General features: G+C 33.5%; 1 protein-coding gene across 1 annotated transcript; it reads right to left on the reverse strand.

The window, feature by feature from the left end:
• Nucleotides 1-341: 341 nt before the first annotated feature.
• LOC148282527 (cholesterol transporter ABCA5-like) lies at nt 342-47641 on the reverse strand. Its single transcript, XM_088224942.1, has 32 exons — nt 47428-47641; nt 43338-43508; nt 41575-41750; nt 39256-39460; nt 37755-37996; nt 36496-36574; nt 35909-36016; nt 35459-35602; nt 33770-33920; nt 31027-31177; nt 29961-30191; nt 28665-28779; nt 25932-26081; nt 24521-24764; nt 22832-23008; nt 22132-22318; nt 21179-21356; nt 20085-20253; nt 18791-19145; nt 17636-17822; nt 15813-15929; nt 14634-14853; nt 13244-13331; nt 11640-11832; nt 10707-10877; nt 7114-7356; nt 5861-6021; nt 5157-5364; nt 3453-3544; nt 2224-2541; nt 1479-1663; nt 342-695 (listed from the first exon to the last, which is right to left on the reverse strand). Exons 1-32 carry the CDS (start codon nt 47530-47532, stop codon nt 580-582), a joined length of 5637 nt encoding a protein of 1878 aa, XP_088081068.1. The 5' UTR covers nt 47533-47641; the 3' UTR covers nt 342-579.
• Nucleotides 47642-72089: the final 24448 nt, after the last annotated feature.

Raw genomic sequence — 72089 nt, forward strand, 5'->3', positions numbered from 1 at the left:
TTAAATACAGCATTCTTCATTTGTTATTTTCTGTCTACCGGTTTCGAGATACACTCGTATCTCCATCTAATTGCTCTAACATATGTATTGATAATTAAATAATAACCTTTCAATCCAATCTATTACATGATGTTCCATTTTGATGGTCACATCTAGTAAATTAATAATCTCTTCCTCTTCTTAAACTACATCTTGAAATGAAAGAGTAAGAGAAGTGGTCACAGAAATTGCATCACCAAATATTTTGAGGTTTTTCAGAAATCGCATAAAGTGTAAATTTGACAAAAATGTAAAATAAAAAATTAAGATCAGTCCTGACATATTTTAATAAGATCACATCATTTTGGCTAGCCTTCTCTTGTGACCACTACGCACTGTATTAGAAGTATCAAATCTAAAAACAATTTCACCACTTTTTTGGTTATCATTGTATGGGAATGATACGTCATTACACATGTAAAATAATTGATCTAGTTAATTTTCCTAATAAATATTGCGACTTGACCATTTACAAAATTGCTAAGTACACGTATTTACATGTGTTGAGATCATGTTGGACCCACAAACTGGGGGCGATCTTCAATGGTCGGGTAGTTCGTTTTCCTGAACTTCATCGTACTGGGCGAACTTTAAGAACACTTGCTCCAGCGTAGTCTGGCTGAAACTGTACTCGACAATGTGAAGGCTTTCTTTAGCTGCAAACAATAAAGATATCGACTATAAAAGTTCTGAAAAGTACAAGTAAAATAATCTGCGTGAGGTATGAAAGTAATTGGACATTCTAAATCTAATGATCAAAAATAAATAAACGTAGAACCAAATGTTATTAAATATTTGTATATAACCACTTACCGACTTTTCTATGTCTACCGGTTTCGAGTAGTATCCGTCTCTTCATCAGGACATCAATTAAACCAACAGGCAAAAATGTAATGTGTTCATTAGAAGAAAAAATGCACAAAAAAAAATGTCTATTTTAAGATGGAGACCAATTCTTACGTTTCCTTATTTTTGACCATGAGATTTAGTGTTCAATTACTATAGCACAACCAAGATAAAATTTTAAAAAATAAGTGGAATATTTCAAAAATTAATATTTAAATTTTAAAAATGTACATTGTAGCCGGTTTCGCGGTTTAGTAGGTTTCATTATTTTTCCTTTTATATTTTCTGTTCAAAAATATTGAAATGAATTTATTAATTTTCTGTGATTTTATAAGGTACCAAATTTTTTAAATTTGTAAATGACTGCGTTAGAAAATGGGAATCAAGTGATGGAAAAGCGGGATTTGAACCTCAGACCTCTGAATTACACACACCCACAAGTTGAAAAACACTTATGTTTCTGATCTTTCAGTGACATTTTTATTTGTGCACATTCAAAGAACGTTTTGTTCAAATATTTCAAAAGACAATGCTCTGCACATCAAGTATCTTTCAGCATGAAGTGTTTTTTAAATCTCAAATAGCGAACTTACACGCTTCAATTTTAGCGAAACAGCGAGCCAGAGATGTAACTCCGTGCTGCGGTACACTGAACACGAGGCGGTCGGCGAAACTCTCTTCTAATCGGGCGTCGGGGAACAGTTCTCGCACAAATTGGCGAGCGGCCGCCACTCCTCCGCACGTGTCCAGCACCTTACTATCCGCATCGGATGGGACACTAAAAACATAACTTGCATAATATTATCTCTTCAAAAAAGGTCATCTCTGCTGTAATTTGCTACTAATTGGTTTGTTTAAAAATTGAAGACATTACAAGTAGAGAATGTCTCTTTATTTTGTCGACAATACAGGCAGAATTCGTGTATTGTGTTCTCTGCATCCTCAAAGTGTAGTGTTATTCTGATGTAAAAATAAATTACAAAATAAAAAACAAGAGTTTTTTTTTCTAAGTAAGCAATTTCTTGGTATCGATGTTGTCTTACGATGTCAGTTATCACAAAACTGGTTGTTATCATAATATAAACAAGGGATCATGCAAAAATACCAAAATACAATGCTAAATTACAGTACAGTACTTCTAAACTTTAAAAAATCTGTGGCTTGGGCCAATGTCATTTTACAGGTATCAGACAGGTTGAGGTGACGATTTGTATAAAGTAGCCACTTAAACCAGCCGATGACAGGTCATAAGCCCTGTAAATGCCTAGACTTCCATATTCTCTTCTTTGAAATGTTCTCCATCTATATTGCAGTACGTAAGTGGAATAAATTAGTTACCCGGAGTGTATCGACATAGAATTCCTCCTCAGTATGTCTCCTTCCTCCTCCGTCCCGACGAGCGGGGTGTGGATGGTGGCGTCCACCGCCCCCTCCGAGGCCTCCTCGGGCGCGCCGCCCCCCGCGCCCCCGCCGGCACCAGCCTCCGCCTCGCTGCGCTCCTCCAGCGAGGGGCTGCTGGCGCCGCCCTGGCCCGGGGACAGGGGGAAGGGGGGCGGGTCGGATGGCTGGCGGTGCCTGGTCGGGGCGGAGAGCTTCATTTCCAGGGTGTAACCGGCTCCGTAGAGGTTCTTGAGGTGCTGGGTGGAGCCGATACATCTGGAAAAATGTAAAACAAACATGTTTAGTATTCAGGTGATCTGGGGTACTAAGTTTTAAAGCCAGATACGAATGATTTTTTGTGTGTCAATATAAATCACTCCTTAGATGTTACTACAAAGTTATGTCGTCACTTTTGCTGAAAACTGTCATTCTAATCAAGCTTTATTTTGAGGACTATAGATGTACCAAATTACAACAGGGATGGAGAATACCTTAAATAAGGGAATAGAAAAAAATATACATTACTAATTAACATATTACAACAGAGATGAAGAACATTTAAGAAAAGGTAATATGGAAGCCTAGGCATTTACAGGGCTTATGATCTGTCATTGGCTGGTTTCAGTGGTCACTTTACACACTGTGTAACATTCATCATTTTGCCTATGTTTGAACATCCATATTTCTTCAATTCTTCCATTTGTTGATTTTGGAGAAGTTAAAGAGCTGAAGCCTTTATTGTTGTAAAGAGATTCCTTATTTAAGGTATTCGCCATCCCTGTTGTAATCTGTTAATCTTAATGACTCCAAAGGGGGTGAAATCCAGTCTTTTGTTTACGAACATTTGGACAAACTCAAATATTGTAATGACTATAGATGTGTTTGTACCCACATTTTCCCGTTCATTAATATATGGCACTGCTCACACCATTACCAGTTTAAACACCCTATAGCTAAATGGCTAAACTTTGAATGCGATTATCTCACTTCAGCACAATTACAACATTACAACAGGGTGTCATTTCTGCGCTGCCCCATTTATAAAATAGGAATCGAGTTGCAAAGCAGAGAACAATCTGAGAACCGAATGGAGAATGAATACCACAAGAAAACAGCCTGGTTTAATTGTGCATCAAAACAGGTAAAAAAAAAGGCAAAAAGCATTCCGAAAAAATTATGGCGCATACCTCAATCCTCCTTTGACCATTATTCCAACTCGAGAGCACAATGCGTCAGCTTCCTCCATGGAGTGTGTGGTGAGTATAGCACCCTTTTTACCCTGGAGAAAAATATATAGTTTTACAAACAAGAAAAAATGTTCTGAAAACTACAATTATGTTCCAAGTATCATAAATATATATTGAACTGCATCTCTGGCTCTACATAGCCAACTGCAACATTATTTAAATTACAGAAGGTACCAAATAATACAATCAACGTACAGTTCCATAGACATAAGGTTATTATACGACACTCGAGGTCACTGCCGAAATTTTAAAACTGCTCGGTCATTTTTTCGCCCGTTCTGATTAAAATCTTTTATAATACAAACAAATATAATACTAGGAATTATTCAGAGATGGCACTGATCAACAAATGTTCAGGGAATATTTCAATACAAACTTTTTGGCTATCTATCGTGCATTTATCAAAGTATCAGCCTCTAAAGTCTAAAATGTCTAAAGACAGTTGCCGCGTAGGGGGCATGATTTTTCAGACTGTCTAAAGATAGTCCCCGCTAGGATTGGGTAAGTATATAAATCTATGCAATGTCTTACAGCAGTCTCTTGCAATGGTCTCTTCCCTTAGACAAAATCCAAACTTGTATACTTCTCTTGAAATTGGCTTTCGTTTTGGAGAACCATGTTGAGAAATTTCTCTGAGAGAAAGTCGTATGTGTTTGGGTATTAAATAATTCAAATTACAGGAACACCTCGTAAGAGCATTCTGCTGGGATCTTCTCTTGTAACCGCATGGCCAGAAATGTATCAATGACTCTTATACAAAAAAATGTCTTATGTCCAGTACCTTTATAAATTGAAACAATGTCTCAGATGGGAAAGATGGGGGACGTCGAAGCATCACTGTAAGTATTAATTTTTGTACATTTATTAGGGGGTTCATGATAGAGGACATGCAACCTTCCCAGCAAACTATACCATAGGTAGCCACTGACTGGAAAAGAGCAAAATACACAGTTCTGAGTCCAAGTCCAAGTCCAATGTTCAAGATGTTTCTAAGCAAGCGGAACACATGACGCAGTTTTCTTAATCTGGAAACCAGCGACTGAAGATTTCTGTTAATAATTATTTCAAATTCAAATTTCAAATTCAAATTATTTATTCACAAAGTAAGATAACAAATAACAAAGGATTTAAGATGTTAAATTGGAACTTTATATCAAACCAAGAACCCTTGAGCAATGGTTCGACATTATTAAGGTATAATACTCTCTAATAGCAAGAGTATTTGCCTCTTAAACATAGTTTCACTAATGTGAAAGATGTCGATTTCCAGATATTTTATATAGTCAACTGGTAAAAGCTGGCTATTGTTGAAATTTGAATTTTCGAATTCATTGATTAAGTTATCAGAAATATCCTCGGCACAGGTTGCCAGTGAGGACACATTATTTTCCTTGTTCAATATTTCATATAATCCAAAAGTAAACACGTACGAATTTTTTTAAATGTTCATTTGTGACAGTTGCATGAAGTTGTATTCTCGATTTGCACAGAATTTATAGCTGACATAGAAAAAAGGTACCTGATTAAATTTGCTAATTTTATAATGTTTTACTATCACCAATTACATAAAATTACTTCGGGACAATGATTATTTGTAAAACAAAAGTTTTAAATAAACAAAATAAGTGTTATTTATCAATCTACCTGAAAACTGGCCAGTATGGTGTCCCACAGAAAGCGTTTGCTGCGCGGGTCCATGCCCGTGGAGGGCTCGTCCAGCAGCACAAGGCGGGGGGCCCCCACCATGGCCATGGCGAAGGACAGCTTCCTGCGCGTGCCCCCGGAACACTCGTCGGCGTGCTTGGAGGAGTGCTCCACGATCTGCAGCCCGCTCAGATACACGTCCACTATCCTGGGGAGAGTGTAACAATGGTCTTTCCTTATATTGTCGGGTTCGAAAAACGAAATGTTGATGAATAATATACATCTTGTTCTAAAGACTGTATCTTTTGCGGCGTTGTTAACTAAGCGATGATTTGAAGCTTTTATTAACACAAAATTCCAAGCACAGTTTTAAATTGTGTTCTGATACAAGCCTCTAAAGTATTTGAAGTATCAAGCCTCACCCTTCCAAATATTTATCTTTTATTAATGGGTTGGAAAAGGTTTTAAAAAATGAATCGTATAAAACATTTATAATAAACACTTTAAGTTTATGTACATGTATGCCCAAAATATGAATAGGGAAGACCGGAAAAGTAAGTAAGTAAGAAAAAAAGGAAAGTTTAGTTGAATCAAACATTCAAATAGATTTTTCTCAAAACAGGTAATAATGCATTTAAAGGGTTTTATCAGTACACTGTTCAACAACTGAACATTTAGGTTTTATACAAAATGAGTTTACTAACTGCGGAATATCTTGGGTCGGCACTCCCCTAATGGCGGCATAACACTCCAAGTGCTCCCGAACTGTAATGTTCTTCCACAGGGCGTCATGCTGCGGACAGTAGCCCAACATCTGGAAGGCGGCCTGGCTGTGCGCACTCACATTATGCCCACCCAGTACCACCTGCGAATAAGAATGTTCTAGTTAAAGTGACATTTTCATTTTTGTAAATTTGTAAATTTTGTAAATTTGTAAATTTTGTAAATTTTGTAAATTTGTAAATTTTGTAAATTTGTAAATTTTGTAAATTTGTAAATTTTGTAAATTTTTGTAAAGTTTGCATTATTGGAGAATACAGGTTTAGTTCCCACAAAATCGAGAAATAATCGAAGAGCATTTACCATTTTGACTTTGTTTGAACATTCATATTTTGTCTATTTTTTTTATCTGTTAGTTCTTGGGAAGTTAAAGAGCTGATACCTTTATTTATGCGGGTGAGATTCATCTAATTGAATTATTTCACCTACATACTAGGCAACGCCTGAAAAATTGTAATTTTTTCAATTTCTATACTTCTTCATGGACCAGGTGGAGTTATCAACAATATTTTGAGTTTGTCCAAATTTTTGGACAAACTATATTATTATTATTATTCTATATTACCTTCTCTAAAATGTTCTTCATCTCCGTTGTAATATGTTAATGTTCACAGCTCCCCAGGGAGTTGAATCCAGGTTTTGTTTTTATTTTGAAACCAAAAATTGACCACGTTGACCTTTGCATCATTCATCAATAAGCGCCGTGGAATTTGTGCTCAAGATCGTCATCACAATTGTAGCTGAAGCTTTTTACCATCACCAATTTAAAGAATTTTAAGTTGAAATAGAGAGTGTGAATACGCATATTTTCAGCTGCATGGTTGGGAGTAAAGAGGAAACGTTTAAAAACGAAATTAAATTGGCTCTCAAAAGAAATTTTAATTGTTGTACTGCTGATTTTGGCTCTTTTAAGTAATGGGTTTGCCGACCACTGCCCTAACACATTTATATAGGCTATTAAACATTTAAAAAATAGACATAAAAATTCCATGTCAAGTATATTCTTAGATTTTCAATCGTTCAGATGTACATTGAGTTTTTCTGACTTTATATTTAATCTTACTAATGTACATCAACCCCGATAATAAGCGCTGTGGTGCAATTCGAAACCTCGGCAAAGAGCGCGAATGACACAACACAATAACCCAGAACAACTCGATGCCTGTACGTCTCTTACAGTTCCATTGGTGGGCGTCTCCTCGGCCGTGATGATCTTCATGGTGGTGGTCTTCCCGGCGCCGTTGTGCCCCAGCAGCCCGAACACCTCCCCGGGCTCGATGGCCAGCGACAGCGCGGCCACGGCCACCTGGCGGCCGCCGGGGGCGCCGTCCTCGGAGGCCGTCTCGAGCCCGCGGCCGCAGCACCCGGAGGTCAGGCGGCAGCACGTCGACAAGCTGCTCTTGTATTCCTTGCGGAGGTTCTGCCAACAATTAACAGATTAAAATAAAACTAGCATCAAGCGGATTAAAAACGCTAGGACTTGCATCATTCAAATATAATAAAATCAAAATAATTCATTTATCGGATCATAACTGAAAGCTCTATTGTCTTCAATTCCTCCTCGATCTAAATAAAAATTTCCTTTTCAGCACGGTGGTTTCGGACTCAAATAAATTGCCTAGCCAATTGTCCATTCTTTTTCGGTCAACCAGTCCAAAAACAGTTTCTTTTCCCGAGTATGAGGAATGCAGACAAAAAGCCATACACGACCAGCAAATGCTGACAGCCAATAACAAATATTTTTTTAATAAATTACAACAAGGATGGAAAATACCTAAAATAAGGGTATGTGGAAGTCTAGGCATTTACAGGGCTTATGACCTGACATTGGCTGGTTTAAGTGGCCACTTTACACACTGTGTAACATTCACCATTCTGCCTATATTTGAACATCCATATTCCTTCAATTCTTTCATCTGTTGATGTTTGTGAAGTTAAAGAGCTGAAACCTTTATTTATGCGGGTGAGATTCATCTCATTGAATTATTTCACCTACATACTAGGCAACGCATGAAAATATTATTTTTTCCTTCATTAACTTCACAAACATTAACAGATGAAAGAATTGAAGGAATATAGATGTTCAGGAATATAGGCAGAATGGTGAATGTTACACTGTGTAACATAGGTAAAATGGTGAATGTTAAACAGTGTGTAAAGTGGCCACTTAAACCAGCCAATGACAGGTCATAAGCCCTGTAAATGCCTAGACTTCCATATACCCTTATTTTTGGTATTTTCCATCCTTGTTGTAATTTGTTAATCTTAATGACTCCCGAGGGGGTGAAATCCAGTCTTTTGTCTACAAACATTTGGACAAACTCAAATATTGAAATATTTTTTTAAAATAAATATTTGCATCCCAAATATTTCATTTTGAGGGCCATTTTCAACGAGTTGTAAATAACTCACTGTTGGAAAATTTGTTTATAATTTTCTTTTCTACCCACTGTATATTAGTATGGCAACACTATTATTTTTAAGTTTTTCTTACTGGGTATATTGATTCATTTAAATGTTTTACAATATGCAGTACTTGTTCCAACCAACAAAACAATTCATTGATACCGAGACTGCATAGGTTAGGTAACACTTATGGAACGGCTGCAGACATTCTGTCCAATTCTTTACTATCTTAAAGTCCACAATATCAAGTTTATTTGTAGCTGCTCGTCAAACTTTTATTGACAATTCAATTTCATAGATTAAAAAAAAAAAACTTACTTGTTTATTTTTATTACCTTATACTTGTTTTTTATTTTTTACTACTATATCAAATTGCATTGTAGTATTGGCAAATACGCATTTCATAGATACATATTTTTATTTCTTATTTTTTCGTGATAATATATGCTCGCTTGTTTATTAATTTAACTTAAAAATGTCTTTCTTGCTTACCGTAACACTTTATTTATTGTTTGCTTTACAGAATTTATTTCATAAGCTTATATCTTTGCATTTTTTGTTTATATGCTTACTGTTTTTTCTTGCATACCTTTGTTATTATTGTTTTTTTTTTTTACTTTCTAAAACTTTTTATCATATCCTTTTTAACTAATTTCACAATTTTTTTCTGTATATTCTGTTTATTATTTAGTATGTTAGCATGTATTTCATTTTCATTTTTTGTAAATGCCTTTTGGACGTTAATGAACAAAATAAATAAATAAATATTTATGTACATCATATCATCTTTATATTCATATGTGTAGGAATATGTATTTGAATGTACCAAATGCTATATTTAATTTCTTACTTTTTATATTTTATCTATGTACCATTTTTGTAAAAGCCCTCCGGGCGTTTATGTTAATAAAAAAAAAAAAATGTAAAACATTGAAATATATTGGAGAAAAATCTTGGTGAAAGTTCATCGTAATTTATTATACACTATCGGACCCCACAGACGTCTTGCCCGAACGCTGGCAAAAGACTTTTCATTGGTAAGTGGGTACCTAGATATTTGTTTGTGATGAAATTCCGAAACTAAAAATTGACAATATTAAAAAAATATTGAACTTAAGTAGGTACTTGTTTACGGTTCAATTCCAAAACATAAAATAAATATTTTTTAAAATATGGCATTCTTTTTGCAAAACTCACCAACAAAGGTGTGTACTTATGTAGAAATACGATTTTTGAAAATGCATTAAATTTAATATTATTTTAGTGTCACCAAAAATCCAATAAAAAGAATTAAATGGGTAGAAATTTTAAGGAATTTAAGGAAATAATCTGACTGAGACCCACAAAAAACAAATGCTGTTTGTAAACATTAAAAAACAAACTTTTTTATCCACAAAAAACAATATCTTTAAATTTTTTTGTAAATGCATTCTCCTCGAATGTAACCCTGGTAGATCGATGAATAAAACATTTATGCTCTTAACTTATTTTTTACATATTCGATTGAAGATTTTAATATCTACGAACACGCACAGCGCAAAGATCTATATTTTTCTAAAAACCGCACGTAAATCGGTTAAGCCGTTTAGGAGGAGTACGGTGACATCACACGTACAGAGGAATTTTATATATAAAGATACATACATACATGGAAATGAAAGATAAGCGATACTTAAATCCATGAGTTCTATAGATCAATTTTATATACAAGCAGCTATTAAGCTGATGCGTGTATAAATATAAAATGCACTGTGTTTTAGAAAATTATGAAGAGAAAACATTATAATGTGTGCGTCCAGGTGGTTTTTAAACTCATAAACCGAGCGTGCACCAATCACTCTCTCGAGAAGGCTTACCCATTGCTCCACGACTCGGTTTGTAAGGAAGTTCTTCCTGAGGTTGGACGTGAAGAAGGTAGTTTTAATGAATGGTCTCTGAGATGATATAAAATAAACCTGTTAACGAAAAGGCGGACTGTAAATGAAAAACGAATTTCATTCAGTTTTGTGATAGGGAAATATTTGAAGAAAGGATAGGAACATGGAATGGATACCTACATTTAATATGATGTGAATGATCTTTAATTTCGGGCACTGGATAACAAAATGCACAACAAAATGTAACAATATTTTCAACAACGCGCGACGAATCCAAGCACTGTTTTTGCAATTTTATGCAAAGTGAAAAATGTTGTTTTGTTTTTATTCCGAATCATCTAATTTTGAATTTCTTCTATCTTGATGTTAGGTAGGTACCATAAGGATGGGTCAAGGGAAGGATGGTAAAGAAAGGTAATCGGTCAGGAATAGTATCGATACATGCTGTAATTTACTTAACAAAACCGGATAACTTAAGTTGACTTACATGCACCATCAGCACTGGCGGGTTGGGCGGGGGGCTCTTGAGCAGGCTGGCCACGCGGTGTCGCTCCCTCCGAACGTCTGCATCCTCGTGCTCCCCTCCCTCGCCGCCCGCGCCCCCCACCCCGCCCAGCTCCGAGTTTTCACTCTCTTCAGTGGACAAGACACTTATTTTCTGGAAAGGAAAAATCATGAAGAAAACAGAAATATTTCCAAATCAGAGATTATGTTATGTATTATGTATCAATCAAAATATCGCCAATACTTCAGTATTATGCAGAGCTGTTTTACTTACTCCACGCCACTTCTAAATGGCCATAACCTCAATTTTAGTAATGCTTATAAATTGATAGGAATTTACCAAAGAAAATAAAACAGTGCCCTTTAAATACCCATCAATTTTAATAACCAATAATTAATAAATCTAAAAGATTTTATGTAAGCTGTAAATGGCATCATCGTGTGGGTCTCTGATACAGGCCCGTGTGATTGTATAATTTAGTACTCGAGTTAATCAACGCATGCGTGAGCCATAAGCCTCATTGGACATTTATTATAAAGTTACGGTAGATGAGAATGACTAGATTTTAGAACAGGACACCGGAACCCCTTTTTTGTTCCACGTGGTACCATGTAAGAACAAAAAGTATACTAAAAAGAGAATTATATGGAGAACGTGGATAGGTTTCCTTGCATAAAAACCATTTTGGGATTTAAAAAAAAAAAAATTATTCACTATTAACTGAACCTTAATTTAATAAAAAAATGTAACATGACAGCAAAATACTTCCAAAAGTGGATAGTATAATTATATTACTACTATGCATTGTTGAATTAATGCTCAAAAACCAGTTTTTGATTTTTTTTTTCCAAATTATCCGTGTAATTTCGAAATCGTGTAAAAAGAGGTTCCTGTGCATGTGAAATAGTTTGGTACCTTTTTTCTGCATATAGTAAATATATCGGAAAATTTGCTCCCAGATTTAAAGGCATCGATCCACTTGAGGATGATACACCAGAAAGGAATATGGAGGATTATTCCCGCCACTAAAACCATTATTTCCCTAGTGGCGTAGTCGGCTAATGTCAGTCGCGAGCAAGCTGCGCTTAGCCGGCACATCAAGTGGACTCTGAAAATATAAATCGAAATATATATCATTGTCATTTATGGTCGTCTCTTTTTTAAATTAGTACCTACACAACAAGATGGAGAGCAATAAAAGCTTATGTATTGCCAGTGTTGCTGTATGCTGGGTAGGACTCTCAAAGTCTCAATGATGAACAAAATTGAGGTCTCCGAACTTTGGTTGTGCAAAAGAATGCTTCCATTCTCATGGACTGATTGTGTCTCCAAAGAAGCAGTTTTAAGCATCATGAACAAAAAGAGGGAGTTACTAGGAGTGACCACTGTCAAAAGAGGAAAAGCTTCATACTTTGGTCATATATTTCGCAGGGAGAAGTATGCCCTTCTTTGACTTATTATGTAAGGAAAGATAGACGGCAGGCGGGGTATGGGACGGAGAAGAGCACCGTGGCTCAGAATCTTAGACAGTGGTTCGGTGTGCCAGATGCAGCAGCGCTGATTAAACTGGTCCAGGATCGTGATGAATTCAGAATGATGGTCGCCAACCTCCGGTAGGAGTGGCAAAAGAAGAAGAAGACCTACACAATGAATTCTGATTGGTTTAGCCTTAACTCTTTGAAGCATGGTGCTACAAAAAACGTACCACATGTTCAATGCATTTTTTTGATACTAGAACCGTGGCATATATTATATTAATTACCACAAAGTTAGTGCTTCAAATATATAAATATTTGCGTTCTCATGATTTACCCAAATATTTCAATTTTGGGGCCACTTCCAACGAGTTGTAAATAACTGCCTATCAGAAATTGGAAATCAAGTGTGGGTAGAGTGGGGTTCGAATCTCGGACCTCTAATCCGCAAGTCTGCAACACTAGCCATGGGCCACAACCCAATCCAAATATAGACATTACATTTTCGCTAACATATGTCACTAGTCTCTGACTGATTAAAAGAGTTGTTTACTCCCATACTGCCACGGTGATAGTCAAATTTATATCATCAGAGAAAATTTGCATGAATCACTTTAATTTTCAGTTATGCATTGACCGGTTTTGAGGTTACTAACTCATCATTGAGACTTGTCCTAACTTTTAGAACTACCCGCGTTACTATTTATATTATAAAATATTGTAGGAAAAAAACAGAAGGATATTAACAATGGAGGCAGATTCTTTTTATAAATGTCATTTTTTCAAAACAATTATCAAATTCCCTACCATCAAACATTAAACCGGCTTTCTACACAACTAATAATATTGGAACATTGTTAAAAAATCACAAAGACAAAGTCCATAAATATAATAAATCTAGAATATACCAATTAAATTGTAATGATTGCGATTCAACACATACACATTTTTCCATACTCATTTTTGAGCTGGTGCAGTCTGACGATTGGAGAATTTACCAAAAAATTATGCTTACCAGATGCAAATATAACAAATATATCTTACCGATCAACATAGTAGACTAATGCATAAGGTATATACATAGTATTGACTAAGGAGAAAGTACAGTGAAGTCCAAAAGACAAACTCCCACCTAAAAATGTAAAAAATAAAATTATTTATTAGTTTTTATGAACAAATATATTTTTAAGCTGTTCAATTTATATTAATTCAAGAGGGACAGAAAACCTTGCAATTTTGTATAAAAAAGACAAAAAATTAAATTAAATGCATCCATGCGAAGTTAATTGAGGCAGTTAAAATGGCAGTTGTGTATGGCTTATTTGCCGCTATTTTTGCAAATCGAGTACGCCTCGTACGCTGTATGGGATTTAGGGGTATACGCAGTTTTGCTTTGCTTCCTAAGCAGGGAGGATTTATTCGTGGTACTGAATTTAATCGAATGCAAGCAGTCTATCGGTCAATTTTGATATTCTAGAAAACTAGAGCACAAAAAATAATGTGAATTAGCTCAAGGAATTAAATCTCCACAATGTACAATAGAAACTCCTGATTTTTACCGGCTTCTCACTAGACTTAATTTATCTGCGATAAATTTGTTTCCAACGTATTTACGTGCCGTCGACAATGCGTTAAAATGGCAGATGTCTTTTCAGATTGGATTGATCTTACCGCCGGTGTGCCACAAGAGGGGTACTTTCTCCACTTTTGTTTTCCCTTTTTATCAACCCAATTACAAAAAACCTCCCCTGTTTGTACCATTTATATGCCGGTGATTTGCAATTGTATATTCATTTAGAACCCGTTGACATTGTTGAAACACATAAAGTAATAGAGAGTGGCACGATCAGGTTAACGAAGTTAGTCGTAAACTTTATAGCAGTTTGCACTCACTTAAAAGATTACAGAATTTCTTGTCAATTAATGTTAAGCAAATATTAGTCCATAGCTTACTTCTTCTACTCCTTGACTATGCAGATGTCTGTTATCCAGATGCTAACTCTGAATTACTTAATAAGTTGGAACGATTGCAAAATGTTTGTATACCTTATATCTTTGATCTAAGCAAATTTGACCACATAATGGAATATCACACGCAACTACACTGGCTCAGTATCAGGCATAGATGAAATATCCACATTCTATCACTTCTTCACACTATTTTAAATAATCCCTCTTCGCCTGTATATCTGAGAGAGCTCTTCCAACCTCTATCACAACACGGACTATCTCTTCGTTCTAGTAAGGAGAGAACCCTTTTAATACCCTTTCATAGCCCTAATTTTCTTGCCTCCTCTTTCACAGTAGTAGCCGCTCGATTGTGTCATCCTCATATATCAAAACGAATTTAATATGGGTAACCTTAGGTTACCACACAGGGACTTTAGGAAGTTTTTTCACATAATATGTTAAAGGTTAATAAAATATAGCTTACCTAACCGAAACATGTCCAATGCAGCAACCAATACAAACGGAATCATTCCTACCCAAGTGGCAATATTGGGTAAGATGCTCTGGGCAGAATCCATTCTGTCGAATATGTAGGACAAACTGGTGGAGAACAGTATGGAGGCCGGGCAGTACAATATTAATAGGCCACTAAGTGTTATCAAGGCGGGAGGCTCGCGCATCGAAGGAATGTCATTTAAGATTATCTGGAAAAACAAACAGATTTTCTACTTTAAGATAGGCAAAGAATCGTCGGAGAATGCCCAGAGAAGGGCAACTTAGATGGCAGTTTTTCTAAGGAATAAACAATGAAACTGTCTTTTTAAGAAACTTATGTTCGCAATTTCAGTAGGTTAAAATAATAATAATAGTTTATTAACAAAAATAACAATTACTTTGTCTACTACATACACACCTAGGTAATAGATTTCTCTGGATCATGTTTAGTCTGCCTAACTAGGTACAACCTGTTTTAAGGCAGACATTTTTATGCAAAATAAACAATAACATTACTACCTACTAGCTAATTTACTATACAGTAGGAGGGGCCGATAATTTTTTTTTTCCGAATTTTGAAATGAAAGTGACCTGAAAAGTTGCCCTTTGGATTACACGGAATGCAAAAAATATTTGATACTACTTTTGGCCTTAAACCTTAGCTTGAAGTTTTTAAAAAAGTCAAATTTTCCCGCTAAACCGGCTGTCATTTCGTATTTAAGTAAGAAAATCAGTCCATTTAAATTTTATAATGTGCATTGAACCTTATTAAATAAGCATTTAAGGGCGTGAGTTGCACTTTGTTTTGTAATAAATGGGTAGAATTGTTTTAATGAGCCAATGTTTTCGTCAATATTAGCCAGGTGCTCAATGGAATCAGTTCCGCGGAGTGTAAAATTATTGCGTTTCGGTAGTTCTAAAACGCATTTGAATTTGTAATGTGATTAAGTTATATCTTTACTAACAAAAAAATAATTTTATCGATATTGATAATTAACAAAATGCTCAGACAGTTATAAATTTCAAACCTTGGTTGAGGGCCAAAAGTAGTATGGAATATTTTTTTAAATAATTTTTAGTCCCAGGGAGGCAGAAAGAAATTGCCTAAAGGCAATATCTGCGCTTTATATCAATCATCATTAAATAAAAGTATTGTTTTTTAACTTACCAAAATAATTAAAGCTATAGTTATAATGAGCATCACTACTGCTAAAACTGCAAAATATGTCGCAAAATAGAGGCTCAGAGATAATCCGTTCACACGAAGTTGGTTCTTTGCCTTTATCTGGAACAGAAACATTAGAAAATTGTTAAAACCATTTTTCGTAATATTCCATATCACTTTCGTTTGAAATCAGAAGGCAAAATAATTGTCACAATCAATAAAATGAATATGTAAACTAAAAAAAATCTGAAATAGATTTTATATTTTAAGCACTAACTTTGTGGTTTAATAAAATAAATAAAAACAACTTTGTTTTTAACCACTTTTTTTTTTCTACCGACTGGTTTCCTAAATATATATTTTTATTTTAAATTTGCTAACCATCTGATTTCAATGGATCACACTGGATCAAAAGTTCTTCGCGTTGAAAATAAAATATTAAAATTAGACAACTTAGAAATTAAAAAAGCGATTCATAATAAGAAAAAAATAACCAAATAAACAATATTTCCTTTAGTCCACTCCTGTCTAGTTTTAACCATCGTATTTATCTCACATTACGCTTCCCATCCTTACAAGACAAAAATTCTTGATTTATTAGCTCCATATGTAAAATTTAGTAAACATTGATAAAATAAAATAGGATAGAATTCATTAGTTAAGTTTACCTTGATAAAGAAGCTTGTGTAGCTTTAAAACAGGTCGGTAGAAAAAACAAAAAAAAATTGTTAAAAACAAAGTTCTTTTTATTTATTTAATTATAAAAAAAATTGATTAAAAATCAATATTTACCTTGAAAAATATTTATAAACGTAATATATTATGAAAAAAAACAATTCGATATAAAAAGTTGCATGGGTTTGAGACTATGAAGGTTAACACTATAAAGAGGCTGGAAGCCTTTGAGATATAATTACATAATCAACTTGGAAGTCTTAAATCGAGCTCAAATTAATAGAGAACTCTTAACCCAATTTTTTTTTCGATTTGGGGCATATAATGCGTGGAGAAAAGTACCACTAGCTACATTTGATTTTGAAGAGCAAGATTGAGGGTCGTCGAGGAGCTGGAAGAAGACAGGAGCCTTATGCTGGGAAGATGTGACATTTTGTCTACTTCTTTGTCTGTGTATTTTGACATTGACAAGCGATAAAATAATTTTGAAATCATGTTTCAAGTGAAACTTCATTTGATAATGGATTAACGATAAATACAGTTATGTTTGTTGTACATTTGCTTATACGTCATCATCATAACATTGATCAGTGGTGTAAATTGTAAGTTAAAATACAACAAAAATACCTACTCGTCATTCAAACATGAATGCTGAGCGTTTTACAAGAAAGAAGTTTGATTGGTTTTCGATCGACTGCATTTGTGTGGGTGGTTCAAGAATGCTTTCACTTGTTGAATTACGGAAGTCGCATACGATTCTGAAGACGAATGAGTCCAGCATAAGGCCCCAGATGTCCTGACTGCGTAATATTCCGGACTGTGGAGCAGATTTTCCGGGTAGCACAGGACAGAGAGACTCTCGCCAGAGTGATTTCCAGCATTGGGATACCTGACAGGGCACTTATAGGAGAAAACCGTTTTCAAATCCTTGAAGATGTATCAATTTGTGTACATTTTTTTTTCACTAATACGTAATTGAGCATGCATGGGTTCTTTTGGATTTTCTTCTATAGTAACACTCTGAAAACAACGACATTACCCAAATAGAATTGCGACCATGTCATAATCAATCACAAAGCAAGCCACTTATACTTCGGTGTTATCAGCATAAAAATAAGTTATTTGCTATTCTTCATAAAGTTTTTTATTACCTCTCTGTCATACACCATGTCCACAGCGAGACTAACCGGCACCAGGACAAATATCATCCCCATGAAGAGTGCGCATGAGATAATTCCCACATCGAATTCCTCGGGTTGAGCAGTCTGCTGTAGCGGGTGTGAGGACACCTCTATAGGGTGCCATTTCTCCAGCATGCCCGCGTCCTGCATCCTCATCCTAGAAATTCATTTATATTAGAAAGCGAAACAAATTCGCACTTAGTTCTTCTTCTTTTTCTAAGTTTTTTATTGGCTTTTTCACCTCCCAACTGGGTGTTCTAGCCAGTGTCGAGTTTCAGAAGATACTTAGTTAAATATTTACATATGTGTTAGTATTATATATAAGTTAGTGTTTTAGTATTTAATATTACATATACTATACATATATAACTTATTTACAACTTCATACCATTTATAACTACATATTTGTTATTTACTATGTATTTGCATAAAATTTTTAATACATGTTTATTGGGTGGGGACAGGAGAGTAAGAATGTGAATAGGGAATGGGATGTTGATATCGGAGAGGTCGGATAGGAACTCAGAATAACAACCATTTATGAGATATCCAAAAAAAATAAGATTTAGATCTTCCTCCTCAAGCTGACATTCGCACATGGCAGAGTCCCGGACATGGATTCTGAACAGGTGAGAACCATTACAATTTGAGCTTATTTATTAATTCACATGTTTTTTTTTTTTAATTCAACACATTAACTATCAAAAAAACATATAAACATAGTAACGTATTTTCAATTAAAGCCACTGCACAAAATATATTACTTTTATCATACATTCTGATAGAAGTAATATATTTTGTGATACATACAATTAATGACATCCAATATTATTGATAGGATTTTGGTATACATTTGGTGTTTAATTTTTTGAATTTTTCAAGAGCAGGGCAATACTAGACAAAATTTACGGGTACATTGGGACATATAATATTATCTCCGTTCAGGCAAAAGTCACTAATCCAAAAAACACCATTTTGTATCATATTATGACTGCTTGTTAAATTATTATTAAAAATAATTTAAACAATTGATTGTTTGATAATTTAAGAGAAGCAATCGTTCCATTTGCTCTATGGACAACTCTTTCATTATTTTGACTACTCAACAACATTGGTAATACTTACTTGAACAAGGTATTTGTTAACAGGTTCACAATAACCGGTAAACTATGTGTGAAGGTGTCGTTGTACATGGCCACGACCATGAAGTCCTCGGGGGTCAGCATATTAATATTAAAGGCCGCCATGTGGGGTGCCATCTCCAGCAGACCGGGGAAACTGCCGTTGTACTGAGTCTCTACGGGACCGGCCCCGAGAGAGGTCAGGGTTTGTACGAGGGGAGAAACGTCGAAGTTTTCCTCGGCCGTGTGGATGGCTATAGAAGTTATGTTGATGTACGTGTTCCCATCCAGAACTAGAGGATGCATTTTGAGGAATGACACTTCGTGCGATTTTATATACAGGCCAATCACGGCGAACACTAGAAAAAAAGATTAATATAATCATTAGATTAGATTTGAGAAATTACTTGGTAGAAGGTTATTTTTTTTTTTACATAAACGACATAAATTGCCTTAACGTATATTGAACATAAATATGAAAAAAAAAACATATTTAAATACATAACAAAAAATGATAAAATTGCATGACTATAACAATAGAAACAAGTAGGTAAATACACATAAGCAACCAAAAATATTAAAGAAATAAATACATAAATATGAAAAAGCAAAAAAGAAAAACATCATTCAACATAAAGAAAAATTAAAGAATTATATTGCGAGAGAAAAAATGAAATCAGACTCGTTTTATAACTTTCAAGTCCAGAACCAAATATATCAGCCTTGTCCTCATACTGATTACCATATCTGTGGAGTCTAGGTATAGGCGAGTGCATGTGATAGTCGGTCCTAGAACTTGCAGAACAAAAAGGAGGTCTGTGGCGGGTATGTGACTAGGTACACGGAAACTCCAGCAAATCTGGGCAGTCAATGGATGAATTCATAACTTTATAAAGTAATATTAGGTCAGTTGGGATTCTTCTATCGGAAAGTTTTAAAAGATTTGCTGAAGATAACAATTGATTATAATAAATAAAGCAGCTGGAAAATGTAGTTTAAAATTAATATATTTTAGAAATTTCTTCTGGACGCTCGAGTGAATCAGAATGTACACTATCATGAGGCGACCAGACTGGAAAGATATATTCTAAACGACTTCTAACCAGGGAACAATACAATGACTTGATTGGTGTGATATTTTTTAATTTGCTAGTAACCCTACAAATAAAACCCATTTTTTACACATATCCGCCTAAAAAGCTTTTTGGAAACCATAATAAATCTTTATGTATGTATGGAAGTCCATTGTATTAAATTATGTAGGTATTGTATGAAACTGGTATAATGCAGACACTTACCAATGGGTAAGATGATAAGCATATATAGCTTGTAGGGGTCTCTTATCATTCGTAAAGTCCTCAGCCATATCAAGGAACGCAGGATCTGACAAGTGTTGGGTCGCACCTTTATTCTGTCCAGCACTTGGCTGAGGTCTGGAGGGGGACTGGCTGTTGCCTGACCTGTGACCTGGAAATCAAACGGCAGAATACAAACTGTGTTGGCTTATTTGTAATCATGCATAATGCTGCTTCAGATTATCTATGTAAAAGAACTATGCTCATTAAATGAAATAAAAATACGAGCTATATTTAGAAAGTAAGTTCTGTTTGGCAAGTTAAAGAAATATTTAGAAAAAAAGAATTGTGAAAATATCTTTAGACTTTCGACACAATTCCCACCACTTTGGGAACACTTTGATATAGTACAAGGCATATCCAGAAAGTAAGTAAGTAAGTACTGTATGGCTCCCGTGCTGAGAGAATTTTTTTTCCAAAAGTTGGCAACACTGATTGGTAGTGGGGGATATCCTGAACACAACGAGCACCGACGACCCTCGTTAGTACCAAAACTTGCCTCGTAGTTTTCGTTTCTGTGAAAGTTGTCAATGAGAAATCCCGCCAAGTGCGAGGTGCGCGCTGTCATAAGGTTCCTTCTCGCGGAAGGAAAAACTCCGACTGAAATTTTGGAAGGTTTTGAAGTGGACGAAGGAGATGACGGGAGAGTTCTGTGAGGAGGGCATCAAAAAGCTTGTGCCATGACTTACAACCTGCATAGAACGGAAAGGCGACTACATGGAAAAATAAGTGGAATTATAAGTGTCTAAATAAGTGATTACAAACAATGTACTGTAATTTTTTTTTAAATTGACTTTTACTTACTGGATATTCCTCGTATTTTAATATTTTGTATTACTTCTTCATAAAAGGGTTCCGCCCCTTTAATAAAAGGAGACACCCACTTCGTTCAACATCGTGCACATTATCAGGACCTTCATTGAACCCTTTCACCCGTCTCCTTACCATTGAACCACTTATCAGATGTTCTCTGTACACCCCACAGATCTGATGATTTAACATCTCTGTTACCTAAATTCAGCATACTTATTTAATACCTTAACATGTTCTATCCCATGTCCGGTTGTGTGGAGGGCCATGCCTGTGGTCAGGACAGGGGGGGCGGGCCCCACGGTGGCGGTTGGCGGCTGCGGTAGAGGGGGTGTGTGATGGAACAGGTCAGGGGTCACAGGGGCCACTCTGCTTGCATTTGTAACGTTGTTAGCCAAATTGTCCCTGTAGCATAAATATCATTGTAATTTATTATAGAAAAAAAGACGAGTGATACTATTTACAAATTTTGAATAACCAGTGACTAGTTTAATCACTTTGGTGACATTTTCGAGACTGGCATACTGGTCACTCACCGGTGACTGGTTGTTCCAAATTAGTGGATTTAAGTATCACAAGTCTTTTATTTTTATAATAGATGTTGAACTAATTGAATACTTTTGATGCGAACATCGTAGAAGGGAGACAAGATTGGAGAATATTCTAAATAAGGGTTATCACGAGAGATTTTTGAGGGTTCCTACATTTTTGGAGTCAGAAAAAATAGTAACACATAAATACATTATTTGTTCAGATAGGGAATGTAGAAAATAGGAGACTTATTTAGCAGAGTCCAGTATTAGGTGTTAACATTAGCTGTGTCAGTTTTTTTCTAAATTTAAAAATGAGCACCAAAAGAAGGTTAGGTAGGACAAAATGGTAAAGGTTACTTGTCTTCCGAAAGAAATTTTTCTGCTCTGTTTGATTACAAAAATTTTCGACTACCCATCTGTTCATGTTCAATCGAGGGAATAAAGCTGCTCGCGATATTTGCAAAGTGTGTGGTGAAGACGCTACAAATTATTGACTAATTTGTCGTAAAATAATAAAGGAGAATATTTTATTGACTAATTTATTGTAACTTTTTTGTTGGGTTCTTCATTAATTTGGAAAAGAAACGGACAAATCTTATGTCAACACCCAACACATGATGATATTTAAGGAAAGAAAAGTTACAAACCTATTGTCGTGCAACTCTTGGTAGCTCGGACTCTTGCTCTGCAGAGAGAGGGAGCGTGATAGAGCGCGAGCCCGGACAAGCTTGCGAGAGAGCCCGTCCACCGGACCTCCGGACTCCTCGCCCTCTCCCTCCAGGTGGAGAAACACTTCTTCCAATGTTGTCATGGACACTCCGTAACTGCAGATACCTGGAAAACAAAACATTTGTATTAGATTTAGGTTAGGTTAGGTAGGATAATCAAAACAATGGTACTATAGTCAGGTTAGGTTAGATAAAAAAAAAAAAAAAACAACCATATTATTAGCCAAATTATGTATTTGATAAAAAAAAACAATTCCATTTGCTGGGAAAATTAAAACAACCGTATTACAGTAAGGTTAGGTTAGTTAGGACAAATAAATAACTGTATTATGGTTAAGTCCTCAAGTAGAATTAAGAAGACAATAATAGTCTATTTTTAAATGACATGATTTTTTTTTTTTCACGGACTCATTCAGTCTAGTTACAGTTAAAATACATAACAATGTCTTAGAATATGTAAGTAGATTAGAGGCAGGCGTAACAGCATAAAAATATGCCTATTAATATATGTATAATTTTGGATTTAAAATAATTTTTGAATATTTCTAAACTTACCAGCAATGCTTCGTTAGCTGGCAAAAATAAGAGTAACAGGCACACAATATGTTTTTGGTTTTACCTAGTCGACTAGCCTTGGTGTTGATCTCTTCCTCAATAGCGTTGAAGAGGGAGGCAAACTGATGGACAGCATTGTGCGGGAGGATGTAGGACAGCTCCCTTCCATGCCGTCGAGCCTTCTCCGCACGGGCTACTCTGCTGGTTACCAAACGAGTTATTTGGTTCTCGCGGCAGACACCTGGACACAAAGTATAGGAACAATGAATTTAAATGAAAAAAAAAAGATTTTTCCCTTGGTCTAAGATACATTATTAAAGTTAGGTGTTACAGGTTTCATTTTAGTAGTAAAAATCTATTTAAAAGGTTGAACGATACGATATTACTCAACTTCCTGCCGACACACAGAACACAGAAAAACATCCTTTATTTATTATTCATGAACGCCCAGAAGGCTCTAATAATAAACAGATTAAAAAATATATATTTGGACCCCTGTATTTAGTAGCCTTAGCCGGGGTAGAATCCCATAAAGATGGACTGACCAAATAAAGGTGGCTACAGAGCTAAAATTAGATTAGTCAGTTCGTCAGGCTGAGGACATGGAGTGGAACAGACTAATCAGAAGTGTTCATGGTGATGACGATCCTCAGCATTGAGGGACCGACTTAGAAGAAGAAGATTGAGTAGCCTTACGTGTCATGTACAAGGCACTCGGAAAAAATAGTTATTTTTTATCTTGGAAATGGGATGTTTGATTACTTTTATGAGTCCAATAATAAAAAGATTAAATGTACATAAAATACATGTAAATATTATATTGCAACAGGTATATAGTCGTTTAGAATATATTTCTCCAGTCTGGTCGCCCCATTATCGTGTACATTCTGATTCACTCGAGCGCGTCCAGAAGAAATTTCTAAAATATATTAATTTTAAACTTCATATTCCAGCTGCTTTATTTAATTATAATCAATTGTTGTCTTCAGTAAATCTTTTAAGACTTTCTAATAGAAGAATCCTAACTGACCTAATATTACTTTTTAAGGTGAACAATTCATTAATTGACTGTCCAGATTTGCTGGAGTTGGTGTGTTTCCGTGTACCTGGTCGACATACCCGCCACAGATCTCCTTTTTGTTCTGCAAGTTCTAGGACCAACTATCACATGCACTCGCCTATCCCTAGGCTCTATAGATATGGCAATCAGTATGAGGACGAGGCTGATATATTTGGTTCTGGACTTGATAGTTATAAAACGAGTCTGATTTCTTTTTTTCTCTCGCAATATTATTCTTAAACTTTTCTTTATATTTAAAAATGATTTTCCTTTTTTGTTTTTTCATATTTATGTATTTATTTCGTTAATATTTTTGGTTGCTTATGTGTATTAACCTACTTGTTACTATTGTTATAGTTATGCAATTTTATAATTTTTTGTTGTTTTTATGTATGTATTTTTTTTTTTTCATATTTATGTTCAATATATGTTTAAGGCAATTTATGCCGTTTATGTAAAATAAATAAATAATTATAATTTTAATTGGATTAAGTAATGAGGAGACCGGTATTTTCATGCAATCTGTAGCTAACCCCTAACCGGCATATTGCTATTCGCCACTCGATAGCACAGTATGCCGGGATGCTTCCCGGAAATATATCAAAAGACATATTTGATTGGCAAATAAAAACAAGAAAATATTTTTATGTGATTAAAAAAACCAGTTACCAAGGAAAAAAAGGTTTTTTTTACCATCGAGAACGAGCGTGAGATGGTAGCCGATGCCAAACTTGTTCTTCAGGAACAGTGAAGTGCCGGCGCAGCGCAGCTTGCCCTTGGAGATGACGGCCTTCCGGTCGCCGAGGATGTCCGCCTCGTCCATGAAGTGCGTAGTCAGGAGAAGCACCTTGCCCGCGCGCAGCCGCTGCAGGATGCGCCACATGTGGCGGCGCGAGATGGGGTCTACACCCGCCGTCGGCTCATCCAAGATTATAATCTGGAAACAATATACACTCAATTTGTATGAGTTAACATCATTATATTTTATATTGGGGATCGACTGTCAACTATATGTTCACAGGTGAAGCTTACAATATTTTGGACTCGACAAATGAATTTAAATTTGATTGTGCAATTAACATTGCTGGGTACTTATTCTACTGTAAAATTAAAATTTATCTCCAATTTTATCTACAAAATAAAATTAAGTTTTCACAATGAAAAATAGAATATGTTAATATTTTTTTTTTCTAAACATGTTTAATTACAGGTTACCGACGATGATACGTTGAATTTTTGTACGAATATACACACTTTTGTACATAAATATCGATAGTTTATACTGTCACAGTATATACCGATGAAGATAGTTGTTCATAATCGCGGCCCTGGGCATGTTTAAGTCAATTTTTAATGTAATTTGAATTCGCTGTATTATTTCAAAAGTAATAAAAAATTTGAGTTTTACTGTCGTTACAAATAAAATAATTGACTTTCTCTTATACACTCCTAAACATGTAGGTGAGTACAGGTGGTTGCAAATTATGTGGGTATGCATTGTTCAAGTATTGTCACAACTTCTACATCCTTTGTACCCACAACCACTGTTCACTTCCCACCTTAGTATCCTTTGATTACTCACCACAATAAGACCTCGTATCGTGAATCGCGCGTTTATTTCGCTGAACGTGTGCCGCATCATAGACTTTGTTTCCACCAACCACCAGTGTTCAGCTCCAGATCAGAGGCCTGTCCTAGTGTTGGTGCCGCTCGCGAGTGACTAGTCGGACCACAGCAATTCCATCAAGAACAAACCAGGTTAAAGGCCTCCATTCCTAATCCATCTCATTTGTTGTGGTTGTGGCCGATTGACACTGCATACCGCATATCGAGGAGATTCACTTATTTCATTAAAATTAAAATACAGTTCACTCTGCTAAATTATATCGTAGAAGCCTTAGGGCTTCGCCTCTCGCTATTTCTTGCCCCGCACCCGTGTGGGAATCTGTTTTCCCACCAACATGATCTATTTTTTGGAGTTTTGAAACCAACGTTACCACCATTATTGCATCAGAGTGGCATTTTTAAATGTTTTTCTTTAAGTGGCCAAAACCGGGGCTTATATTTGTTTTTTTTTGAAGATCTAATTTGTTTGTGTACATACCTTAGGATCACCAATAATAGCGATGGCAACACTCAGTTTTCTCTTCTGTCCTCCGGAGAGATGTTTAGCAAACTTATTTGCGTGTTCCCCTAACGAAACTTCTTGCATTGCTCGAGTTACTTCCTTCTCTAGGCGCCATTGTGGAATGCCCTGAAAAATAAATAAACACTTTTTAGATTCAAAACTATTTATGAGAAAATTATTAAAACCATATCTGTTGTAATTAGTTGTTAAGTTCTTATCTAAGGTATCTACCTAACCTAAACAAACCCTGCACAATCTAATAAGGTTAGGTTAAACAGATAAAAAAGAACTTTATTAACAGTCAAAGAGTAACAAAACCGGCTCTTTTTAGATTTTTTGACATGAATGAGAAAGTTCAGTATTTTTTTTTTCATTTGTTAATAGACTATTTATTTACGTACATAAGTTTACTGTACATTATTTGAGACATAAGTCCCAACCTCATGGGACTAAAAGTCCTGTGTTGAGATGGGACGAGCAATTAGTTGACACAGACACACGAGTACAAAAAATAATTTAAAAAAAATATATATATTGCACATCAATATGGTTAACAGTAAACTCAAACATTCGGAAATCTAAACTTTGAAAGTCAATTTTTATTAATGATTGATTTGGTGTTAATTTTGTAGAATTCCATATTTAAACTTATAATATAAAAAATCAAACACTGATTCGAGTCTACTGAACACTTTATTTTATTTTTACAAATATAAATTTAGAGATCACATAAATACAATAGTAGATAAGGCGTATAGACTTCTAGGGTTTATCTTACGAATCTCCAAGCCATTCTCATTATCAAATACATTCAAACTTCTTTACTATACTTATGTGCCAAGTCAACTCGAATTCACTTCATTAGTATGGTCCCCTCAATATAATGTATATATCAATCAAATTGAAAACATTCAAAAGAAATTTATAAGGAGCCTGGAATATCGTTTTGGCAACATTGAAAATGATTACGGTGCATCTTTGATCAATTTTAATATTTATTTATTTATTTATTAACAGACATGGTCCATGTATACAGTTTATAAGGTTTAAATATTACAATAAAAGAATAGTTTAAAACATTTAAAAAAAAGGAAAAGAAGCATTGACAAACATAAGGGACATCGAGACAAGATCTGGACTATTTATTTAGTGCTCGTTTAAATCGTTGTAAACTTAAACCAAAAAAGTCCAGATCTTGTCTTGAGTTAACAATACGACAAAGGCGGGTCATTGGAGAATTTAGGCCATAGTTTGTTCTATGCTGATCGATGAACAGTACTTCATTGTTAACACAAGTTAAAAATTTTATTTGTGTATTGTATAATCATCACTGTCTGCCTGGTGGTGCAGTAGTCAGCGCGTTTGCCTACCATTCAAGAGGGTCTCGAGTTCAATTCCCGGCATGTTTGACGGGAAATATTTATTTATTAATATGTTTCAACAAAACTTTTATTCCTAGACATTGGAATATTGAAATATTTTATAGACCATCTGAAGCGACTGATCATCTTATCTTCATGTAACAAAAATGATCAAGATACGCCGCGATTTGCGTACCAACGCAGTGCCCTATGATGATGATTATCACCACTATGATATTTTAAGTTTTGCAACTACACCGCCTGTTATGTCACGATTTCAAGTCTGCGAGTTTTCCTGATATTTGAAAGTAGAACCCCGAACCTGTCGAAACACGCGAAACGTTGAAAAATATGGCTCCTGGAAAAAGGAAATCATTCACAATGCTATGATTGATTGTTTATTGTTAGTTAACACGTTTTCCGTGAACCAGTGATGTTTCAAAGTAGTTCATTTTTTATACAGTTTTTCATACATTTTTGAAAAGCCTCGTCGTGCAATTAAATGCCTTTGTGGGATTTTTTAAAACTATTTTTTCGGGTAAGATGTATTTCATTGCTATGTAATTATCCTTTATTTTTTTAATACTCTGTTTTACCTCTTATGTCTATGGTAAAAAAAAACAAAAAATTATAATATATATATTTTTAAATGCTCTAATTTTTTATATTTAATTTCCCAGAGCACTGAACATCCTCATTATGAAAAATATAAAATGATACCATCATCTTAATTATTTTAATTTTCGTCCAGAGCGGGTTTTGTAACTCTGCAAATGCCTAGACTTTCATATTTTCTTCTCAAAAATGTTTTCCCTCTCTGTTGCAATAAATTTCAATGAGGAAGTTCAGTGGTTTTTTTTATTTGTTAAAAGACTATAAAATCAAGCTAAAAAAAATTTTTTTAATTTTTATATATCGTATTATTAGCACTATGATTTTTTAAAGTTTTGTATTTTTCAAATAACTCTGCGTGTGATGTTCTTCCGCTTATTCTCGATCAGTTTTGCCCATCGGTCCATTTCCAACAAGCAAACTGGAAATCTTCCATGACTCTCTTATCATTGGTTCATTCATATGAACCAGTGACGTCGTTTCAAGTACATAGTTTGTTTTTATTAAAATATTTTTTATTATTTTTTTTGTACATTTTCAAGAAATTTTGCAGTACAATATTTACTGCTCTAATTTTTACCGCGCAAGAAGACATTTTTTATATTCAATTTTCTGTAGGGTTGAAGTTTCTCATTATTTAAAAGTATTTTACTCTACAGATTAAAGCAGATTTATTCTGATGGAAAGGGCAGGAGACAAGAACAAAAAATGAACGTAAAAATATTTTTTTACTTACCCTAATAGCTCCAAAAAACATTAAATGCTGTTTCACAGTGAGGAGGTCAAATAAAATGTCATGTTGGGGACAAACGCCTGTCATTCTTCTGATTTCCGACATGTCTTGAGGATCTCTGAGAAAACAATGGATATTTTTTTTATTAAAAAGGAACTATCTACTTCAAATCTATAAGTACAACATAATATTTGATAATGTTTCTGCGTCACAAAATGTAAGTGAACTATAAAAAAGATCGACGGTGAAGTTCCAGACCTTGTAAGCTGGGCAAAGTTTTAAACAAAAAATTGTAAAAATTAATGCATAAAAAAGTCAATTTAAAAAGGGCTAAGTTACTAGGTGTCACTATAACCCAAATCAAGTTATATATTGTACAATTTTTGGAGTTTAAAATTAACGGATTTATATCACACATAATTGGTATTTTTGAACAAACTATCATTAAGATTTAGATTTAATCATTGTTTGGTATTTATTCTGCATAACCCTAATAGTTTTACATAACACCTGCCTTACCTATATTGTTTTGGAACGAATTCAAAGCATTATGCTTTTTTTTTCATTTAAAAATGCCTTAAATTATCTCTCCTGCAGAATTTGCTTTGTGGCACATATAGCCTTTTTATTTATGTACATATACGCCCAATGGGCATTTTAAAGGACATATGTATACATAGAAAATTATTATAAAGGAAAGTAGAAAGACACAATGGTTTATAGTAGACTTGGTGGGAGTGGAAGCGGGAAAGAAATGTTTATAATTGAATTTGATTCAGTGATCGTTTGGAAGAAAACAATTTGTTATCAAAGAAATCAAGACTGGTATGTTTGTTGGCAGACCTAAGAATTCTGGGCATAGGGGAATGAAAACCACTGTTAGTTCTATGGTTATCGGAATGAAAAAGTCAGTTTTGTCTGAGGTTACTAGTTGGGATATTTAATTTTACTGAGCTCAGTAGTTCAGGTGCATCAAAGAGTGAATTGAGAATTTTTAATAGGACTAGAAGGTCGGATTTTTTTTGACGGTCTTGAAGAGAAGATATATTTAAGCTAGTTTCTAACTCATTATACGTATATTGGTCTCTGGATAAGCCCAACCTCCAGCCTATTTTGCATAAAAATCGATGTTGAACTGATTCAATATTCTTGATGCGAACATCATAATATGGAGGCCAGATAACAGAGGAATACTCTATGTGCGGGCGAGCAAGGGAACAGAAGAGAGTTTAAAGGGTGTTGATATTTTTGAAGTCAGTTGTGCTTCTGTTAATAAATCATTTATTAATAATATTTCACCTGACATCTAAACCGAAGACATATGCCGTTCCGGAGGTGGGTGCAGTAAGACCTGTCAGGATGTTAAACAGGGTGGACTTCCCCGCCCCATTGTGGCCCAGGACTGCGGTGATCTGCCCCTCGTATATGCTGAGGTCTATCCCATCGATGGCTTTCACTTCAGTCTTGCGGCAGTTTCGGTAACTCTTGTGCAGCGACACGATCCTAATGGCCTCTTTGTCCCGCAACTCTCTAGAATTTGACAGACATTTTGACATATTTTTTTTCTCGTCGTCAAATCAAATGCAATTTTACACATCCACTTGACTTTAATATCTCCTTGTTTTTTTATTTTTTTTATTTTATTTTATTTTATTCAGTAAACACAGTCATACATAATAAGTATCAAAAACAACAATTTTTTAACATAAAAGGACCAATTAAGTTTTCGTAAATCGGCCTCCGTGGCGTAGTGATCAAGACACTCGAGTCACTCACGGAAGGTTCTGAGTTTGATTCCCGGTGAGAACACAAAAATTCAATGTGATTTTTCTGAAGCCTGGGTGTTTTGTGATGTAATTCACTACTGTAATTGGGCCTCCTGGCCTGTTGTGGTGCAAAAATAAAATAAATCAATAAATTATGTAAAAGATATAAACATTAAATGTGAGAAAAGAATAATTGTTAACATTTGCGTTTTCCATGGAGGTTATCGTTGGTAATAAATTAGAATAAATAAAAATACCGAATGCACACTCCGAGCCATCCACGCATACACACATGAACGCACATATAAAACATATACATTACATGCGGGACATATAAATAGCACAAACCACTCAAGATGCACATTCAGCAACTATCCCAAATAACCGATCCCATGAAGAAATTTTCTGTATAAATGCAACATGCAGTTAAAAATGTCTACATCAATTTTGTCAGTACTTCCTTTCATATAACTTTTATCTCAATAATATTGATTTATTTACCATCTATTTATGCCCAGGAGCTTTTACTTGTCGAATCGAAAACAAAATATGGCTATTTAGTAACAGTGAAATGGCGTCAATTTTTTTTTGGAGTTTACCTAGGAACTGGTTCAATATCTTTATTGAATTGATTGGTACTCTCCCCATTCGAGTTGGCGTGGAATGTTCCGGGATTCGACTTATGTTTCGAGCCCAACCAAAATGATGGCATAAGGCAGAACCACGGGCGACGTTTGATACCGTGCTCACCTGAAAGTAAAGAAATTATATTCATTGTCAAATATGTAACTACATTTAAAAAAATATTTTTTCAAAAGGAATAAAGGAATTTTGACTGTGGAATAATCTACCCACTTATGTTAGAGACGCCCTTTCTTTATTTACATTTAAGTCAAGATCGAAATGTCACTATCTAAATATTTCAATTGTTCCTTTATCCTTCTTATAGTATGGACTGTCTGGACAGGTCTGCTGCTCTTGGGAGCGCTGCCGGTGACCGGCCTGGAGGCGTTCTGGTGCTCCAGAGAGTAGTAACTGACGTTTCCTATCACTGTCGACATAAGGGGGTTTGAAATGGGTGAAGGATTTATTTTATTGTTTTGTCCCTACCTTGTAGACGGTGAGGGGTGGTTTTAGAGCGACAGCGAAAGGGACATTGAAAGTTGTAAATGTAAAAAAATGTAAGGGGGGGATGAATGAATTATAAAAAATAATTAATAACAATGTATAATAATAAAATTTACAACTGTGGTACATAAGAGTCCCAGTAACGCAGACCAGAAACTAATCTCTTTTAAAAATTTCTAATTGTTCCACTAAATCTTTTCAAAATTCATTTGTAAATAGAACCTGCAATATGTGTAATCAGAAATTAAATTGTATTGATATTAATAACATATTTTTAACTTCCTTTAAAAGTGAAATTTCCAAAAATAATTCAAGTTATGATGTTGCGCTTTGAATCCGCAGCCTATATTATGCAGGTTATGTGCAGTTCTGTATGTAGGCACATTATAAATGTACACTGTATGGTCAACTATATTTGTATTATATATTATAATGTGCAACTGTGTGACCAATATTCAAAAGTAGATATATTTTGAATAATATGTATTACATTTACATTTTTTGTAATATTATAAGTTTTGTATGATTAGTTATTTTATGGTGTGTATAATTTTTATGTGACAACATTTACAATAACAATATTATGTGGAAGCCTCTAATTGGACTTTATGAAATATATTTATGGTATAATTGATTCTTATAAATGTCTTAAAAAAAAAAAAAGTTAAAGTGACAAATAATAGAAGAGAAAGCACAAAGTTTGTGAGAAAAATTAAGAAAAAATATATCATTAATACTATAAGATCCATACTATACTATAGTGCTATTTTTTTTTTTTTATATGTATATTTATTTTTGTTAATCTTTACTTTTAATTTTTGTATAAAATTGTAAGATTCAATATGTCCATGTATTTATAATTTTCTCAAACTGAACGGTTTGGGTAGGTAGGAAGAAATTGCCTTAAGGCAATATGCCCGCCCTTATATGTATATTTATATAAAGTGTCAAATAAAATTAAAAAAACCTGCTAAGCCTCAATTTTAGAGGCTCATCAGCAGGTAGGTGGAAAGGAGAAAATACAACACAACACCCAGTCCAATAAGAAAAAAAACATTCTTGGATGTTTCAACATGGGCAGAATGTTAATTTTTATGTTCGAATCGGGTTGTGGTCCCGTGGCTAGTGTTGCGGACTCACTGAGCAAAGATCCGAGGTTTGAACCCCACTCTACGCCAACTTGATTTTTATTTTATAATAGTGAGTTATTTACAATTCGTTGAAAATGGCCACCAAAATGGAATTATTTAAGTAAATTATAATAATTAAAATATTTCATTCATATTTTTTTAATACAGTGCGTAAATTGGCCACTCAAATCAGACTTGAAAATGCCTAGTCTTCCATATTTGTCGACCTCGTGGTGTAATGGTCAGCGTGTTTGCCTACCATTCAAGAGGTCTCAGGTTCGATTCCCGGCATGGTTGATATGAAATACTTATTAAAAAGGGTGTTTTCACACTAGAATACTTCATAGTCCCTGGACTGGCACCAGAAGCGTAAGACTGATCATCTTACCTTCGTGTAACAAAAATGATCAAGATACGCGAGATTGGTGTACCAATGCAGTGCCCTATCCACAATTAGGTGCGGAAAGGGAATACTTTTATTTATTCATTTATTTTAGTTTATTTATTTATGCTTTATAAAGTTAGTTCATAACATCTTAAGAACTAATATAAACTTTTAATAATATTACAATTTTTTTATAAAAATTTCTCAATAACATATTTTAAAAATTAATTTTGAACATTTAGATTTTTTCTATTTCCTTTATTTCTTCAGGTAACTCATTGTACAGCTTCAATCCCTTGTACAATGAGTTTTGAGATTCTGTTTTTTTCCTCATTGATAATCTTATCTTTTTTTTACTGATAATGAGTCTTCCATATTCTCTTCTCAAAAATATTTTTCCTCTCTGTTGTAATAAATTTAGATCTTAATAACTCCCTAGAAAGGAAATCCAGCCCGCCTACAAAGATTTGGACACACTCAAAACCATGTTAAAAGACTAATCTTACAAAATTTAAAACTCTCCCCTGAAAAGTAAACCCGGGTGTGCCACCGTAGATAGGAATATTAATGAACAATTTATTAAATACATCAATGTATTTGTAATCACAGTACTTCCGTAACAATATATTTACTCAGGTTGCAGTGGAGTCAGGAGCTTATTTAGAACCGACTCCCACCTACAAGAATCATAGTACTTACTTGGGATGACAGCATCCAAGTAATAGGCGAGGAGTCCATAGAGAACAGTATCAAATGCCATCATGATTAGAGATCCTCCATATGGAATACCAGGACCATTCCATAAGTTATCCCATGTAACTCCTTCACCAGCCATATCCAGCACCAAAGCCTATAACATGTAATACTGAATTAATAATACAATACAATACATAACAAACATTGAAAGGATTGAAAAGGTTCAACCAAATTTTTTTCAAATTCCTGGATTATAAAAACAATAAAACGCTTTGCACTTACAGTCAATCTGCTAAACAAAATGGATTTTTACCCTTGAAAATAGACGCATATCTGAATTATGCTATTTATATAAATTGTTAAATAATAAAGTAGACTCTTTTAACCTACTCTCCAAAATTAATCTTTATGTCCCCTTCTATAACCTCACATCTAGTTATGTTTATTAATTGATAGCAATTTACCAAAGAAAACAAAACATTGCCCTTTTGCACTATTAGGATCAAATAAGAAAATTGCAAAATGAATCTTTTCAATCATGTGAAACACTTCGGTCTCTTTCGAAATACCCATCAACCTTAATAACCAATAATTAATAATCACTTTGCACTTACAGCCAATCTGCTAAACAAAATGGATTTTTTACCCTTGAAAATAGACGCATTATATCTGAATTATGCTATTTATATAAATTGTTAAATAATAAAGTAAACTCTTTTAACCGACTCTCAAAAAAAAACTTTATGTCCCCTTTTGTGTGACAAGAAATAAGTATTTATTCCATTTGCCAGACTGTAGCACTAACTATGCACAACACTCTTTCCTCAATCGTTATTGCTCAAACTATAATGCTTTTATTTCATCTATTGATATATTTAACATGCCCCTTAATTTATTTAAAAATAAATTAAGACTCATTCTTTCTGGCTGCGATACGCTCCCACTTGCTATTTGATGATGCTCAGCTTACACACACCTAAACCCTCACTCCCACACAAATACACACAAACACACCTCTACACTTATTCTCATACAAATACACATAAACACACCCTTTTGTTTTACCACAATTTAATATGAATGATTTTTATTTAGAAACTTCGCTGGTCTGTTTTTAAACCGTATATTTTTTATGTTATTATATGATTGTCGACTGTTTGTTTCTGCACAATAAATAAATAATTAACATAAAACGAAGAGCATTGCCACACTTCTGATCGAATAATAAAAAGAGGTCTCAGAAAAATGTCAGTACGAGATTTTTCCAGAATATTAATTATGTAATACCTACTCAAAACCCTCACAACTACTTTTCAGTGTTTAATATTTTCAAAGAGCACATGTGAATGATGGCGACAGGCATTTAAAATGAAATATTTTTTCGGACATATTATAAAGTTTTGCCATGTTGCAAAATTGAATGTTGGTGTTGTTAAATGACGAAGAAAACATTTAAAAAATAAAATTTCGGGTACCATTACCGTTTAAGATTTTAATACTTTTGAGGATGTTGAAATTGAATTGAAATCTCACCCAGATCAATAAAAGTTTCAGCTCTCTTTTACAACATATTTAGACCTTAATAACTTCCTAGGGAGTAAATCTAACCTGTATACAAACATTTTAACATACTCAAACCATCGATGACAAAATTAATGCTTTAAATACTAATAATGTTTTAATTTTATTTACCTTATCCATGGCCAGTGCGAATCCACTTGAGCTGATGAGGGAGACAAACCAAAATGCCACAGAATCAGCATTAGATACAAATACTTGTATAAAATACAACATACTCATTATATTTACGGCAAAGCTTCCTAAAATACCGGCAGTCTGAAAACAATAATGGCATTTTCATTGAATGGATCACTTTCATAATAGACATAGTTTTTAAGGGGTTTTAGATATTATACTAGAGCATGGGTGGCTAAAAAATTGAACCTAAGGCCCATTTTGGAGAGTTTCCGAAGGACCACTTTTTGGACGGGATAAAAAAGTTACAAAATCATTGGAATCGCTGTATCGAGTGAAAAGAAATGTATGTTGAAAAATAATACTGTTTTTTTCTCGTTTCTCTTATTCCAAACTGTTTGATCCACCTTGCAAATTGCTAAAGATTAAGAAAATATTATTTCTTACCCTTGATTTGTCAAAGAATGGAGTCATCAAAAATGCAATCATAATTATTGTAAAACCGAACAACAGTATTAACAGGAACACTAAAATGTAGGATGAATGTTGAAATACCTGTAACAAAATAAACCATATTTAATTTGGTATAAAATACCTAGCAAAATTTGTCATAAAATGTTTCTACTTCTCTCTGAAATGAAAAAAAGAAATCAATACTTGTTAAAAACTATAAAATAATGACGTAATTTTACCCTAAGCGGCACAGTATTTGAAAGAAATGCTGAAATTCATTGAAGCTGATTAAAATGTGATTACATAAATTAGTTTGTTGCCTAAATGAGTTGATAAATATCAAATGCCAGTATGTCCACCCAATTTGTTTTGTGGCATTTTCTCTACAAAATGTAGGGAAAAAAAGATGATCGTTTCAGTACTATTCAAATTAAAGCATGTCCTCATTATTACAATGAAAACACGGGACGGGGACACAACGCATGGTTATATAATCACGTGTTTTCATGGCTCCGGGATACAAAGTGTTAAAATTGATATTAACTATAAATTATCCATAGCAATTACAAAATAATACTTACTTTTAATGTAAAAAGAAGAACTGTGCAGACTATTGATAGCACCAACACAAAGCCGGAATAGAGAATGAACCAAGACCCCCTGCGAAATTGAAAATGGATTCAATTATGCTTCAGTGGTGGTTTTGGTAATACATTTCTAGTAAGATTAAAATATATTTAATACTTCAATACTGCTTGACTTTAATAATCAATATTGCAGGTATGTTACTAAATTGAAAAAAATAAATAAAACAGGTTGCCCCCCATATACTGCACACCACATCTGAGGACATAAGTCTCATTGGCAGAGCCAAATGAGAAAAGCTGCCCGAAAGAGCTCCAGATGATGCACTTCATTTGATTAAGAAAAGAGGGAAGTGAATTCTTCACTGACGGATTAAATTGATTGGATGTGATTAATTCGCCGAAATGATAACAAAACTTTTTTAAAGCCTTGAAATTCTTTTCGGAAGCCACCTGATCTATATATCCGACAGGACCTATAACAGGGCCACGGATAGTAGCAAGAAGCTCCATTCGGTAATCATAGAGAAGGGGAAAGGGACAAGACCACAGGATGTGATTAAACTTTTTAGATTTTCACGGCCGTTAAGATGCACAATAAGTTTTTCTGGGTTATTAGAGAGTACGAACGACACACGGCATAATAACCCAGAAAAACTTATTGTGCACCACAGGATGTGTTCAGAAGATTGGTTAGGATATCCGCAGCAACACGAAGGGGAGTCAACAATATTAAAAACAAATAATTTTTGATTAAATTTACTATGACCTGATAAAAACTGCGTAGTCCAGTGATCGGGATAACCCAAGAACATTCTAAGCGCTGACGGATTGAAGGAAAAAAAAAGAAAGGTAACCCTTCCTGAAGAGGAAGATTCCCATCGCGATTGTCAAGCATCAAGAAGAGCATTTAAAGACATTTTTAAAAATCCGATTGAGACATTCCTTCAATTAGAAGTAGACGGACACCATCAATAACAGAGGAACGCTTTCTTTTTAAGTGGAAATGCGTGGATCGTCACTGGACCTCCAGATTCTAAAGGAACAAGCCTGTTAAAACTGGGAGTGGATCCGATGACTATGTCCTATATGCTTTAGCAAGAGCTAGGACAGGTTGCCTTTGTTAGATTTTCTACTGCATTTGGCAGAACAGGATCTGGTGATTTCTACACGAATGTAGAAAAGAGTAAAACACAGGTACTGTAGATATTACATTTCGCAATGGAAATGACATTATAAAAAATAAGCGCATTTACCAGTAAACAGAATCTATGAGGCCCATGATTCGCATTCCTTCCTTGATCTTGGTTTCCTTCTCTCCGACTATCAGCATGAGGAGGTATGTGATAAACTGCGACAGGGTCATGACCATGTAGATTGGTATGACGATGCGGAAGGCCACAATCCAGTTCCCCGTGTAGGCCGCCTTGGGGAACATCTCCAGGTAGATGTTGGGGACTGGAAGCCCTTTTCCGGTCTTTTCCGGACCACTCTCCAACTGAAAATAATGCATAATATAATCCTTCTACATATGTTGTTGATTAATCAATGTGTTTAGAAATTCTTTCCAAAAAGATTATAACGTTTCATCCTATGAAAACACTTTAAAACTACATAAAATTTTGTTTCATTACAGTGTATTTTTTTTATGTATAAATAATTTAAAATTTCCATTTCTATTCTTTTTCATAAAGGATTGCGTTGCTGGGACTATATTGTAGAATATAAGGAAAGAAAATTGTAACTTTGGCTAAAATTTATGAAATGGCAGCACTGTGTAGAACTGTCATTTAGTACTTTTTAACTATGACAAATTATGAGTTAATTAAAACCTCCCTCCCCGGTGCGCGGTGATGTGTAGCTAGTACACATGGCGTCTTATAACTATAACATCTTTATAAATATAATAAATATTGGGTTTAGATTTTCAGTATTCCTCCATTACACATTTGCGTATCGACTGAAATAATTTGTTATTAAATAATAAGTATTTATTAGGCAAAAAAAAAAGCATTTTATCGAAAATCGGGGATAAATTACAAATATCATCAAAAGTATACCAATAACGCCTGGCGTTACACGTCCACTACATGTCCAGTCACGTAGTCCAGTACTAGTTCTCGGGAAGTTGACGCGGGAGCACGTTTCGCCCGAGTCGTTAGCGATACCTAATGGATTTTACATGTTTTCAGCAGTTAGATTTGAAATATTGTCATCTTTGAATTAAATTATGGTTAATTAAAGCCATTCCCTATAAATATTCCATTTTTCCCTTTTTAAATCTCTTATTTTTTTTCATGTGTAGTGACTACACAGCACCGTAACGTGCGGGTGTTTTTAGGACAGTAAGAGAAATATTAAAACGCATAAAATGTTCCGTTTCCGTTGGAACTCCCGAATAAAAAGTATATAGAAACACTCTTCTGCAATGTTCTGTAAAAAATTGAGTCAATTCATTGATTACTTTCTGAAATTAGCGGCCACAAACATACGGAACCTAAATTTTTATATATATAAAGATTTGTCACAAATTATTTGCATATTTGGAAAACATCATTTGGGTGTACATAAATAAATAATTTGAATGGTGCTACATTTTAAATTTTATATTTTCGCCAAAGTCATGTTTATTTTTATCGTACATATTTGAAAGAATACACATTAAAACAACTTTATTAATTACACTTAAAAATATGCACGGTAAATCAAATCCACAGAAATGTAAAAGCATCAGAAGAAAAAGAAGTGTGAACTTACTCTTATCTTGGTGCAGTCTATGAGGGCCTGCAGGGCGATGAATCCGGAGAAGAAGTACTGGTTCACAGGGCACGCGTCGCCTGCCTGGATTGGGAATACTCCGCTGCTCCAGTAGTTGGGAGACTCGCGACACATGGCGGGGGATGAGAACAGCGACCGGGTGGAGGGCGTGACGCTGACCGACGGGTTCGTACGTATCGTGTACCTGACCAAAGAACAATCACATGAAAACAGTACTTTAAACTTACAGTAAACAGTGCTGGCTGATGCAGCAAACTTCCGTCGTCATCACCAAAGTACTTTCGAAACGACCCAAGTTTTTACCGGACACGGAGCTATGAGAAGTTACCTATATAGGTTTAAATTAAGGAATGATGACTATTGTCCATGCGATGATATTTCTTCACAGAATATCGAACATCTGTTATTTCAGTACCCATTTTTCAGTTTACAACAACATAATCTTGAAGCAGAATGCACGAAAGATGATAAATATCCATCACAGATATTCACATTGTCGTTAAAAGTAATTAAAAAAAAAAAAAATTGCAAGTAATAATATCTTAAATTAAAGAAAATAATCATTTATCTAGATAATTGATCTTAACACTTTAGTACCGGCCAAATACACATAGAATTTACCCTGTGCCCAGCTCATTTTTGTGAAATTTCATGCTTTGTGAAGGGTTCTTTAAAAGTGACATAATTATGAAAATACTAGGTTAAATAAATTTTAACTTTTCATATTTATTTGAAACAATTAAATAAGTCATTTTTGTATGATAGTTTTGCTAACATTGGACTTTATGGAGAGCCACATTGCGCATTGCAATGTTTGCACATAGTATACAGGGTCTCACTCCTTTTTTTGTGCTTTGTATCCCGGAGCCGTGTAAACAGGTGATTATAATAACCATTCATTGTGTCCCGGTCCCGTGGTTTCATGTGGTTTACCACCAAGTTGTGGTTTACCACATGAAAACACGGGAAGCGAAAAAGTACTAATAAAAGTCACTAGATGTCAATAAAATGAACTTTTTTAGACAGCTGGTAAACCACGTGAAAACACAGGACCGGGACTCAACACATGGTTATATAATCACGTGTTTACACAGCTCCGGGATACAAAATCTTAAATACATTAATAAGATACTACTGTAAGACTTGTTGTCTATACCAGTGGTCGGCAAACTCATTAGATAAAAGAGCCAAAGATCAGCGGTATAAGAATTAAGATTTCTTTTGCGAGCCAAATTTATTTTTGTATAAAAAGGTTTCCTCAAAGCCAACGGGCCTTATTATGTGGTAGATGATTTGCGTATTGTTATTGATTTACATTTTTGAAACAGAACCTTTTCTCTTTCCAGTCACACTTTTTGTCCCATCTGTTGAAATCGAAACAATTTTATCAAGTGTAAGATGTTTGACCTTTCAGTGGCAATAATCCTAAAAGTTCTTTATTAGGACCCGTTGAAAAAATACAAAGAGTGAAACTTGGGTTGTGTGAGCCCCACTCAAGTGGCTAAAGAGCCACATGCGGCTCGCCGACCACTGGTCTATACCTTTGTTCTAATTTACTGTCCTTATTTCTGTCCTTAGCGTAAGTATTATTTTCTATATTTGTGTTGGTTAACATCAAAAATGGATATATTCAGACTAAGCATTTTTTCACAAAGAACACTTTTCTGAAACTGATGATTGCTATTCGACTAAATTGTTATTTAGACTATATGTAGGTCTGACGTATTTTATTTGATCGATTAGACTTAGTTTCTGTGTAAAACTTATATATAATTTGGATGTAACTCATTTTGATATATTGGAATAGATTTAACAAGTTTTGATAAAATTGATTAACCGGTTTTGATCTAATCTGTCATTGAATGTCTGTGTCAGGGTTGTTACTTTTGCGAAGTAAAAAATAAATAAAACTAATCGTTTTGAGTGTTATTGTGTTATTTGAGTGCTATTGAGTGTTATTGAGTGGATGTTGCCGATTTTGATATAAAATCAAACTTTTGACAACAATTATTATGGTATAATATTGGATTTTCCCATTTTTGAAATAAGTATTCTTTGTAAAACTAAACTTTTAATCGTGTTTCCACAAAAAATGTTTTTTTTACCAATTTTGGATTTAACCAATTTTGATATCCACCGACACATTTATAAATATTTATTTGGTCAAAAAACATGTAAGTAAACTGTGCAAATTGGCTTAGGCTGTTAATAAAGTAATAGTTATGGAGTTGGTGAAATTTTCCTTGCACGTTAAAGATATCAGTTAGTTTAGGTTAGTGAGTCTTTTAAATTTCTTACTTTAGTGGTTGTTCCGGCTGCATGGGGTTGGTGTGAAAGATGACGGCCATGGGGATGGAGTTAGGGCGGCTCCAGTACTCGGCCAGGAGGTGTTCTTGGCTTGGAAAGAGTTTCCATGTTATAGGCAGTAGATCAGGTATCACTTGCAAATGGGCATTTACTTCCTCTAAAAATTCCTGAAAAATTCAAATAACCCAATATATAAACTATTTGTCAAGATTTGATCCATTGGAAGATTATCCCAATTTTATATTACAGTATAGTATCTGTAGCCCGAACTTACTCTAAACCGAATCTCCGGTGATCCAAACCTCCGGTAATCCAAACCTCCGGTAATTCAAACCTCCGGTAATCCAAACTGCCTCCGGTGATCCAAACCTCCGGTAGTCCAAACCGCCTCTGGTAATCCAAACCTCCGGTAATCCAAACTGCCTCCGGTGATCCAAACCTCCGGTAGTCCAAACCGCCTCTGGTAATCCAAACCATAGCATCAGGTGAAGGACGAGGGAATGAAAGAACTAAAGCTGCCTCCAAAAGCTGCATTGTTACTCGATAATGCTCCCGGCCACTCAAATTCCACCGATTTGATAAGTAATGATGCACAAAATACAGTTATGTTTCTTCCTCCAAACTATTCTACACGCAATACAGAACCTGAATAGATGATGGTTTTGCCCTAATTGCACAATAAGGGCCATTACGCACTGACGACTGTGACTCTCTATAGTTTAATACGGGTGTTTACGCACTTGCCGTGCAGTGGCGATGCACAAGCGACGGCTGGTCGCCGGCAACCAATAGAAGCATGGGTTCAGATGGAAGCGTGCACCAGCGTTGCCAGATCTACCGATTTTTCGGTAGATCTACCGATTTTGGGAGCAATTTACCGATCTACCGAATTCGATTGAAATTCTACCGATTTTTATACATTTCCTTGTTTTTTCCACAGAACAAAATTTCAATGCAAATAAAACAAATTCATATTATAATAATTTATTGCTTGTTTGCTCACTTCGATTGCCATCAGTTGCTTTTTTAAAAACTGCTTATCTATCGTACATAAGTATGCAATGAATGATATATTAATTATGGAATTGGCTAGTATTGTTGAATATAATATGCTAAAATAAATCATGGCATAGAATTTCATGACATTATTGAAAAATGTATATATGTCTATTTTATGAAGTGAAATGTAGAGGGCTCACTTTTCATATTGAAAATAATATAAATGGTTTTATCTTCAGTTGAATATCTATTTAAATTTAGTTGATCATTGTTTTAATAATTTGTTCAGTACTTCAGCAGTTAGCAGTTTTTATTAAGTTTTAAGTTGCACTGAAAGAACTTTAAAACGTTAATTATTTCTTTGTTTGACAATAAAAATACTATATATTTTAATAAAATTGTGTCATTCATTCAATAAAATAATATTTTGAATTTTAATCCATGTATTATATTATTATTTTTTATAAGAACAAACTCAAATATTCATTTTCTTAAATGAATATTTGAGTATTGAAATGAAATATTGTAATTTACATTTCTTTGTAAGAAAAAGAAGACATTATAAATCACTTATTTTGGTGATTCACTTATTGCAGTCCTTTTGGTTTTCAATTGTTTATTTACCAAGCGTTTTCAACTATTTAAAGCAGCGGCCTTAGGCAAAACGGCGCTTTAATTTCGAACAACAGTCAAATTTATTTTTGCCCCCCTCCCCCCCCTCTCCCGAATCTACCGAAATCTACCGATTTATTTACCATAGTGTCCGTGGTATTTGGTACAACAGCAACGGTGTAGTTGTCCACCAAGAAGTGCTGAAACAGGTGAGCGTCGCCTCGCGGTGTAGAAATCTCCGGAAAGTTTGGGTTAGGCACTAGAATCTTCATTATGATGAGCACGCCCAGGGAATACAGCGGTACCAGTACTTCCTGAAACACCACATAATGCTCTGAATTTACACATCGCATTGGTGTAAGTTGCCGTTCCGTTGGTGTAAGTTCAAATTCTTATAAGAATTTATAAAGAGACAACATATTAAAAAAAAAAAAAAAAACCTTTTTTTTTTCAGAATACGGTTTTGAAATTTAACATACTTTAAAAAAAAATATACAATTTATAACATTTCTTGATTTGAATTTTAACAAAAAGGTTTCTAACTTTTTACTAAGCTCTTTATTGTACCATTTTTAATACAATTACAAGTTTTAAACAATTATTTTTTTAACTTACACACCCACCCACACACACGCACCCTCTCCCTCATTCATTCACGCATACACACATTCACATACACATGCATACAAACGTCACACAAATACAATTACGAAACTTCTTTTCTTATATATTATGAGTCATTATATTTACAGTGGATTTTTTTAATTGGCTTTAGCATTGTTAGTATTTTTCTACTAATTTTGTTTATGTAATAGCTGTAAAAATCCCAAATAAAATAAAATAAATATTCACATACAAATAATATAATCACTAGAACCTCAACACAAAGACAACTTAAACAAATGCAAACTAATACCACTTTCGGACAAAGGGATTTTGATTATTATTCATTTAAAATTTATAACCTACTTCCGCTATCTATTAAAACAATTGGTAACGAGAAAATGTTTAAAAAGGCTATAAAAAATGGATAGTGGAGCTAGGTAGAAGTAAAATGGATTGTCTCACTCGCCCAAACCAATATTGAATCAACTGCTCCACAAGTGTATAGCTTATGTTAGGTTTTTGTTATTTTCACTGTGCATTTTGTAATATAAATAATATAGATGTACGTATAGTGTTTAAAAAAGTCTGAATATTTTGTTAAATATCTCTGTTTATTTAGTTAGTCTTCTTTGTTTATTCTCAATTGTAAAAACATTTTTAAAAAGTATATTGTTAAGTGTCCTCGGCGCGGGTAACCCCAGTAAGGTCACATTATTTTTATTATTGTTTATAGTTTGTAAGACTAAAATATGAATAAATAAATAACATAACATTCATTGAAACTAAACACTACCTCCTTCTCATCCAACCCCAGGAAGAAAATCCTGACAAACCGAGTTGTGGGGAAATGGAATGGCCTTACCCGGAAAGTAATAGCTGCTAGTGTATTATTATTAATAATAATAACCTATTTAAATTTTAGTATCATTAAATAAAAGTAGAAGAAACACTATAAATTTGACCAGGAAAAAAGTGTTTTCAATACAACTATTGTTACCTCATAATAGGGTATATCACCTTGTTTTTTACAATTATAAATTAAAAAGGGTCTATGAAAAACTGCAGAGTAAAAAAAAATTTTTTGTAGTAGCATAAAGAATAATTTTTAATTCATAATTTTAAATTCCCGCGAAAACGGTTCATTCCATTGGCCACAGTCAATGGGTCACTATTAAAAGTTAAATTTCGACATTTGTTTGTGATTGTTTAAATTTAAATAGAATGTCATCACGAATCTTGACGTCACACATGTCGCGTTTTCGTAGAGATAGTTTTTTTTAACAATTTCAGTTTTTAAATTATGAATGAAAACATTTTCTTATGAAAAACTGCAGAGTAAAATAAATTTTTTGTACTTATTAGTAACATAAAAAATAATTTTCAATTCATAATTTTAAATTCCCGCGAAAGTGATTCATTCCATTGGCCACAGTCAATGGGCCACTATTAAAACAAAAAATAAACTAAAAAATAATTAGTTCTTTCATAACTATGCAACAAGAGGATCTAAAAATATAAGACTGGAAAAAAAATCAAAAGCAATGTCCCAGAACTGCCTTATGTACAAGGGAATAAAACTATTTGAAGAAATGCCAGAAAGCATAAAAAATGAAATTAATGTAAATATATTTAAAATTAAATGTAAAAAGTATATATGTGAAAAATATTAGGTAGTAAATAGTGTAAATAGTGAATATAATTAATGAAAATGTACATATGAAACAGTTAATATTATAAATTAGGATACTAAGTGTATAATAGTGATAACTAATGTTAGAATAAGTATAGATGTAAATATTGTGTTGTAAATATATATTAGACTATGTAAATACATAGAACTAAATAAATAAATAATAAAAAATAAAAAAAGTTAAATTTCGACATTTGTTTGTGATCGTTTAAATTTAAATAGAATGTCATCACGAATCTTGACGTCACACATGTCGCGTTTTCGTAGAGATACTTTTTTTAACAATTTTATTTTTTAAATTATGAATGAAAACATTTTCCCACAATATCCGTATTGATTTTGAAAATACAACTAATTTTTATAAATCCATTTCATGTAATTTTATCGGTATTCATTATATGTGATATTTCTCCATTGTTCGCCACAAAGCAAAACAAACAAATGAAGTCTGACAATTTGATAAGATTAGCCAATAATCCAGTTAAATATTCGATTCATGCAAAAATCGAGGGAAATTCTTTGAGTTTTGAAAATAATCCATTATATTATGTATAGAGCAATTTATGATAAATACTCCTTAATGAAGCCCAACAAATTGTGAAAATCCAATTGGCTTGTGTATTTGGGGCTTAAGGGGCTGTTACATTATATATACTTCACATAGGAACAAAGATACAAGTACCTATTGGTGTATATTGTGATTGTATAAAAATACTATATATTTATATAAAAATACTAGGTACACTTTTAATAATTTATTTGACCAATTAGCGCGTTCACCCTCTAACAGACATCTTCGAACTGATATGGACACCTCTGGCAACACCAGAAACAGAATCAATCATCAATGTAAGACACCGTCTTTAATGTAACATTGTCTATATTTCTTATTATCATATTCGAACATCTGTTATGGCAAAGTAGGTTATAAAAAATTGTAATAAACTCCACGTAATATGCGAGAGAATCTTCATTTGAATACATGCAACTTATACAACAAAACTCCGGGTAAGTTAAATTTGAAATAATCATCTTTGCATGAAAAAAAATCTCTCTTCTGATATAAAAATTTTACAGATATAACATAAAGGTCCAAAATTAGATAGATTATAAATTTTAGAATTAAAAATAATAGCAACAGAATTTTAATCAATCAACAGATAGATTTTAAAACCTCACCGTTACTAGCCCTCTTAGTTTGACCTATAAATGACTGTAAAAAAAAATATGGAATAAATTCCTCCTTTACTGTACACTGCTAACACATAATATGTAGCCTTTAACTTTGTCTCTTTCTTTGCACGGAAATATTATTGTATGTCTTTTAAAATGCTTTTTTTTAATGTACCTTATACTTAAGATTATAGTTGGTTTTGTATAAATGATCTCAATGCTGTATCACATTTATCAGTCTGAAGATGCCTGTACAGTTTTAAGCTCTAATTAGTAAAATGAATAAGTGGAAGTATACCGAGTATTCGAATTCTTGCAGAGACTTACGGTGACCATGCTCTGCCGGAACATCATCGATCATCGTCATCATTTGCTCTGCACCACGATCAACTGGGTGTAGTATGAGCTCCTCAAACCCAAGGAAACCAACATGCGTTTGAACCGAGCATTGAAGGAAAAACGGTTCCAATACAAGGTGAGACAAGACAAAGTAATTTTGCAGCATGACAACGCTCGGCCACATGTTGCAAGGCCAGCCAAGAGAGATGGGAAAAAGTAGTCAATAGTGATGAACATGACATTCAAGGACATATTTATTGGGTACTAATTTTTAAAAATGAAGCAATAATTTTCATGAAAAAACAGCGAGAACTTGTTAACATCCCCAATAAAATGAACAGTTCAATCAATACTGCTTCTGTCGGAATGATGCAAAGTGATGTTCCTAATATCTGACCCTTAATGATATAAATCATCGATCTTACAGCAATAGTTTTTCGCGTGTCACGTTTCTTGAGGTACACATTCCTGACCAGCATAGCCCGCAGCTGTGCGCAGTAGAGCCCCCGAGAGGGTCGGCTGCCCGCCATAGGACTGCGGGGGGGGGCTCTGGGGTCCGCACTAGGCCTGTCCCGCCCTGTTAGGCTTCACGACGGATACTCGCATCTCGCTACTTGTTACTGGCACCTCGGCAGATTCCTAAAACAAACAAAAAATATGTTTACTACATACTTATTCGAGCTTAGTTGGGCGGATAGTGTAATACTAAATCAGCTATATTAAAGAAGAATTATAAAGTATTTATTAAATTTATACAAAATAGCAAATGGCGTATGGGACGTCCCGGAATCAACATGCGTTATCAGCATAAAAGTTCCTGTTCGAAATACTCAGCAGCTAAAGTTATTTTTTTAATCTCCTGGCAGTCATAATTATTACTACAATTCACCAATACCTAGACTACACCAGCCAGCGGCTAGGTAACGAATATGGTGAAGTTGATATATTTCGTCTGTCTTGATATAATTAAAGGTTAAGTATTCAAAAGGTTATAAATTAATCTGAATAAAATTCCTTAATATTTTTCTTTATTTACTATTTTTCTTCATGTATCTCTATAATAGACATAGTAGACATTATAATAATAAATATGTACATCTCCCCTCCCCTCCTTATCCTCTCTTCAAGCATTTTTGTCCTTATCCCGCCCAATTTACAGTAACTTAATGTTCTTAAAATAAATATTAAAAAATCTTTGATTATTGAGTACATGAAAATAACATTTTTATATGTATAAATTGTATGTATTTATTTGATATGTAATATATTTTCTTTACCAACTTTGTATACTATGTGGAAATCTGTTATTAGTTCTGAGTTTATACACTATATCTGTTTGTTTACTAAAAATATGTATGTAGAACTGTTGATTTCCCAAATAAAAAAAATAAAATTAAAATAAAATTAAAATAAAAATAATAATGTATATACTTATGTGTATATATTTGAATGTGCATATATATATAAAAATGTATGTATGTATGTGTGTGTGTATGTATGCATATGCACGTGTATGTATGTGTGTATGTTTTTAAATATATATATTTTTTTTCAATTTTATTTATTTATTCATATATATGTACATTACAAAATGGAATATCTTTATTCATACACATGGAAATAATAAGGTAAAATTAGGTATATATAAAAAAAAACAGATAAGTATACATATTATCCAGAGAATAATATGTTAAAAAAGTAAGAGAATCTTGTAACGAAAAACTCCCCCAGAGACGTGAAAAATGTAAATGTCCAAAGTGATATTGTTCAACATAGAGATAGATAAATTAAATATCTCTCTATGTGTTGGTACATTTCCTTATTTTTACTTATTATTGTATCTTTTAGTTTTTCTTATGTGATCTTTAATTTTAACTAAATGTACATACTTATGTTTCACGGCTGCACTTAAATGTATTTCTAATAAATGTAAAAGACCGTAGGGCGTGTAAATTAATAAATAAATAAATACAAAGTAATATACGAAGAATTGTCCACGTTTAGCCATTTTAAAGTCCAAAGAGTTTTCCTATCCGCTTTGCTGTTACTAAATAAACCTTTTTGCACAGTTGCAGTATAATCAAAGCATTTTCTCACCACACATAATAGTATTTTTCTTCGTAGCGTCACACCTGATTATGACAAAAATCCATTGACTATGAGAATAAAAATTACGAAGGCAATTACTCATGAATTGAAATTTTATCGATTTCACGTGTGTAATGTGTTTATTTAACCTGTAAAATATTGCTGACGGCATTAACTGTAATATAAATTAATAGATGTTTTTGTATTTTGTCCCCTCCTAGAATTTCTGCTAACATTAACCTAAGATAAAACCATTTCAAAACAGAATAAGTGTGTAGTATATAGAGGGCTATTAAATTTCCCTTTTTAATCTAAATTTAGTCTTAGGAGTTGATTTCATACAAGAAAAAAAATGACAGTTTTGTCAGTTTTAAAAAAGCATGAATTTCCGAAATGACAGTTGGATTTTAGTGTTTTGATAAAGTACCTAGTTAAGTTAAAGTATTAAATTTACTGGCGCTACCCAGTTTTTCGGCACTCTTTAATTTGAATGCATAGAATTAAGAAGAGTCCAGAAGTAGCGTAGAATCATATTTAAATACATCTGACTGTATAAAAAAAAACCCCACCTTGTCCCACTTTCACCACGCGCATGCGTGAAGTCGCCGCGTAATGTTACCAGATCGCGAAAAATATAATCATAACACAAATGTAAGATGATCATATTATAAAAAAAATAATTTGTTCATTTCTCTAAAACCTTATTGTACACACGGAAACATTGATAGACACAACAGGGTAGACAAGTAAAGAGTCCTTTAAACAGAGTAATTGAATTAATGAACTTTGAACATAAAAAAATAAATAAGTTTTATTTGACATAAAATGGATATTTTTATGTCATGTTTAATAATATTTTATTTTTTCAAGATAATGTCGGTCAAATGTCCACCACGGCGTTGTTTAATCCGAGAGGTTCAATTTTCATTAGTTCTCTCATTATATGAGCAAAGTAGCGTAAACAAATTGACTACCCTGGCAACACTAACAAAATTTCCATTTAGTTTTTTTTGACAATCTGGCAAATGGATAAATAATTCAATTTTTAAGTACCTAATGCATTTGCTACCTACACATGCATTTGCCACTTACACGTGAAATGTGATCCCATCCCGTTTCTTTAAGATCCCAGCGGTATTTCTACACTTTGAAACGACACAACACAGCATAGTTGAATTCAAATCGGGAGTTGCGTACTGAGCGACGTCTACAAAGAAAGTCATGGGTCAAAACGTAAAATTAATCCTTTAAGAGTAGTTTGGTCGCCTTCTGTTTGATGCGCGTATGCGGTTTCTGGATTATTCTTAATTCTATGTTTGAGTGAAAAAAAAAAGATTGTTAGACGTCTGACAGTTTTGTGTACATGTTTATTATTACACATATTATTATTTTACGTTATTATTGTACATATATTTTTATTGTCTATTGTTTGTGTCCATATTGCTTTTCCTCTCTGTTTGTGTTGTTTTAATGATTATTATAATTGGTAAATCCATGTAACTTGTTTTTGGCCGATGTTATCATGTATTGGTAGAAGGGCCTACTCATATAATTATAATATACCAGAAGGCGCGTAGAATCATGTTTGCATACCTCGCACTGTGTCCAAAAGTCTGACATCCCGCCTGCGCGCATGCGTGAAGTGGCCGCGTAATGTTACCAGACCGCGAACATAACGCCCGAATAGGATAATTTTGTGTAATGTTTTATTATGTTCTACCACAAAAAATGTTTTTCTGACTGGACTATAAAAAGAAAGATTTTGTCAGGCAAATGTAAAAAAAATCATGAAATAATGATTTAGTAATTGAGGAAATTAACACCGTTTAATATTATACCGAGGTTTATTAACAGAAAGCCGGATAAAAAATCGACTACCCTGGCAATACTAACAAAATGTCGACCTTGTTTTATTCAACAATCTGACAGACGGAAAAATAATCGAATTCTTAAATAAAATTATTTGTGAATTCGCTACTTACACATGAAACGTGATTTCACCCTATTTACCTTTAATTCCAGCAGTATTTTGATACTTAAAAACGACACAACACGGCATAATTGTATTTAAATCGGCCGTTGCGTTCTTAGCGACGTCTGCAAAGTAACTAATGGAGTAACCAAAACGTAAAGCTACTCACTTATGAGTAGTTTAGTCGGCTTCAGTTTGATTGATCAAAAATCCTTTGCAGTAACGTAATATCGCGTTACCTCTAGCAAAAGACGGAATATTCTGTTCAGACATTTGGAAAAAAACGCGCTTCAATAATTCCTTTCCCATCATTTACAAATAAAATAAATTAAAAATCATAAAAACGCCGGTCATCTTACATGCGTGCACTCCCGCTCACTGACAATAACCGACGGAATCTCTTTCACACAAACACCGGCCACAGAACAGCATCTCTGTTTTCCTTGTTATGAGTTTTATCTTCGTGCTCTCACTTATACAGATTTATTGCTGTATTGGCGTCACAATCATTCTTCGCATGGCAAGGATAAATATTTTTTGTATTAAAATCCTGCATATTTACACAATTTTTACTTTCCAAATCAGGTGTGAAAATGTCCATTTGAGGATCACAAAAAATACAATGTCATAATTAAAAAAAATAAGAGAGATATATCAAGTCTTGTAACGTATTTAGACTAGACAGCCTCACAAGAGCTATTTGGCTTTGTAGAGCGTCGTCTTTGTCATTCACTCAGGTACCGGACTCGTGCGACAGGGACAATGCTCTACATAGTCGTACTTTATTTACTGCCGGGTACTGTACATGTTTGTGTGAGAGAGGGTGTACATTAGAGTGGGCTGATGATGTATGAAGTTTTTTTTAGACATCAAAGTTAAAGGGGTCTAAAAAGTTGCATTTTGGATCACATTGAACGTAAAAATTATTTTTTTAAAAATCCATACTAATTTTGATCCTCAACCGAGGTTTGAAGTTTAAAACTGTTTGAATATTTTGTTAATTATCTATATTGATAAAATATTTTTTTGTCAGTAAAGATATAATTTAATCGCATTACAAATTCAAACACGTTTTAAAACTCCCGAAATTCAAAAAGTTTACACTCCACGGAACTGATTCCGTCGAGCTCCTGGCTAATATTGAAGAAAACAATGGCTCACTAAAACAATGCTACCCATTTATTACAAAACAAATGGCAACTCACGCCCTAAGATGCTTATTTAATAAGGTTTAATGCACATTATAAAATTTGATTGGAATGATTTTCTTACTTAAATACGAAATGACAGCCGGTTTAGCGCAAAAAATTTCTTTTTCAAAAACTTCAATCTCTGGTTAAGGGCCAAAAGTAATATCAAATATTGAAAAAAATATTTTTCGCAATTTATTTATTTTTTATTTGACACTTTTTATACATATACAATATATATACATATAAGGGTTGGCATATTGCCTTAAGGCAATTTATTCCTACCTACCCAAACCGTTCAGTTTGAGAAAATTCTAAATACATGGACATATTGAATCTTACAATTTTATACAAAAATTAAAAACAAAGATTAACAAATTAAAATAAATTTAAAAAATGAACACTATACTTTGAAGAGAGGAGAGAGGATGGAAAGGAAAGAAGAAGGATAAAGGAACAATTTAAATATTTAGATAGTGACATTTCAATCTTGACTTAAATGTAAATAAAGAAGGGGAGTCCCTAAAATTAGTGGGTAGATTATTTTACAATCGAGCGGCTACTACTGTGAAAGAGGAGGCAAGAAAATTAGAGCGATGACAGGGTATTAAAAGGGTTCTCTCGTTACTAGAACGCAGAGATAGTCCGTGTTGTGAAAGAGGTACATTCATAGTAATCCAAAAGGCAACTTTTTAGACCACGTTTTATTTCAAAATTCAGAGAAAAAAAAATAGGACGACCCTTATGCACATGTTTGAGTGAGAGAGAGCGTACGTGTTTGTGTGAAAGAGCGTGTAAGTGTTTGCATGCAAGATACATTCAGAGTAATCCAAAAGGCAACTTTTTAGACCCCTTTTATTTCAAAATTCAGAGAAAAAAAATAGGACCACCCTTATGCACATGTTTGTGTGAGAGAGAGCGTACGTGTTTGTGTGAAAGAGCGTGTAAGTGTTTGCATGCAAGAAAGTGTGCGAGTGAAAGATAAACGTGTATGTGTTTGTGTAAAAGAATACGCGCGGGCGTAAGAATGTAGAGTGTTTGTCCCTATGAGAAAGAAAGAGAGAAAGAGTTTGTTTTAACTTCCCTGCCACAAAAACAGCAATACCTTACAATGTACATTTATAAATACCAAGATTTAATATGAATTGATTCGAAAAGTTGTAAAACAGGACTGTAGACTAATTAAAATACGTTCCCAGAAAGCCTTCGCATTTCAGTCCTTTGTTAAAGAAGGTTCTATGTACCTATATAAAAACAGTATTTAGGTAGAATGTAGAACCTTTTGTGCTAACTGCCCCCGAAGAAAGTTATTTCCAACTAAATAGTGATGATATAATCGAATGATACGATTCTTTCGGGACCATGTGAATTATTCTGTTATTTTGATCAATGTTATGAGGATGACGTATCAAAAAATGTGCAACAAATATAACTGTACGTATTTTTAATCCATTATCAAATAAAGTTTCACTAGAAACATGATTTTAAAATTATTTTATCGCTTGTCAATGTCAAAATACGTATTCAAGATATATATTTTACAATGTTTTTAAAATACATTAAATAAATATGAAATATTTCTAATAACATGTAGATGTGTGTTATGTCAAAGAAAAAATAATTATTACCAATGTTGCAGTGTCTCAGTAAAACATTTTATTTTATTTTTTCATAATATTCCATAGGCAAAATATTTAACGGAAGAAGTTTGACAACAAACAATAAAGGTTTACGTGTAGCAGGAGACCAGGAGAGCCATAGATAAATACGGATTTGTTAGTGTTGCCACTTTCTCATTCGTCTTTGTAATTAAATTGTCGCAGGGTTTTCAAAATAAAATATTAAAGTTAGCATGTGACTTACCCTATCTAACAGCAACTAAAGAACTTTTTGAACAAACTAAGCAATTAAATGTAACTGAACTCTTTAAACTAGAATCCTTCAAATGTATTTATAAATTAGCCACTGATGTAATTGTAGACGAAGAACTAAAATTTGAAAAAAATCGTACTAAACATGGACACAATACGAGAATATCAGAATGATATCATATGCAACTTTCTAAAACGAGACAAGGACAGTCGAGACTAATAAACCACGGACTGAAATTATACAATAAACTACCAGATAAAACTAAGCAAAAGACTCAGACAACTTTTATAAAAGATGTTAAAAATATTATCATTAACAGTAGAATGTGAATTTAAAAAGTAAAAATATTTAAGTAACCGTAAGAGTGTATCAATGAAATTTAATGAAATAAAAAAATAAACGGAAAACATTTTATATAGGTTCTGTCGTATCCAACGAAAAAGGACACAATAGGGATATATCACGTTTTTAAAAAACATTTTTGAAGTAATTAAGGTCTTTAAAATACTGTCCAGTAAAAAAAAAAATTGGTAATTATTAGTATCCAGCATAAAAAATACTTTTAAATTTGTAATTTTGAATTCCCGCAAAAACTGTGATTCCTTTGGCCACGCCCCTTTGTTCCTGCCATTGAAATTTGCGTAGAAAAATTTCATGAATCTTGACGTCACAACAACCAAGGCCAAACACGTCGCGTTTTCCTACTAACACATTTTTATTGAATTTCTTTTTTACATTTATGTATGAAAACATTTCTTTAGAGTATCCATACTGATTTGGAAAATACAATTATCTATTCTAAATCCATTTCATATGTTTTTATCGGTAATCGTAGTATGTGATATTTCCCTATTGCAAACATTGGTCACTGTGTCCTTTTTCGTTAGATACGATAGTTCCTATGTAAAATGTTTTCCCTTTATTTTTCTTTTTTATATTATTTAAAAATTTCATTGGTAAACTCAAAATTTCTTCATATGTTCTCATCATCGCTATGGCAGCATCATCTGCATGGCATGTGATGTTAATGACCTTATCTCCTTTAGTATATTCACTACTTTTTTTTATTCTTAAAAACGTTTTTTTAAATATATTTTTTCTGCTTATGTAAAAAAAGGTTTTAGGCGTATATATTGTTGTTGTATATTTAGTTATAAAGGTGCTAAACTTGCTTTGATTCTTTGTTGTTCCCAAGGGAAGGTCCGATGTCTTGCAGGGTACCCGCTGGCACAGCGCGGGTTTAAACTGTGTAACTCGGTTATAAGCTTAGACTATACCCTGTCTGCGTAATCTATAAGTGTGAAAGCACTCCAATTAATGATATGAATCATACACGTATAAAACACGTGAATCGAGGTCCTGTAAAAATATGTGTTATTTTCTAAATGCTAATATTATTTATGTCCCGAATTGAGTTGCTGTAACTCTTGGGAATGTAATTCAACGTATTATCCTTGTAAAATACTTTGTGTTATATGATTTACAAATAAAAAAATAAATAAAAAAAATAAAAACTCAAAAATGGTAAACTCAAAATTTCATTGATTAATTGCAAACATTGGTCATTGTGTCCTTTTTCGTTAGATACGACGCTGTGAAGAGTGCAGGGCATTTCATGGCTGTTGTTGAGATCTTCTAAGTTCCACGCACAACTGATATATATTAGGAGAAAGCAAGAGGGACGCCATGATTGGATCTCGCACCACCCTAAACTTACCTCGGGCCGGCGGCGGCGCCGGTATGCTCTACTAACTTTTTCTTTAAATAATGTTTTTTTTTAAATACATAAATAATGCACTTCCGAAAAAATAAATGGATCGATTTATCGTTAATGAATCATTCGATTATCCCCAATCGATTGCGCTCTCACTATATTCAACCTATTTTTCAGTGGGCATGCGAGCGGAGCGTCTCAAAGGTCATAATCGCACCTTCAAAAGAGGCACTGCGAACATTTTCAGGATAAATATGTTTTTAATACATCCAATGTACCAAAATATTCCTTAATACGCGAGATTAAAATAAAAGAAAAAAACGTCGAATGCGTAGAATCAAGAATAGTCCAGAAACCACATACGCACATCAAACAGAAGGCGACTAAACTGCTAATAAATGAGTAGGATTACGTTTTGACCCATTAGTTTCTTTGTAGACGTCGCTCAGTACGCAACTCCCGATTTGAATTCAACTATGCCGTGTTGTATCCTTTTAAAGTGTAGAAATACTGCTAGGTTCTTAAAAAAACAGGATGCAATCACATTTCATGTGTAATTAGCAAACGAATGTGCATTACTTAAAAATTGAATCATTTTTCCATCTGTCAGATTGTCGAAGAAACAAAATGGGAATTTGTTAGTGTTGCCAGGGTAGAAATTTTTTAACCCTACTTTGCTCATCTAATGTGAGAACTAATGAAAATCGGACCTCGGATTAAACAACGCCGTGGTAGTCATTTGACCGACATTATTCATCTAATGTGAGAACTAATGAAAATCGGACCTCGGATTAAACAACGCCGTGGTAGTCATTTGACCGACATTATCTTTAAAACATCGAACATTTTTTAACGTGATATAAAAATATCCGTTGTATGTAAAATAAAATTTGTTTTTATTTTAAGTTCAAAGTTCATTCATTCAATTACTCTTATTAAATTACTTTTTACTTATCTACTATGTTGTGTCAATCAATTTTTCCGCGTGCACAATAAAATTTTAGAGAAATGAACAAATTGCTTTGTTTTTACCTAACATTTGTTTTATGATTATATTTTTTTCCATTTGGCAACATTACGCGGTCACGCATGCGCGCGGCGAAAAGGAGGGTTTTTGGACACAGTCCGATGTATTTAAATATGATTCTATGCTCCTTCTGGACTATTCTTAATTATATGATCGAATGTTATAATGCCACAGCAAAAAAACAGTTATTTTCTGTCACCAAGACATTCTTTGAAAAAGGGGTCAGTGCTGTATAAGCTCCTGACGTCACTGCGACCTGTGAAGATCTATTGTGACGCTTCCCCATCAAAAGTCATTACCAAATAATAACATGCTTTTCATAATCTGGTTACTTTTCTGAATTTTGTAAACAAAAAAGAGGCGTCCAATTTGCTCATTAAAGAGAAAATAAAAATATTATTATTGAATATCTATAGTCCTTAAAATGTAACATGATTAGAATGACAGTTGTCAGAAAAAGTGACGACATAACTTTGTAGAAACGTCAAAGGAGTTATTTATATTGACACACGAAAAATCCTTTGTATTTGGCGTGTTTTTTTTAAAAATACAATGCTTGAAACATAAATCAACATTAAAATATAAAATCAGCTTTAAAACTAAAAAAAACTAAACTAAACCTAATTATTAACGACGTTCTTACACGGTTACATCATTTTGCAAAAACGTTAGAGATGAGACAAATTGATCAATGTAAATTGATCGAATAAAAAAATAATTCATTTGATGCTGTTCATGAAAAAAAGGAAAAATGTCTTATTTTTTGTTGAATAATTATACAATTGTGTTAAACACACTATAACAGGCTTGTTTTTGCGTTTTTTATATCAATTTTCGGAAACAGAGTTTCATGATTGCACGAAATAACTGATGAAATCGATTTGATCAGTGATCCGTAATTTCCCATCACTAATGAAATCAGTTTGACAGCTGTTATTCTAATCAAGCTATATTTTAAGGACTATATAAATATGAAATAAAATTTTCAGGCGTTGCCTAGTATGTGGGTGAAATAATTCAATTACACGAATCTCACCCGCATAAATAAAGGTTTCAGCTCTTTAACTTCACCAACATCAACAGATTAAAGATTGAAGGATTTTAGATGTTCAAATATGGTCAGAATGGTCAATGTTATTCAGTGTGTAAAGTGGGCACTTAAACCAGCCAATAACTGTTCATAAGCCCTGTAGATGCCTAGACTTCTATATTACCTTCTCTAAAACGTTATTTATCTCTATTGTAATATGTTAATATTCAAAGCTCCCCAGGGAGTTGAATCCAGTCCTTGTCTACTAAAATTTTGATACACTCAAAATATTATTAAATACCTGTTAACGGATTTTATAATACCTACTTAAGCTAGGGTTTCCTAGGACAGCGGTGCCCGTATCTTAACGGCCGTAGTGAACGGTGATGCGGTAGGCAGCCGTCGTAGTCGTGAATAGAGATTGGTTTTATTTTTTAACGGTTTTATCAACACCATTTTTATAGGAAACCACTTTCTAGTCACCGTTACGACGGCTGTCAACCGCATCACTGTTCACTACGGCCGTTAAAATACGGGCACCGCTGTCCTAGGAAACCCTAGCTTTAGGCCACTGTAATCTGGGCCTTTGCCCAAGTTTCTTTAAACTGTAATCTGAGCCCCGATCACAGTGTGAAATCAACAAATTTATCATGAATCGTTTATAAATTTTAGCGATTAATTTTAGAGTACCTGCTGTCAACACTAGGAGTACTTTATTGTTTCATTGCTCCAGTACTTCTTCCAACCAACAAAATAATTCATTGATATCGAGACTGCATAGAGGTAACACTTATGGAACGGCTGCAGACATTCTGTCCAATTATTTACAATCTTATAAGTCCACAATATCAAGTTTATTTGTAGCTGCTCGTCAGACTATTATTGACAATTCAATTCCATAAATTAAAAAAATACTTACTTGTTTATTTTTATTACCTTATACTTGTTTTTTTATTTTTTACCATTAATCAAATTGCATTGTAGTATTGGCAAATATGCATTTCATAGATACATTTTTTTTATTTTTTATTTATTTACAATTTTAAAAAACCCGTTAGGGTTACATTAGAAATTTAATATTGTCTAGTCATTTTATGTCTCGTCTAGTCTAGTTGGTTCAGTCATCATTTGCTTTTTCAGATTGATTTTAAATTTGTCTCCAGTAAAAGTTTTCAAGTAGTAAGGTAAGTCGTTGTAGTGTTTAAGTCCATTATGTAGTATTTTTGACTGTCCTGTGTTTGTCTTTGCTTTTTCAATATGGCAGTGTTGTTGTTGTCTGGTGTTATATTTGTGTATTTTATTCCTAATTTTTTCGTGATTGTTGCTTGTTTATTAATTTAACTTAAAAATGTCTTTCTTGCTTACCGTAACATTTTATTTATTGTTTACTTTACAGAATTTATTTCATAAGCTTATATCTTTGCATTTTTTGCTTACTGTTTTTTCGTGCATACCTTTGTTATTATTGTTTTTTTTTTTACTTGGTAAAACTTTTTATTATATCCTTTTTAACGAATTTCACATATTTTTTCTGTATATTCTGTGTTTATTATTTTGTATGTTAGCATGTATTTCATTTTATTTTTGTAAATGCCTTTTGGGCGTTAATGAACAAAATAAATAAATAAATAAATAAAGTAAAATCTAAATTTTTGTGTAAACATGTGTATTTGTACAAAAAAAAAGAATAATACGGGCCTTGGTATGCAATGATGTTGATTTATACAATATGTCCCGGGCTCAAGCGACCGGCCATTGCCATATATAATAAAATATCGATAAACAACTTTAAAACTCAAACTTTATCAAATATGCTAGGTATTACGATGACGAATTTTGAATTCTCGTTGACTGTAGACATGACAGTTTTGCAAAGAAAAATAAAAGAAATATTGTTACTGTTATAGTGTACCCCGTGTTACAAAGTTCCCCACCCGACCCTACATACTTACTTACTTTATTTTATATACAGGGTGGCCGGAGAAGTGACGTCCAAAGGAAAAATGTAGGTGCCTCGTGTTGAGGGGTATTCGAATCACCCCATGTATGTTCCGCGATATTGCATAGTTTTCGAGTTATGATTTTTCAAATTGGTTTTTGAACATTTTCGACCGGATCGGTTCGAATTATTTTTCTTTTAATTTGTGGAAGATTTTTGAAAAAAAACTCAGTTTTGGGTCAAAACTTTTGTAGGTTTTATTGATTTTACGAAGCTGATTATTAGGCGTAAAAGCACAATTTAAATCAAATAAGATGCAAAATTTTTTTTTCAAAAAAACCTTCCACAAATTAAAGGAAAAATAATTCAAACCGATCCGGTCGAAAATGTTCAAAATAAAATTTAAAAAATCATAACTCGAAAACTATGCAATATCGCGGAGCATACATGGGGGTGGTTCGAATACCCCTCAACACGAGGCACCTACACTTTTCCTTTGGACATCACTTCTCCGGCCACTCTGTATTACATGGAATAATACTTTCGTAATAAACACGTGTATGTTGGTAAGTTAATTAGTTGTGTAGAGTTAGCGTTGTTCATGTTAAGAATAACATATTTAATTAAGGATTACAGCCAAGTACAAAATGTATTCGTACATTCTCTAATTAATATGTTTACAAGTTCGAAAAATACCAACAACTCAGCTAGATAACGAGTATGGTGAAGTTGATATACTTCGTTTGTCTTTATATAATTATAGGATAAATATTCAAAAGGCCATAAATTAATCTGTATAAAATTTCTTAATATTGTTCTTTATTTATCAATTTTTTTCATGTATCTCTATAACAATGTACGTACTGATGTGTATATCAGAGGCGGTTCCTTAGTATGTGCATTAAATTAGTAATTTTATTGATAGTAAAAATATGTTATAAGTAGCTACAAAGAAACAGGGATTCGTTGCAATATTATACACGTAAACACCATAATATTCAATACTAGCGCCAAAAGATCTAGCGAAATCGACTCTAGCGGACGATTTTCTCATCTTGTCTACGCATGCGCAATCGTCCCAGTGCATATTCTGTTTTGCACAATCTTTTACCCTGAATTTGTAAGAACTATATTAACATATTACAACAGGTCATAAGCCCTGTAGATGCCTAGACTTCCATATTACCTTCTCTTAAATGTTCTTCATCTCTGTTGTAATATGTTAATATAAACCGCTCCCCAGGGAGTTGAATCCTTGTCTACGAAAATTTGGACAAACTCAAAATATTGTTGAGAACTATATTATATCTCCTAAAATCGTCATTTGAGCGAGGCAGACAATCCTTCATACCGATGAATTGTTCGTTAGAGGGAGAAGATAATATACATATTCCGGGCATTGCCGACGCATGCGCAGATTTGAAGTTCGTTTGAAATGTCACTTTGAACATGCGTAATGACATGATATTAGTACAAATTTAGTTAACTGTAACGTGTGTATTATGTTGGGCGCATTTAGCGTTTCTAGTTCCGATGCGCGGGCTGTCATACTAGTGCTCGTTTATCACGTCAGACCTATCATATTATTATTGAACTTAATAATATACAAGTTGACAAAATGTCAAAAAATGCACTGCCAATGTTTTCGGTCAGGAGCCGCCAGTGGTGTATATAAATGTATATATACGTATATATACAGTGTGGAGGTCATCACCATCAAGCCGTAAAGTTGACAGGGCCGAACACTGTTCTGGCCCGCAACGCGTAACCCGACGCAACGTCAGCTCGGACAAGTAATTAAACGTCCTGCAGCGAAAGAATATGCATATTTCATCTTGGCATTTCGTGTCGCCCGTCCACCAGCTCCTCGCCAGTGTTCGCTATTGTAAATTCCTTCTGTACAAAATTGTAAGGATGTAACTCGTGTGTATGTACTCAATAAATAACTTCAATTGGACGTTTATATGCAGAAAGATCCAACTCTCTTTGGATCTTTTTTGAATTTATTGTTAAAATCGGTAGAGAATATCTCATTTATATTTAAATAAAAACGATCCATCCGGTTAGACAAACACTTACGTAGTAATTCAATTTTAAAACATAGTCCACAATGCAATACCAGAATTTTATATTTTGCACAGATTCCAATGATATTTGGTCTTAATGTAGTTTAAAAATGTTTTCGTATAAAATATATGTAAAAGAAATTTGTGCATCTGGAATAGCGCAAACGCAAATATTCCGTCCACTTCATATAATTACATAAAACTGATCATCTTACCTTCATGTAACAAAGGTGATCAATATTTGCTCATTATTCTAAATTATTCCTGGATACGCTACGATATGTGTACCAATGCAGTGCCCTATGCCCAATTAGGTGTGTAGATTAAATGATGATGATATAAGATAATGAATAACAAATACATTTGTATGTCTGCATAGGCAGACAAATAAATAAAAAAATTGCATATTTCATGGATATAATCATGTTTCTACTAACTAATTATTCATAATAAATTCAATATAATAATAAAAATAATGATAATCATGGTTTATTAACCAAAAAATACAATTTCTACATACATACTTAGGTAATAGATTTTTCTGGATTTTGTCTAGTCTGCCTAACTGGATAAAACCTGTTTTAAGGCAGACATTTTTATGCAAAATAAACAATAACATGACCACCTACTAATTAATTTATTATAGATTTATACAATATTGATTTATACTACTTATTATTTTAGAGGGTTTTTGAGTAAATTTTCCGATTTTTCTCTAGACAAACCCAGTAGCCAAATTTTACAAAATGCAGTTTGAACTTTTTTGCATGAAAAAATCTGTTTAAACAAAAATGATCCAGCTCCATAAATAGGCATATAACTCATTAATGAAATGTTAATTTTGAACAAATGAAATACCATCGGTAAGAAAAATACTATTCCCATCATTAAAAATAATTTTTAAAATCAAGTAGTTATCTGTAATTTTATATTAGGGTGATCTTATATTTCCTCAAATATCTCTAAACTGTAATTTGACAGTTGGATCTTTTCTGCATATATACGTCCAATTGTAATCCATCTTTCTCATTTAACCTCAAATCAGTTCACGCGCACTCATCCATACAAATGGTGACTCCGACGTGATCATCACCATCACAATATATATATATATTACATGCAGTGTGAGTATGTATGTATATTAGGATGGATCGATTTAGTATGGAGAAAAAAAAAAATCGAAATTGTCTTACTGACAGATATTGCGCGGCTCAAGTTGGAAAAGAATCCAGTGATCTAGGTAGGATAACTTGTGGAGTTCTGCAGGGGTCAATCCTTGGTCCACTTTTGTTCCCCTTCTATATTAATAACATTACCAAGTGGGGTCTAAGGGGTACTCTTCAATTGTACGCCGATGATACTGTTATTTTCTACCATAATCGTAACTTGAAAGAACTCGAAAACATAATGGAGATAGATTTCAATAGTCTAGCTGACTGGATGAGATTAAATAAATTATGTTTGAATGTTAAATAAACATGTTATATGATTTTCGGGAACAAACAGGACATAAATATCAATATTTCTCTCGGAACTGGCTATATTGAAAAGACCAATGTAACTAAATACTTGGGACTTTTTATTGACTCCAAACTTTCATGGAGCTACCCCATAGGGAAAAGACGTTTAAAAAAATACTAACTTAGTATCCTAAAAATGTTATTTTGTCAGTGCTAGCTGACAAGAGAAAACACGTGAGAAAAAATAGTTTTCAGGAGAATTCCGAGAGCCTGCAAAATAAAACGGACTACACTTGCAACAAGTTTCCGAATATTCTAATTTCAAGAATGTGATATTTGTGCAACAGATTATGTGGATTTGACTAAAAAAGATAATCTGGCAGAGCCTCGAATGACTGAACAATTTACCCCTAAGATGATTTCAGAAGCAATAGGAGACACATCGATTATCAAGGAGGCCACACTACCTTCCACCAAGGGGTTTTCCTGTCACAGTCAAGCCACACGAATTGTAAAAATACTTACGGGAGCATCAGTTTCTGTCTGCAGAAACCAAAAAAGAAACAGATTTATTAAAAATGGCAAACATTAAAAAAATTAATGCCAGTGTTTAAGATTAGTCAAAACCGCCAACTGGAATTTTGATGTTTTTTTAACATAAAACAAAATAATTTTCTGAAGCTACTCAATGCATTTTTTTTTTTAATGTGTGATCATCGTGGTTACGGGTGTGACAGGGTTTAAAGAATACCCTGTATATCCTTAGAACCCTGACTTCCATTCATTTTATTGTTTTTTAAAATACATATTTTTATTCCTTTTATTTCCTTGGTCCCTCTTTCTCTCTCCTTTTAAACTCATTAGCTGATTCCACAGTCCTCGTCCTTTATTATGTACAACATAATGTACTTTTATTTAAGTTAATACGTGCAAGCCTTATCTCCCCATTAAAAAAAGCTGTTGTTTTTAATTAATAAGGTTTTTTTCCATGTATGATACATATATTTTGACCAACTCTTCTTTTGATCGGGCGGTTTTTTGGTTGGCTGGAAGATATTGCTTTCAGCAATAAGTCCGCCAAAGTACTTATTCTTTGCGCTTGAAGATGGAGAGCAACGTTCGAACCCCACAACTACCGTATCTCTGAACCAGGTGACGTGACACCATACCTCGTTTAGTTAATATCTGGTTCCTTTAAAAAAATATGTAAGTTCGTACAATGCACGTCATTTTAAAATATTTTTTTTATATTATTCGCTTATAAATAAAGCTTCCGCCTTAGCTTAAGCTTATCCGGGTCACCACTTGATCTTTAGAGAAAACGCTAAAGGGTGGGTAGATGAATTATATGCCTACATTAAAGAGGACAAGGATTATAAATAACTCGACACAATTTACGGAAGGCCCTTAAATAAATTATTCAGCTGATTGTATTTCGGATTAGATACGATAAGCCAAGATCTAAGATCTAAGCTAAGAGACATAAAATAAAAAGAGACAATTAAAAAAGATATATAAAAATCACGAGACTTTCACTTTGATACCATTAAAATGCACGCAGGTAGTCAAAACATTTATTTTCATAATTCAAATAATTAATAGGTTAAGTCAAATAAAAAAAAAAAAAAATTTTTTTTTTAAATTTAATTAAAAACATATTATACATAATTTTATATAATATTCACAAGGTGTTTAAAAAAAACTCATTTAGGGACATGCAGATAACAATATTTATTTAAAGACGTTTTTATATTTCAAACTATAACATTATTTACAAAAGCAGAATAAAAAATATGATTCACTACAAATTAAAAGGGTATGAAAAATATTTAAAAATAACAAAATAAACATAAAACTAAGTATGGAAATAAATTCAAAATGATGTATACATTATACAATATGGGAAAGAAAAATTAAAAATACAAAAAGTTTAAAAATGACTTGTATGTATATATACAAACTGAACTAGTACGAGAATGCAAATGTTAAAAATTACAAGAATAAAAAAAGTTTTTTTTAAATCAACAAAATATGCGCACCCAGTACAGGTTAAAAAAATATCAAAAACAATACAAGCTGAAAAAGTATAAAAAAACACAAATAACATTTCAATAGAATTAAAAATTACATATACAAGCGAAAACGGTAAAATATTAAAAGTTATATGTTCAAGATACGCATTATAGTACAACTTTACCAACGATGCTACATATGAAACTAGATATTCGAAATTATAGATGTTAGCCGAAATTCGGTTCCGGTTTTGACCGAAATTCTTGTTTCGGTCGATCACTAACACGCAGTAGATAAACGCACCTGTAGCTCAATTACAAACAATTATCGACGTGCTTAAAAACATGCTAAGCATTTGAGCGATCACAATGAACAATAATGAACATGCTTAAGTTATCGCAGTCATAAGTCGACGGTCGTGTCAGTTTGTTTTTTGTTTTCCTCGTAAATAACTACAGTTCACTGGCGAAAGCTCGGCATTTGCAAAATAGTAAGGTGTATCTAATACAAAAAAGTGAAAATTAAATTACAATTACTATGGCGACTGCTTTTCTTTACAGTTGGCTAGTTGGCTTGCCATCCGCCGGCTAAATGCAATGAATAGCATGATAAATAATAAATAAAAATAGTAGTTTTGGAATATTTTCCATATTTACACCGGTGAAATTCAAATATGCGATTGCAGCAGGATTATACGTCGCGAAACGTAAATATGTTGACATTTATTATTATGGTCCTTAAAATATAGCTTGATTAGAATGACAGCTGTCAAACTAATTTCATTAGTAATGGGAAATTACTGATCACTGATCAAATCGATTTTATCAGTTATTTCATGCAATCATGAAACTCTGTTTCCGAAAATTGTTATAAAAAACGCAAAAACAAGCCTGTTATAGTGTGTTTAACACAATTATTCAACAAAAAATGAGACATTTATACTTTTTTCATGAACAACATCAAATAAATTATTTTTTTATTCGTTAAATTTGTCCAATCTCTAACGTTTTTGCAAAATGATGTAACCTTCTAAGAACGTCGTTAATAATTAGGTTTGTTTTAGTTTTCTTTTAGTTTTAACGCTGATTTTATATGCAGGGTCCATAGTCCATAGTCGATGACACACACGTGTTAAATTAGTTCACCTGAAGTAGACCAATGACCGACGATGCAATGTCATCATTTTCTATCGAATCCAATACAACTTATATTGCAACTCTAGCAATATTGCACATAAAGACGGGTTCGTCGCCCTGCAGTACATTCACATCGTCCCTACCATGAAGAAATGAACTACAAAGGAATATGGTCTATAAAAAGACCACAGGACTCAGCCAACATCAGTCAGTTCAGTTCACGTCAGACCAGCTCGACGACATCACTCAGTTCTAGCATGTAGTTCAAGTGCAGTCTCTTCAACCCATCATCGCCGCTACGCTCGCGCTACACAACCAAGTGCTGTATCTTATTCGCCATGTAATAAATACGCATTAAACACCAACCTCGTGTCTTCTCTGTCAATCTCTAACTGGGGTAGGAACTCCGACCAAACCCTCAACTAATTAATCCTACATATATATTAATGTTGATTTATGTTTCAAGCATTGTATTAAAAAAATAAGTTAACACGCCAGATACAAATGATTTTTCGTGTGTATAAATAACTCCTTTGACGTTACTACAAAGTTATGTCGTCACTTTTTCTGACAGCTGTCATTCTAATCATGTTACATTTTAATGACTATAGGTGAAAACGGATGTTGCGTTGTGATCGCGAATACGATAAACAACTATGGTGAGAAATTGTTATCACGTTGCTTATTAGCACGTCCATAGTCGTTTGTGATTGAGCGACTGGACGAATATTTTAGATTGCTATTCTTTGTAAAAATACTGAAAAAGATAATATCCAACCTAAGTGAGGCCGGATTTGCTATTTTTTTGTAATACCTATCTGGTATGTTCAAACACGTGCGTCTCCAAGAGACAAATCTATTTGTTACGTAAACAGCCGACCGCGGAACTTGGGATTTGTGTCATGTTGTGATGCCAATTCTCCGTGGCAAACAAACGATATTTTCACCTTGTGTTCTTATATAACGGGGAGACAAGGGTGGAAATCCTTCAAACTACCTGACAGAATACTAGGTATTACGTTTGTAGCATATTGAACACAAATACCGATAAATTCCCTTCCAATACCCTGACTCTCCTGTCCCCACCCAATAAACCTGTACAATATAAACACTTTGTATCCCGGAGCCGTGTAAACACGTGATTACATAACCATACGTTGTGTCCCGGTCCCGTGTTTTCACGTGGTTTACCAGCTGTCTAAAAAAGTGCATTTTATTGCCGTCTAGTGACCTTATTTAGTACTTTTTAGCTGCTGGTAAACCACGTGAAAACACGAGACCGGGACACAACGCATGGTTAAAATAATCACGTGTTTATTCGGCTCCGGGATACAAAGCACAAAAAAAGGAGTGATACCATGAATATGTGCGAACATTGCAATGCGCAATGTGGCTCTCAATTTTTATTTATTTTTATTTATTTATTTATCAATTTATTGCAAAACAAATAATATACATACTTAATAACAGGGAATCTATATAAAACCAATCAATGTAACAAAATGAAAACGGAGTGTTCTCTGTTTATGATAGTCTCCATCTTACATAGCACAGCCTGTTCTAAGATGGAGATTTTTTATCTTTAGAGCGTAAGTAGTCCTATACTAATAAAACAATAATATAAAAAAGAAAAACTAAAACTACTTAATTATAAATGCCTAGCGGCCAATAATGGCCAATGTTGGCAAAACTATCATACAAAAATGACTTTTTTAATTGTCTCTAAAAAATACAAGAAGTTTGAATTGATTTAACCCGGTATTTTAAAAATTATGACACTTTTAAGAAACCCTTCACAAAGCATGAAATTTCAGAAAAATAGGCCGGGCACAGGGTAAATTATACGTGTATTCGGCCGGTGCTCAAAGTGTTAATATCTCGTAATTAATTTAATTGAGTTGTTAATATGTTTTATATTGTGTAATATGTATTCATAACTTACTAATATATTTCGTGAAAATATGGAAAAAATACGACATAATCTAAATAATATCTTTTTATAATCTCTTTAGCTAGGCGCGGCGTGTCAAAATTCCGAAAAAACTGGCTCGACCCGGGTGCCGTGTCGCGATCAGAAATATTAACTCTTAAATGCTGTGCTACAAAATTCCTTTACACGCGGCGATGTGACATCGTGTTACTTCAAGCGAAAGACAGAATATTCTGAAGTTCAGATATTTAAATGAAAAAAAAACACAGAGACATACCGTTAAATAATTACTATTCCATAAATTATTAACACTTCTGAGCACCGGCCGAATACACATAGAATTTACCCTGTGCCCGGCCCATTTTTGTGAAATTTCATGCTTTGTGAAGGGTTTCTTAAAAGTGTCATAATTTTGAAAATACTGGGTTAAATCAATTCAAACTTCTTATATTCATTAGAAACAATTAAAAAAGTCATTTTTGTATGATAGTTTTGCCAACATTGGCCATTATGGAGAGCCACATTGCGCATAGCAACGTTCGCACATATTAAGGGTCTCACTCCTTTTTTTGTGCTTTGTATCCCGGAGCCGTGTAAACACGTGATTATAATAACCATGCGTTGTGTCCCGGACCCGTGTTTTCACGGCCGTTAAGATACGGGCACCGCTGAACTAAGAAACCCTAGCTTTACATGTCTAAACAAACCAAAAAATTGCAACGCTTTTGTTCTGTGCGAAATCTAGAGCGAAATGTCGTTTCTACGGCAAAAAGGCAGTTATTTGTAAAAGTAATATTTTGAAATATGACACTTTTTAGTATTTATCAACTTCGTGCAAATTTAAAAAAAAAACTGCAAATAATAAGTAAAAACACAATTTCAGTTGTTTCAAAAAAACATGAAACCTGTGACGGTCACATATCTACACTGAGTTTTTGCTTATGGATCTTTAGATATTATGTTATTGCTTAAAAAACTTTTCAGAAACAATTTTTGAACAGCTCATTACTATACAGGTACGTATATATCAAATGATTCGAATTTTCTCGTAGAACAGAACTCATATTTGACTCATTTTGTGATTTTTTACAAAGAACCGCTTTTTAACTTGAGACGGCAAAGCGGTGGCGCATTATTACTCTGACGTTAAAATGATATTAAATAATAAAACAAAACATCATAAAAATTCAAGAGGAAACAATGATAAGGAAGAAAAGCAAAAAGGAATACGGTAAATTAATTCATTTTCATCAAATTGTTCACTATTCTTGAGCAACCTTACTGGTTACAATCGGTTATTATAAATTACTAGAGGACCCGACAGACGCCGTCTTGCCTGAATGTTAGCTTGCCTGCTATTACCTTGGAATAAGACTTTTCATTGATAAGTAGTTACCCAGGTATGTGCTTGTGATTAAATTCCAAAACTAAAAATTGTTAATATTAAAAAAGTATTGAATTTAAATGGGTACTTGTTTATGTTCGAATTCCAAAACATAATATGAATGTTTTTTCAAATATGGCATTCTTTTTGCAAACGTCAAACTCAGGTCTTCTAACCAACAGAGGGGTGTTTTTATGTAGGAATACGATTTTTAAAAATGTATTAAATAAAATATTATTTTAGTATTACTAAAAATCCAATAAAAAGATATGAATAGGTAGAAATTATAAGGAATTTAAGGAAATAATCTGATTGAGATCCACAATGCAGTTTGAAAACATTAAAAAACAAACTTTTTTTGTACACAAAAAAACAACATCTTTCCATTCTTTTGCAAATGCAATCTCCTCGAATGCAACCCTGGTAGATCGATGAATAAAACATTAATGCTCCTTTTTTTTTTTTTAAATATTAGATTGAAGATTTTAATACCTAAAAACACGCACAACGTAAATATCTACATTTCTCTGAAAACCGCACGTAAATCGGTTAAACCGTTTAGGAGGAGTTCGGTGACATCACACGTACAGATGAATTATATATATAAAGATAACCGACGAAGGCAACCGATTCATTTGAAGTATTCCAGATTCGAAATGCAAAATTCAAGTCGACTAAAGATATTGACAGGTATGTGGAAGTATATTTTTCATTGTAGGACGCCTCTGAGAACTTTGATATTTGGCTGCCATTTGTCCAAGTCACGCGCATGGCGGTCGCTAAGCAGAAAAATCAAATGTCAGCAACTCTGTTTTCTTTAGGTGGGTACCTACCTTTAATTTAATCAACCGGTGGAAAATTTAACTAAGGTAAATATATACAATTAACAAATTAATTATTTGCAATAAAAATGAGAAAATATATAAGCAGTGTAATATCTAAGACGAACACCTGTCATTCAAGTTTTAATTTAGTTAATAATTTGATTCTTGTCGATTTTCACTCACACTTTCGAATGGTATTGTATGTATGTATGTGTGACGAAAATGGACCAAGTAATAGAAAAAAATCATCGAAAATCTGTTGATTTCAAAATCGGACATTTACACATTGATTTGGTTTCAAAATCTGACGTCTATTCTGTCAATCAGCAAATAGAAATCCGACGTTTGGGTGACGTGAATAATCATCTGTCAGGGCGGATTGTGAATGAGGAACTTCAGCCCTACGTGAAATTGGATACAATAAATGTTTTCTTGCGCGCGGTAAAAATTGGAGCATTAAATTGTACGACAAAAATTCCTGAAAATGTACGAAATTTCTTTTAAAAACATTTAAATAAAAACGACTACTTTGAATGACGTCACTGGTTCATATGAATCGACCTAAGATATGAGAGTTATGGAAGACTTCCGGTTTGCTTGCCGTGGATGGTCTAATGGGAAGCACTGATCGAGAACAACCGGAAAAGAACCTCTGACGTCACACGCAGAGTTATTTTAAAAATACAAAACTTTAAAAAATCGTAGCGCTGATCCTCATTGTGACGTTAAACCACCAAATCAGCTTAAGAGGAAGCGCGGTCTAAATTTTTTCATACAAACAAATTTCCATATTTCTCCTTGGATTATGGCACTATAGCAGTGATTTTAAAGTTTTTCCACTAACACTATGAACACTAACGAATTGAAGATTTTTATAAAGGATATAAAATGTATTGATGATTTTGATATAAAATGAAAAATGTATTGAGGATTCTTATATTCTACATAAAAAAATCCTTAATACTTACCCCCCCCCCATAAACTATTAGCACCTATTATGCACCTATATCATTCAACAGCAATTATTGTTAGTATATAAGGAAACTGCAAATATTTAAGTTAGTTTGAAAATGTCCTAACAAGACAAAACGCGTCACAGATATTTGAAAAAATAAATGTAGAATTAAATTCAATAAAAAAGTTTTATTTTGGAAACCTTACCAAATATCAAAGTAAATTTAATAGACCGTACATCAAGAATATTGCTTCAAAACCTTTCATCTTCAAAGTCATAGACAATTTACGACAAAGGTAGTAAGGAAGGAGTAACGCCTGCCATTTTAGAAATCACTTATCTCCCAGTTTTCTCCTAAATTGACCATCGCCATCTTGGGTCATCATTCGATTTGACAGCGCGGTAAAAACGGAAAACGTAAGGTATTAGATAGTGACGAACTCAAAAGATTGATAAAAATAATCGAATAATTTATAACCGGTTACAA

Source organism: Micrasema longulum, unplaced genomic scaffold (assembly GCF_059751315.1).
Source record: "Micrasema longulum isolate JH-2025_06_02 unplaced genomic scaffold, ASM5975131v1 h1tg000321l, whole genome shotgun sequence".
Lineage (NCBI taxonomy): Eukaryota > Metazoa > Arthropoda > Insecta > Trichoptera > Brachycentridae > Micrasema > Micrasema longulum.

Coding starts and splice junctions, on each gene's coding strand:
- LOC148282527 (XM_088224942.1), bottom strand. CDS start 47,532: ATGGCGGGCAGCCGACCCTCTCGGGGGCTCTACTGCGCACAGCTGCGG. Junction 36,575..37,754: donor CTCATAGATTCTGTTTACTG/GTAAATGCGCTT, acceptor TCAATTTCGCAG/GGGGTCTTGGTTCATTCTCT. Junction 1,664..2,223: donor TCTATGTCGATACACTCCGG/GTAACTAATTTA, acceptor TTATGTTTTTAG/TGTCCCATCCGATGCGGATA.